At 47.8% G+C, this 72,089-nt stretch overlaps 1 protein-coding gene across 1 annotated transcript; it reads left to right on the forward strand.

The window, feature by feature from the left end:
• Window positions 1–49,426: 49,426 nt before the first annotated feature.
• On the forward strand, window positions 49,427–50,998 carry LOC144150959 (uncharacterized). Its single transcript, XM_077682263.1, has 2 exons — window positions 49,427–50,407; window positions 50,501–50,998. Exons 1-2 carry the CDS (start codon window positions 49,427–49,429, stop codon window positions 50,996–50,998), a joined length of 1,479 nt encoding a protein of 492 aa, XP_077538389.1.
• The last annotated feature ends 21,091 nt before the right edge of the window (window positions 50,999–72,089 follow it).

Consider the following 72,089-nt stretch of genomic DNA (forward strand, 5'->3'; position numbering starts at 1 on the left):
CCTTTGCTTTCCAAGGTTTTCTTGACTGCCAACCCTTATATATATATATATATATATATATATATATATATATATATATATATATATATATATATATATATATATATATATTGTAGTGATGAATGTTAGCTTTGCTCCCGAAAAGCATCAGAGTCGTCATTACCCAGAGTGGGTCATGTTGACCAGTGCGAGCAGCATCATCATCAGCAAAAAGACTGTCGGTAATCCTCATCGCCATCGCCTGGAGCGACGGGGTTCTCTCGGACTGCTTCGATCGGCTCGTGTCCGCTTCCCTGATCCCCGATTCATAACCTCTCGCCTACAGAAAGATCTTCGTCAATAAATCACCTTTCAAGTGGTGGAGGAGCCGGGGTCACGCCTTAATCCCGGAACTCCGGAGCCGGAAGTTGCCCTCGGCCATGAACAACCAACCGGACCAGAGTACTACGCCCTCATCACCGACGGTGATGTGCTACGGTGCTATGCAGCGGGAACCTCCATTCTTTAACGGAACCGACAATAACGAAGCCGAGGATTGGCTGTCCCTGTATGAACGTGTAAGCACTCATAACCGATGGGACGACGCCATGAAACTGAATGACGTCGGCTTCTCTCTGAAGGGCGCCGCCGAGTTATGGTATGGGAACAACAAGCGTGACTGCCGGACGTGGTCTGAGTTCAAGGTAAAGATCATTGCGGCCTTTGGCCGACCAGCGGTGCGATAGCTTCAAGCAGAGCAGCGTCTGCGTGTTCCAGCACAGCAGGCTGGCGAGAGCTTTATTAGCTATATTGATGACGTCGTGGACCTATGTAAGCGCGTCGACCCATCTATGGCGGAAGATGATAAAGTCAAGCATATTTTAAAAGACATAGATGACGACCCCTTCCAAATGCTTTTGCCCAAGGACTTGAGCACGGTTGTCGATGTCGTCAAGCTCTGCTTAAGCTTTGATGAGCTGCGGAAGCAACGGGCCCTCAAACGAGGATCTCTTGCACGGGATAGCTCTGGGTTGAGTTTGGCAGCGATTTCGGCCGATTCCGCATTGCTTACGCAAATTAAAGACTTCGTACGTGAGGAAGTGGCCCGACAGTTGTCCCTTCTACCCTCCACGACGAGGTCTGTGTACACGCTAGAGCCTGCCCTCAGAGATGTCATCCGGGGTCAAACTGCGAAGCACTTCCGCCGTCGTCTCCGCAGTACGTGCCAGTAGTTGCGCCAGTCACTTATGCCGATGTCGCCACCAGACCATTGCAGCAGCCTGCCGTGACGTTCCAGCCGACATTCCCAGTTCGACCTCGGGTTCCCCCTCCGGTGCTTTCCCAACCTCAGTTCATCCCGCAACCCCGGAGTGCATGGCGTACACCGGACAATCGCCCTATCTGCTTTGCGTGCAGGATGCCTGGGCACGTTGCACGCTATTGTCGTCGTTATCCGCCGTCAACCTGGAACTCTGCGTTTTCCTCAGTCGCCTCAAGTCCATGTGACTCCACGTTCGTCGTTCCCGACCTCCTCTTCGAACCGCGCCGCCTCTACTGACCACCGCTCGCCGTCACCACGCCGTCACTCGCTCTCCCCGATGCGGCGCCGTCCTGGTCCAGAAAATGCGGAAAACTAGACGCCGCAGTTCCTGAGGCACGAACTGCGTCGATGTCGAAAAGTCCAAGGCCTCATCCCCTTCCGTCCCCTACCAATGTCATCGATGTTATTGTTGAAGGCATTCGCGCATTAGCTCTGGTCGACACAGGAGCCGCCGTTTCCGTTATTCACGCTGATCTCTGCCGTTCCCTTCGCAAAGTAAAGACGCCCCTGGATGGACTATCGCTCCGAACCGCAAGTGCACAACATGTCGAGCCAATGGCTGCGTGCACGGCTCGGGTCGTTATTCGGGACGTCGTGCACCATATTGAGTTTATAGTGCTTCCGGCTTGCTCCCATGAAGTAATATTAGGATGGGACTTTCTTTCTCGCAATAACGCAGTGATTGACTGCGCACGCGCACAAGTGGAACTATCTACCTTTTCTGACGCATTGTTCGACGACGACCATCCCATCCACGCGGCTAAACTTGTCGTGGCAGAAGACACTCCCATTCCGCCCTGTTCTTCTGTATGTGTGCCTGTATGCTGTGTGTCTGTGACCGACGCCACGGCGCTGTTTACGCCATCTGACACGTTTCACCACCGCAACCTTTTTCCGCTGGCGTTTGCTGTTCTGGATTTCCACTCCGGGGGAAGCGCCATGTTCATCACGAACATTTCGACCGTACCGTGCGCCCTCCTAAAAGGCGAAACTCTTGGAAGTCCAGAACATATAGACCCTGGCCTTGTTTTCAACGTTACGGATGGCGTGTCACACATTGACATCGACGGACTAGATCCGTGTTCGTCAGATCCAAATTCAGCGACCGACCTTTTCCGTGCCTCCGTGGACGATGCTCTAGACAGCACCCAACAAGCTCAACTTATGGCTCTACTTCAGAGATTCCGTTCGTATTTTGATTTTTCACACAACGCGCTTGGGCGCACGACCGCTGTGGAGCACACCATCGACACTGGAAGCCATGCTCCCCTTCGGCAACGGCCGTATCGCGTCTCCCCAGCCGAGCGTCGCACCATCGAGCAGCACGTCGACGACATGCTCTAGCGTGGCGTTGTTCGACCCTGAATCAGTCCCTGGGCATCGCCTGTCATTCTCGTCCGAAAAAGAGATGGCTCTATTCGATTTTGTGTAGACTATCGCCGCCTCAACAAAATCACGCGCAGGGACGTCTATCCTCTCCCTCGCATAGATGATGCTCTGGACAGCTTGCAGGGTGCAGAATTTTTCTCGTCGCTTGATTTAAGGTCCGGGTACTGGCAGGTTCCTATGACGGATGATGATCGCCCAAAAACGGCATTTGTCACACCTGATGGATTGCATGAATTTAATGTCATGCCGTTCGGGCTATGCAACGCCCCTGCAACATTTGAACGAATGATGGACAATGTTTTGCGGGGCCTCAAGTGGAAGATCTGTCTTTGCTATCTCGACGACATTGTCATCTTTTCCGCCGATTTTCAGACGAACCTTCACCGTTTGGAGAAAGTTCTAACATGCCTTTCTAGAGCTGGGCTCCAACTTAACCTTAAAAAGTGTCGCTTCGCCGCCACGAAACTTACCATCTTGGGTCATGTCGTCTCCAAGGACGGCGTGCTCCCCGACCCAGCCAAGCTTCGCGCTGTCGCCGAATTCCCGAAGCCAACCAACGTAAAATCCCTTCGGAGCTTCGTAGGGCTTTGCTCGTACTTCCGGCGTTTCATTCGCAACTTTGCTTCCATCATTGAGCCATTGACGAAGCTCCTCGGTGGTGCCCGTGACTTGCCTGCCTGGTCTCCGGCCTGCGACCACGCGTTCCAGACTTTGCGCCGTCTCCTGACCTCGCCACCTATACTTCGTCACTTCGACCCTACAGCGCCTACCGAACTTCTTACTGACGCCAGCGGAGTTGGCCTTGGGGCTGTGCTGTGCCAACGTAAACCAGGTTTCGACGAATATGCCGTCGCCTATGCCAGCCGCACCCTAACGAAGCCAGAATCCAATTATACAGTTACCGAGAAGGAGTGCTTGGCCATCATCTGGGCGCTTACTAAATTTCGACCATATCTGTATGGCCGCCCATTTGATGTGGTCACTGACCACCACGCCCTCTGTTGGCTGTCTTCTTTGAAAGATCCGGCAGGTCGTCTGGGGCGATGGGCGCTTCGCCTCCAGTAATGTGATATACAAGTGAAATACAGGTCTGGTCAGAAGCATTCGGACGCCGACGCTCTCTACCGTTCACCCTTACCTGCTGATCTATCGGACTCTCCAGGGGATCTGTCTTCCCTTGCTGTGACTGATATGGCAGCTGAGCAACGGAAGGACCCATGGATTGTTGCGCTCCTCACCTCGATCACCAATCCTTCCCAAGCCGTAACGCCACGCGCTCTCCGTAGGCAAGCATCTCACTTTGCAGTACGCGATCAGCTGCTTTATCGACGCAAGTACTACTTGGATGGCCGCAAATGGTTGCTCGTGATTCCTCGTCATTTGCGGTCCGATGTTTGTGCCTTGTTCCACTCTGACCCCACGTGTGGTCATGTCGGCCTACTCAAAACCTATGAACGTTTGCGTCTTCGTTACTTCTGGCGCGGGATGTACAACTTCGTGCGGAAATACGTTCGATCCTGCCAAGATTGCCAACGCCGAAACCCGCCGGTACCTCATCTGTGTGGTCCGTTACAGCCGCTGCCTTGCCCAGTGAAACCATTTGATCGTGTGGGCATTGATTTGTACGGACCGTTACCCTGCACAGCCGCCGGAAACCGCTGGGCTATAGTTGCCATCGACCACTTGACGCTCTATGCTGCGACCGCCGCTCTACCAGCTGCTACCGCACGGGACGTCGCCTCGTTTCTCCTGCGGCGTTTTATACTTCGTCACGGTGCGCCTAAGGAGCTACTCAGCGACAGGGGACGCGTCTTTCTGTCTGACGTCGTCGCGGAGCTTCTTAAGGAATGCAGCGTCATCCATCGAACGAGCACTGCCTACCATCCACAAACGAATGGCCTCACAGAGCGCTTCAACCGTACCCTCGGGGACATGTTGTCCAAGTACGTTGCATCTGACCATGGAAACTGGGACCTTGTACTCCCTTACGTGACGTACGCCTACAACACCGCCATCCAAGCGACGACGGGTTTTTCTCCGTTTTTCCTTCTATATGGGCGTGAGCCATCGTGCATGCTGGACACCATCCTTCCCTACCATCCTGATGTATCTGAGTGCACGCCTATTTCTGAGGCTGCCAAACACGCCGAAGAATGTCGCCAGCTTGCCCGTTCTTTCACCACTGAAGAGCAGGAGCGACAAAAGTCCATTACGGCTGGAGAGCCCGCACCCGACTTCGTTCCAGGTTCTCTCGTGTGGCTCTGGGTACCCACCAGGACTCCTGGCCCGTGCTCGAAATTCCTGTCGAACTACCAGGGGCCGTACCGTGTTGTCGAACGTACTTCCCCAGCGAACTACGTCGTCGAGCCGCTACCGCCTTCCCAGGATCTCCGACGCCGTGGACGTGACACAGTGCATGTTGCTCGTCTGAAGCATTATTATGACCCGCTCGTCTCGCGATCACCTTGAGTCGCCAGGATGGCTACCCTCTTTCCCGGGGGGGTGATTGTAGTGAAGAATGTTAGCTTTGCTCCCGAAAAGCATCAGAGTCGTCATTACCCAGAGTGGGTCATGTTGACCAGTGCGAGCAGCGTCATCATCAGCAAAAAGACTGTCGGTAATCCTCATCGCCATCGCCTGGAGCGACGGGGTTCTCTCGGACTGCTTCGATCGGCTCGTGTCCACTTCCCTGATCCGCGATTCCTAACCTCTCGCCTCCAGAAAGATCTTCGTCAATAAATCGCCTTTCAATATATATATATATATATATATATATATAGGAAAATATTTTTTGGACACCGGCAAGTCGTAGCAAAAAAAGAAAGACACACGTCGAAAACAGAAAAGGTTTAACGTTTCGGCCGAGGGACCGGCCTTCGTCAGAACTAGAGATCGTTTCTGTTACCGTCCGTATACCGGAGATGATTGGTCTGCCTGGATTTCCTGCTTTATGTATTTTAGGCAACATATAAAGTCGTCCTTGAATTGGACTTAAAACTTGAAGTGAGGGTGCAGTTTATTCTGGAATTTTTTTGTCCTTTACGAGCGCCATCAGTGTCTGGCTTACCTTGTTCTTAAATTGGGAAGTCTGATCGGTGTCTGTTGGTTTATAGAAAGAAGTATCGCTGAGCTGCCTTTCTGCCTCAGTGATGTATTCCTGCTTATTCATAAAAACAATTGCGCCACCTTTGTAGGCGGGTTTGATTGGGATGTCGGAGCGCCCGCTTTGACCTTTTGATGCGTCTTCTTCTTTCTGTGAGAGATTTTTGTGCTGCGGTGATCGATTTTTACATTGAGCTAGAATGTCACGTTGTACCGCCTTGATGAAGATGTCTAAGTATTTGTCTCTTTGTGGGGGAGGAGCCCGATGGCGTAGTGATGGCAGCCTAGTGTCCATATTAGGGTCTTGTGATTTGCGATTTGCCATTCGCTGAGCTTAATCGTTCGGGAGAAGTTCTCTAGATAATTATACATTTGGAATTCGTCTAGTCTGCCGGTTGCAGGGCAAAAACTTAAGCCTCTTGATAGCACGTGTTCTTCGTAATCAGTAAGGGGGGTGTCGGAAAGATTTACTATGTGGCAGTCTTTGAGCTGTGAGGTGTTCAGGTCAGGAATATTGTCGGGGCTTGCATGGGAAGAAAAAAAGACGTGTCTACTTTTTCAAAACGGGAAGTTATGCCATCCCGGAGCAGCTTTTTCTGTTTTGTTAGAATTACTTGGCTCTCTTTGTTTTTTGCACACTTTTAAAAGGTTAATTTCATGGGGCGTCAAGTCTGAGTTTTCGTTCCTCACAGAGGATGTGCTCTAGTTGTGAGTTATCGTGATCAATAACAATATTTAAAAGTTCCTTGAATGCTTCACGTATGCATAGCGTACACCTAGCCTTAAGCTCTTGAGACATGTCGGAGGTGGCGGCTTTAATGTAAATGCGCAGCCCATTCGGAACAACGTCACATCTGCGATACAGAATGAGGGAACTAAGATGGCTCTGATATCGCCCTCGCTTTTCGGCAATTTCCCTAGCCGTCAAAAACTTTTTTGAGACGGTTGGTCTGTTCTGACCACAAGAGTTACATGATTCTAGTCAGTTCCTTCGGTTTTGGTTCACGACTGCCGAGAAGGTCCTTCGGAAGTTGTAGCGAGATTCCGATGGAGCCTGGGATGAAGCCTGTGATGCTGCCGCTGGGTCCAATGGAGCCTGGCTTGAAGCCTTGGCTGAAGCCCGGGATGTTGCCGCTGGGTCCGATGGAGTCTGGGCTGAAGCCCGGGATTCTGCCGCTGGGGAGGCCGGGGCTCCTGGAGGGGAGGTAGGGGCTGGTGCAGCCGCTGTCTGGCCCACAGAGAGCTGCTTCCACGTGTCATCTGCGCTTGCGTATCCTCGACGTAGGGTCTGGTGCAAGTGGCTCTCCAGGATAGCCACACCTTCGAATTTTGGGTGGAGCCCATCAGCGGCTAGCACCCGAGCTGGCGGGAGGCACTGGAAGCCGTAGTCGTGGAAGAAGAGGCCCCTCGTCTGCCGGCAATGCCGGCGAAGAAGGCTATTGAACCTGGAAGCCTCCCTTTTGCATTTCCCGACGAAATGACGGTTCGTTCCACCCGGTGGCAATGGATGGAGCGGGGAAGGATTAGGGTGGCATACACCCTCTTGATGCTGGGAACGTCTTTTGCGATGACGTCCAAAAGGGTGCAATAGCCCCCTAATGCCTCTCCCGCTGAGTTCTCGTTCATATCGTTGGTGCCGACATATTAGGTTTTGCTTGGCTTTGCTAGGTTTGCTAGGTTTTGCGATCTTATTTCTAGGCTAGGCAAACTGCTGAGGGGCGAGACTAACTTTAGCCGGGTTTTACAAGGCGGTTCCAGTGTGTCCCCTATGCTGACAGCTGATCCAAAGGAGAAACAAGCTAGGCGCAGCCTTGCAGCACTACTTGAAGTTGCGCCAATTTTGCGTTTCACTATACCAAAACCACTTATCAGTCACATCAATATCACCATCAGCATCATCTGCACCCTACTTAGGTCTACTGCAGGACGAAGGCCTCTGCCATTGACTTCCACCCGCTCCCGTCGTGCGGTGCTCGAGACATTTAAGACTAGTACATTAAAAACTCTATCGTAAGAGGGGCGCATACGCAAGCGCCCCTTGTGCTCGTACTCGAACCAGCACTAGATTCGGCTTTATTGTTATAATAATATTGGCGGTGTTTAACTCTTTACGGGAGGCGCGGTTCTTTTTCTTGGTTTTTATTGCAAAGCAGTATAAGTCTAACCCACCCAGTTTTCATTCTGGTGTCATGGATTTACTAGGCGCTGCTCCCGGGGTTATCTTCGCCATCGCTGACAGCTTTTTTTACAATTTGTTTCCCCCTCGCCTCCACTGATGCCCCTTTGCAAGTTGCGCAGTCGAAAGCTAACGGCGGTACTGTGGTTATCAGATCGTCGCGAGAAATGAACCGAAGCACGGATGGGCGCTAAAGAATGCACTGACGATTACTACACTCCCTAATAGGAAATTTGTGTGCAGCGCTAGCGGCAGTCTTCTGGTTCACGGCGCATTTCTGCTACGTCTCAGCAAGTGTTCGCGTGATCAGCGAATGCACGGCGGCATACGCTACTCTGCTGCCACCCCGTAGTGCGAAACCGCCACCAGCCAGCATGTTGCAAATCGTGTTTGAACCTCCCGCACAAATGTCACGTGGTTCGGATTAGCCCCGCATACGGAGCAAGAATATAAAGAAGAGGAAACGCCCATTGCGGCTGGCGCGATCGAGCGACCAGATAATGTCACAATGATAACTACGGCGAAATACGGAGCTCCGTGGCTGCGGTGGCGAACAAATGGACAGCGGCACCTGGTTGAATTTATTAAAAGCAATACTGTTGTTTGCAGCATTCGCCACAAGGCGTGAATCGCAATGCGCTCGAGCTGCTGCGCGACGCGGGCACGGAACGCGCATTTATCTCGGACATAGCGCGCGCGCGTGTCATCCTCCCGCAACGTCAGTGATGCTGGCACTTTTCAGTGCACTGCGGCATAACCATTAAATTGGCCGGTGCACTCCACTCGCTTCGAGTGCATTGCATGCGAGATAAGGCCGTGCGTTTACAGGTTTTACTTTTTTTTGCGTTTACAGGTTTCAATTTTGGGCATGCTGCTCGCGCAAGATGGTTTACGCATTAAAAGAAAATGCCCGTTTTATTCGCTCGTACCGGCCGGTTTAAATGTGACAGAAAATTAATCGTGAAGGCGGGCTTTTCAGCCAACGGAAGCGCAGAAGAGCGCACACACTCTTGCTTTGGCCACGGAACGTTTCAGCGGCCCGGCGAAATACCGACGTGATGCCGCGGCAGGGTTTGACTGGGCGAGCGCGAACAGAACGCGCGCCGGCCGTGGCGATAACCGCGCATTTCCTTTGCTTGGCGCCAGATGCCGTAAACTTGACATTCGCCAAGGGCTTGTGACGTTATCCGGCTGCCCCAAGAAGCTCAGTTTACCCTCCTATTTTATTCTTTCTCCGTGGCCCCGCACAAGGGAGCAGCGAGCGTGTTGTTGCATGTCGGGTTTGAACATCCCGCGCAAACGTCACGTGGTTTGGATCAGTGGAGCAATGAACAGCGTTTGGGGAAAGTGCCAGGGGGAGGGCGCTCCTTGGCGGTAACACATAAAAATGTGTGAGGGAAATGCAGTGAGAGAGTGACGCTGTAGCCGCACCCTTTGTTAGACGCTCCTCGCTGTTTTCTTTCTTTTGTCGCTTCTCCGTCCGCTCCCTGCGTTACGAGGACATAAACCTACACCACTCCCGCGAAGCCGAGGCAACGGCTGCCAAAGGGCTGCCTTATACAACTACCGAAACCCGCCGTCGCCGTTTCCACTGAAATTCCACTTCACCAAGCAGCGCGCGATCGCTCCTGGTAGAAGAGAAACTTCTCAAGTTGGAACGCCAGCTTGATCCCATATTTTTTTGCAGCTTGACAGGCCTTCCGAGCGACATTTTCGCGGGTGTATTTTACGCCTAAGTATGCGTCATCACCGGCTGCCGGTTTATGGGTGCACGGTTTGCGGGTAGAAAAAGATGGCGCGCACGCACAGCCAGGTTCATGCCGCTGCCGATGAAATGCAGGTTGTGCTGGTGGGAGATTTAGATGCCGAAATTAGACGGCTCAATGCGTTTAGTCGGCTGCCCTTCTTAATCGAGTGGTTCGGGTGTGGGTTGAGGTCTTACAGAGACATCTGACACAAACAGCAAGATGCATACGAGGGGGAAGGAAAACGGACAGTGACGTGTTTTTACGCGAGAATAGAGTTTAAGTGCTTCCAGGTTTTAAATCGTTATGGGACGGATGCATGCCGTTTCTTTGGAGGAAGAGCAAGAATAAAAGCTTTGGCCCGAACAAAAGCGCGAACGGGGGCAAAACCAAAGGAGAGCTGCTGGCGCCACCGTTACCGCCTAAACTTCAGCTCGTTGAGTAGAAGCAAATCTCTCCCGGATGAACTGCAACTTGTCCGCCTGGAACGCCGGCGTGAGCCAATATCACTTCCTCAGAGGGCTTCCAGGGGATATGTTTGACCGCGTCTGTCACTTCTAAGGGCGCGCAAGTTGCCGGTGGCCGGTTTATGCGTGCGCAGGTTTGTAGTGGAGAATAGTGTTAGAGAGGAGAGGTGGCGTGCCCGCGCAGCTATAGGTTTCATGCCCGTACTGATGGATGGCATGCCCGTTGTGTTGGTGCGCGGTTTAAACGGGGATGTTAAACAGCCCAATGGTACCTGTCCGTAGTATTTAGTGGTAGAGCGCATTGGGTTTGTGTGTTAGCCTATGGTCAGACTACCGACGCAAAAGCCGTATCGTGATCTATGGAATAAAAATGGCATGTAACGAAGTTCGGTTGGCTGATGTGTGAAATGACGTCATTCTTTAAAGATAACATGACAGTTGCGGCAACAGTCTTAAACCGGCCTCTCACAAACAATAAGATGCTTTCGATGCGGGGGGACACAGACAGTTCCATGTTTATCTGCAAGAAGAAAGCTCTGATTCTTAAGAGGTTCATTCAGCTAAATGGCTAGGAAGTATGCTCCATCACACATTACGATAAACGTGCTTTGTTTCGTGCACTCCGCGGACTGCGTCCAGCTTTGCAGGTCATCCTCCTTCACAGAGTGGAAGGGCACAAATTTTTTTTTTTGCTAACGCAACCGAACCTTGCTCAAGCTTCAACAGCTCATCTGGTAATAAGTTATACCAATTCAGACGGGTTTAAACATTGTGAGGTACAAAAATCCCCCGCATGCAGAAAATGTTGACTCCACCTGTGTAAACGTCTATAAAATATCTCCAAATTTGGATGTCTTTTACACCTTTTTCTGAGTTGGCGGTCTGTCACAGCTTTTTTTGAGTTTCCCACACCCTAATTTGCAGCTTTCACCTTTGCGGGAAAAGGGTGTTCAAATAATGAATACCATTCTTGGTGGGTGTTAAAATCATGTGGAATGTTTGTTTGCTATTTAATAAAATTCCGTGACTTTTAGTACACAACAACCAACTCACAAGTATAGGTTTCTGCAATTCCACAAGCTCACTTGTGCCTGCTCAAACTAAAATGCATAATTCGAAAATTAGCGCTAAAATATCAGATTTTCACGACAAGCCCACCGAATCTATCAGAGAACGTTCCTCGGTTGGCTATAAAAGCAAGAAGAGGAGATGTATTTGAAGTATAGACACACTCTCCCCCTGCACCCCATTGACCTTCTTGCTCGATTCATTTGTGGTTAAAGTGTGAATTGTGCGTGTTTCATGTGTCTCTATGTGATGGTGCCCGCTCCGTCAATTCACACTGACACACGCAGCTGCGCTGCCCCCACTTTTTTTATGGTGTTAAGCAACCTTACACCGTTTTTCGGGAGTTCTGAAAAACACCCCTCTTTCAGCTTTATACCCTTTTTAGCCAAACTACCTTTTAAAAGTGTGCGCCGGGAACAAGATTTTTACACCTTTTTCGGGCAAAAAGGGTGTAAAGACCTCAGTGTGTACCCTAAAGAAAGAGGCAGCGCGCTATCTTTTAGTGCAAGAAACACAGTGTCGATGAGTCTTAGCAAGATATAAATATATATTTTGTTCATTGTGGTACTTGCAACGTCAGTTTCTCACTTTATCGCGAAATGTTGGAAAGCGTTCGAACAGATGCAGTTTCTTACCGTCCAGCCGTCCATCTGGGAGATTGGTAGCGAGGTAGAACTTATCTCTGCATCGTCTGCACTCACTGCAAGTGTAGACATAGCAATCACATAAGCAACACTGGAGATCATTTTTCTACAGCAATGGTACATATCCCGAAATGTTATTTACTAGATCTGAATCATTATATATTTATAAATGTTCCGCTCGATGCCCATTAAAGTATTGTATTCCGTGCAAGCACGCCAGCTGCACAGACACAGAAAATATGCACAAAAGAAATAAGTAATGAGCATAGTACATCTCCATTCCTGATTCTGAATCTGGCTCTTAGAAAAAACATTTAATTTGTTAGAACAGTCAAGTAGATGACCTGCAGGTCAGGTGGAAAAGCGTGGGTGACATTTAATCGAACAGGTTTCGGCTGTCATTGTAGACTGGGGCTTCAATTCAGCAGCAATTAGTATTTAGCAGGACGAAAAAACCTACACGCACGCGAGCAAACTTTCCACGCGTGCTGTTTCTAGGCGCACGGAACACCTACAGTAGTATATTAATGCGAAATCATATTAGCGGAAGGAATAGGCCAGGGAACCACCATCTGCGGCAATAGCGCAGGATCTTTCCGTTAGGTGTACACGCAGGCAAGCACGAACTCTACGGAACAACTGGCTTCAAGGCGCCATGAAGCTCCAAACTCGACACAAAAAAGATCCTGGCGTTCATATTGGCTTTTAAATACTTGCGTATGCACCGTCCTGAAGTAAGGTTCGACGTTGTGGTTTCGGGTATAATGTTTTCTATGGATACACGCCTCTTTGAATACTACCATTTTGACATTGGAATGAATGATAAAATACCAATACGCACTGCTAGAGCTTGTAGGATTCTGCATTTCACACCCCAGGGAGCACAGGACTGTTCGGCCTAAATCAAGCCAGTATACTTTGGCCGGTGATTTTCTGCCCGGCCTTTCTCCGGCAACCATGTTCGGCCCGTGTCCAAATGTGGTCCTTTTGGCCGTATACGGCCGTACTCCCATTACTGCCCAACGGCCAGTGTCCGTCGGCCAGTCGACCGGCTAACGTTCATACGGCCAGATTCCAGCCGTAGGGCTCCGGCCATGCCAAAGACACTCGTGTGCGGCCGAAGTACGGCTACCTGAGGACAGCCAAGATGCGGTCGTTGGACTCCAGCCGGACTAAAGCTGCCGGAAATTCGGCCGTGCTACGGGCAGTGGAGTTCAGCCACAGTACGTTAACTGTACTGAGGCCGGTGCACGACCACTGCATGCAGCGCAAGCAGATCACGCAATCGCGCTGTGCAGAAGCACAAACCCAGCATTTTGGGTCCACTGCAGCCACATCGAAGTGAGCCTGCGCGCCACCACCAGCCGTCCAGCCTTCAGCGCAGCCTTGCTTAATGATCAGCGTCAGTTTACACCAAAATGAATTTATTCAACAGGGCTCACAAATAGTCGTTCCTGTAATTGCTGTGCCACTTTTACTGTCGAATACAGCAAATATTGATTTCTTAGCAGAGCTGGAATAGATGTATCGTCCAGGTCCTGATATCTTCTGTGGGGCGGCTTACCTGTAATAAACAAGGAATGATGCGGGGGGAGGGTGCGGAAGGCGCATACATTAGTGGCTTGAATTTCACAAAGATGAAAGTGCCGCTTTAAGGCAATTTCTTTTAAGGCAATACTTTCATGCTCTGACTAAATCAACTATTTTTACAACAGCTGCTTGACTAGTTTTTTTGTATATAAAACCGGTGCGAATGCCTTTACGAAGCGGTTCGGTACTGCACAAAACACTCAGCAGCATTCAATATAATTTCCTTCACACAAAAAGTATGTCCAGTATTTCCACATTTTTCTTGCAAAGAAATTTTCTACTCGATCAACTTTTCTGACGATCTTTCACAGGGCTGATCCTAGGAGAGATCAAAGAAGTACTTTCATTTTCAATATATTTTTATGTTGTTTTCATGAGTTACGTGCACACCCCTTAATAGTCCAAAAGAACTTAATTTTCCTCTAAAGTCGTACTGCGTTGACAAAATTCTAGACGTGTTGCGAATGACGCTTTGCTTCAGGTGGCTGCAGTTGTATCCCTCTGTGTTCACGCAAGAAAAGGCGTAAGACTAGAGTTTCATATTTTGTGTCAAACAAATAACTTAGCAATGGTAGTATTCATTCAGCAAATCTTGTATACTGCAACGAATAAAGAAATAAATAATTTATTGGTCAAGTCTGAATGCGTAGGTTTCTCAATCCGTCGGAGGCGAGCTTGCGGCTCCGCAAGCTTATTTATTTATTTATTCATTTATTTGACACCTTCTTGCCTTTGCATACGTTACAGCAGGGAGATACATAACACTAAGCATCAAATATGAGACCAAAAAACAAAATAATTCTAAAAGCGTGGTGGAAACCGTTATGATAAACAATAGATGCAATCATACGTGGAAGATAATTACACTCTCACATTGATTTAAAATAAAATGAATCGCGCAAGCGGTTACCTTAAAGGAAAGTTAGTAATTTGCTTCAAGCTAGTGGTCCAACTTTGGGATGTGTAGAATGGCGCTGGGATATACTTCTCCCCTTCTATTCCAGTTTTCGAATGATAGATATTACGAAAATATTTCAACCGCAGGTTTCGTCTATGATCTTTCCGGTCTTACCATTCAAGTTTACTTTTACTTTTCCTCATCTTAAGCTGACAGTGCCAATACCTAATACGAATCGCACTGCCCTATTCGGTATGTTTTCCAGTGTATCAACCCGCTCTTTGCTGTGTGGATCCGAGAAAAACCATGTCGACTCAAACATTAGGCGCACATGAGTAAAATACGGTTGTTCTTTTAAGTTAAGTGGGGGTTCGGTGAAATTTTATCTCGTAAAGCCAAAAACTCCTGCATCCGTAACTTTTAAGTTATGAACGTGGTTATTTCTCTAAAAAAACTCGTTAAATAAACTCCTAGTTATTTATATTCCCCGGCCGTTCTTAAAGCAGTGTAATTTACTGTATACGTATTGAATTGGAATGAATGTTTTCTTGTAAAGTTGACGTTAACGCACTTTTTAACATTCAATGACTTTTCTGAATCAGCACTCCACGATGTTATTAAATTTGAATCATGCTTCAAGTATTCGGAATCACGTTCATTCGCTATAGTCCTGTAAATTGCACAGTCATTCGCGAACATTCTGAACAATGATTTGAGGCCACTAGTAATAACATTTATAAATAACAGAAACAAAAGAGCAACTGAGCCTTGGGGAATTCCTGAGGTCGCGGGAATATATCCGGACGAACAACCATTGAGAGCGACCAGCTGCTGTCTTAGAGAGAGATAATCGGCTATCCATACAATAACCAATTCATTCAGTTTATTGCCGCCAATGTACTAACAAGAACATGATATGAAACACCGTCAAATGCTTTTTAGCCGTACAAGAAAATAGTCAGCTACTTTAAGCTTATCTATTGCTAAAGCCAAATCGTGCGTGAACTCAACAAGCTGCGTTGAGCAAGAAACACCTGACGAAATCCATGTTTGCTAGGATGGTGGTGATTATGTTTAACCAAATGAGTCATATCCCAAGTCTCGCTAATCTCAATTTCAAACGCCGCAACTAAATTATTGTCCAGGCTTCGTCATTCACAAGGCTCTGTTGTTATGGCAAATTCAAAATAACTCTTGTTTCTAAATAGGCAGTCATAAAGTCCCATGAAGTAACACAGTGCAGGGTACGAAGTTGAGCCTACCAATGCACGAGCTTAGCCTCTTCTACGTTTATCCCCAACAATATAGTGCAACATTGTTTTTCGCAGCATTATTGTAAGAAGAATAGCCGGAAACTTGCGCTTTTGCGCGCCGTTGCCTTTGGTGGGGAGTCCTTGACATGGCGCCGGTTGAGCTCCTGCGGACAGGGGGCTTGGTATACGTCCTTTAAGGCCACACTTATTTTGGTGAACCACCGCCATCTCGGGTCGGACATAGCTGCCGGGTCGATGTCTCCAATGGTATTCATTTCTTGACCGGGTGAATAGCCTCGAGCTGATGCGTCGACGAAGATGACGGGCGAGGCGTTGTACCGGCTATGACTGGCGAGGCTTAGCTCACCCGTCGGCGTGGCACAGTTTTCTTGTGTCAATAAATGGCCTTCCGATGGCCTAAAAGGTTCCCTGGTAATGTCTAGTGAGTCCTTCCACCTTGCCCGTTCATCTAGTACACTCATTACTGTTTGACAAACGTAGTTCGTTCATTTAAAACGTAGCAACACCAAGCGGATGGAAAACGTGTCTGCGCCATTCGACTCCCTAACGGCTCTTTCTTTACTCAGGGAAAAACCGGTCCTACATCGGCGGGTCTTCTTCCAAGCACGTCCGTGCATGAATTCTCGGCGCCCAGACGCCCGCCGTTGTTCGTATAATGACGTATAACCTGATACCTTACGAAGGCCGGTCTCCTCTTGAACACCGTTTGCCGAAATTTTGCGCGGCCGTTCGCTTACCGTAATTCGACCGAGGACCGCTAACCAAATGGTAAACGTTCATTCTGAGGCCGTAAGTCGGCCGGTCTCCTTTATAACACCGGCTGCCCGAACAAAACGAATATTCTGCCGCCGGACGCGCGGTTCACCGTTGAAAGAGCGGATGCGCGGCAGCCGCGCTACGGTCGGTCTCCTTTCGAAAACCAACTGCCACAAGAATACGGATATTATGTGGTCGGCCGCTTGCCGTGCTTCGGCTGAACACCGCTTCCCGAAAGAAAAACGGATGTCCTAAACCCGTACTTCGGCCGTTTTCTTTCTCAAAATGGGCAGCCGAAAGGGAACTGAATATCTGGCAGCCGGGTAGGTGCCGTAGTGCGTTTGAACACAGGCGGTCGGAGAAATACCGAAGCGCTGGTTGCCGAATTTTGGCCGTTCATCGTATGATCAGTGGTTCCCAGAACCTGGATGCTGGCCGGACATGCCAGAAAGCGGCCATAGACGGAGCGGTCTTAGGACACACTTTCTGTGCCGCCTGGGACACTAGTTATTTGCCACTCCGCAGCCATCCGCGCTCAGCAAACATGCCTTGCGAGCGCCGGCTGCGGACGGGTCCGTTGTTTTCGGTGGCATACAAAGGCAGGAGGCGACAAGGGCAAAACACCAATGGCAGCATTTGTTGCAACGTGGCAATCACGTATACTGCATACACAATAATTGTAGGCCATAACAGTAACATTTGGAACGAGGCACTAAACAATGCTAGAGATAGAGTTGGTTCGACTCACCGATGGAATACCGGAGCAGCGGGGCGCCGCGCGTGCGAGCGGGGGTGCAGTCTCCCAGCTCGCCCGGACGCGTCCGTTTGTGGCGCGACCCCCAGGTCCTGACCAGCGCGCCGAAACGCAGCGCGCTACCGCATCCCCAAGACCCCTCTCGTCATGCGACAACCCACCAGACCTCGCTATTTGGTGGCACTAATGCTGAGGAAGAACTGGTGCTCGGGTAAGGCAGAGTGAAAAAGGGTCACCTCCATCCCAGCGACAACAAACCCTCCGGTCGCTGGCGGCCTCCCGTATGGCTCCCGTCGCGCGTTGTGCAACTCCGGCCGCGATGGAAAGCTAAGTAGAAAAGGGTTCGCGTGAAAGTCGCGATCCTCACAAGCTTCAATGCAACGGCCCACCCCATGAGACGCTTAGATGTTCAATGTACGAAATCGCTGTTTAAAGCTGGATATGCAATAACATTGACATAGTTTCACAAGCATGGTGAAATAGTGAGCCCAAGCTTCCGCACCGCAGTGAAAGTACCGGGGGTGCACTGGCCTGACTTAACGTCGCCCATCGAGTTTCGATGAGAGTCGCTCGCTCATCGAGTCGCTCGTCGGTCGAGTCGCTCGCTCATCGAGTTTCGACGTCATTAACCGGGACCCGAAGGTTTAGACTCGATAATAATTACTCTCCTCGCATTACGTTACCAGTTACGTCTGGACTATAAATGTTAAAGACATGTATAGACTTAATAAGGACGGCGGGCCACGGATGTAAGTCGTGAAGACAGAGAAAGAAATTGAACGCCCTTTTTCTCCGTGAAAAAGCACCAAAGCAGCGCGAAAACCCAGTAGTGCACGAAGCAAAACACGTTTTCTTGTGATTTGCGATTAAGCATACTTCGTAGCCAATTCGTGGCATGAAACTTGGGAAGACTCAAGCTTTACTCTTGCGGGAAAATCTGGGGCTGTCCGTTTGCCTACAAGCTCACAAACATCTTGCTGTCTCTGTACCAAACCAACCAAAGCTGCAATTGACGTTTGGAATGCCCTACCAGATGCAATTGTAAATGAGCGCGATTTACAGAAATTCTAGCAGCAATTAACTAATTTTTTCCGCACTTAATCATATTTTTTTTTGTTGTGTAGACCCTTATAGAACCAACACTATGTACCTAATTAGCTGCAATGCTTATCTTCAAACTTTCTTTGTATAGCAATTACCGCTTAACAAGTGAACATATGCCCTTTGTATGTTCATGTGTCAATACCGCCTACAATGTAAAAAATGCGGCTTTTGTGCTTCTCTGTGCCAATCGTGTGTTTTGTGTCTAATAACGCCTAAAATGTACAAAATCTGCTTTTTGTGCTTCTGCGTGTCAATCGTGTGGTTTATTTTATTTATTTTATTACCTCAAGGGCCTCCGAAGTGGGAGCATTACTGGAGGGATGGTACAAAAAATACACTTGGTACGAGCAAAGAAGGGTGACATATGAGCTCCACAATAACAAAAAAAAATATGTACAACGTCGGTTCGAAAAAGTGTACAAGAATGAAAAATTCAGTGGACACAAAGAAATAATATTCATACGCAATGCATTAGCGGTAAGGCTTAAACACAAATACGATGAAAAACAACGAGGAAAAAAGAATAAGCTGGAAATAGCAATCATAACAGCGAAGGGCATCAAACAAAGAAAGGGCACCAATATATCACAATCCCGGGTGCTGTAAGCGACGACTTGAACTGGTCAAGGTTTCTTAATTGGACCACGTGATCTGGAAGATTGTTCCATTCCTTTGTAGTGCGAATAAAAAATGACTGCGCAAATGTTAGTATGAGGACGAGGGTATGTCACTTGTAGTTCCTTATTGCTTCGGCTAGATACATGCGGTTTCGTCACGATGTAAGTGTTGGGTGATAAAGAATGATAAAACCGGTGAAATAATGCCAGCCTCGCAAGCTTCCGGCGGTGGCTGAGGGGAGGAAGGGCTACGCATGATGTCAGGTCTATGACATTAATAAATGATGAGTAGTCCGAGACAGTGAACCTAACGGCGTTGTTTTGAATCGCTTCTATGTTATCGGTTAGGTACTTCTGACGCGGATCCCATATGGCAGCTGCGTATTCTAATTTTGGGCGGATTATGGTTTTATAGGCCAGTAGCTTTAAGTGAAAAGGAGCAAGTTTCATTGTACGCTGCAGATACCCAAGAGATCTACTAGCGCTGGCGATTAACTTGTTTATGTGGGCAGTCCAGGAGAGATCATTCGTGATGTGAACACCTAAGTAGTTATAAGACTTTGTGGATGGTAAAGACGGGCCTGACAGAGTGTAATTAAATGTTAACGGACTCGTACGTCCTGAAAAATACATTAATTTGCACTTGAAAACGTTTAGTGACATTAGCCAACTTTTACACCAGTTTGCAATAGTAATTAGGTCGGATTGTAAGGTAAGTTGGTCTTGGGTTCAAGTAATTTTGGCATACAGCACACAATCATCTGCAAGGTGACGTATGCTGTTAGTAATGTCAGAAGGCAGATCGTTAATATAAATAAGAAACAGCAGCGGGCCATGTACCATACGTTGTGGCACGCCGGAAAGAACAGGGGTTGTGTTGGATTGCATGGCATTACTACGTCGAATTGCTTTCTTGTTCTGAGGAAGTTTTCTATCCAGTTGGATGCAAATGAATCTAGATTTAGCAGCGATGGTTTGTACGTTAGACGGTGATGAGGTACCTTGTCGAATGCTTTTTTGAAATCGAGGAAAATTACATCTGTTTGGATATGCTGTCGAGATTTACGTGTAAATCATGGGTGAAGGCGGCAAGGTGTGTTTCGCACGATAGTCCTTTACAAAACCCATACTGTGAGATAGAAATGAAGTATTGCGCTCGAGGTGACTTATGATATGCGTGAAAGTTCTATGTTCCATAATTTTTGATGGAACGGATGTTATTGAGATGGGTCGATAGTTCAGAGATGATGATCTGTTGCCACTTTTAAAGGTAGGGACAATCTTCCCTAGTTTACATTTAATGGGAACACAGCTAGATGACAAGGATTGAGCGAAGACCAAAGCAAAAATGGCACTGACAGGAACCTTAACATCTTTCAGGATTTTGGAGTTTATTTCGTCTGGTCCGGGGGCGGACGACAGTTGTATATTTTTAATTATGTTAATAATTCCGCTTGGCGTGATTGAAATCAGGGGCATTGGTTCTAAAATTACTGGTTGTGGGGAGAGGGAGGGGTTCATATCTGTTTCTGTCGTGAATACTGAAGAAAATGCCTTGTTCAGTGTGACAGCAGTGTCACTATCGGTTAGCTCATCATTCTTGTCATCGTAGAGCCTTATCGGGGTTGGAGGAGATGGGTTGACGGCCTTCCAAAATTGCTTGAGGTTATTTTTTAGCATATTTGTTAGTGTTATCTCGAAGAATTTTTGCTTGGCAGCGCGAATGGTTTTTCAAAGCTTTTTTACCGCACTTTGGTATGCTTGCCACGTGGGCTGATCATTTCTTGCCTTTGCTTTCCTAAACAATCTTTTCTTTCTGCTTATTTCCCTTTTAATTTAGTTCGATAACCATGGCGCTGACTGTTTGCTTTAAATAGTTACCGTTGGAACACATTTGAAAGTTAATTCTTGCATTTTATCTCAAAACAGCCTCCAGTATTGTTCTACTGAGCGGTTGCATTAACCTTGCTCGAAAAAGGGATATAATTATTCGAGTTCAGCGGTAAATCTTTCATAGTTGCCTTTTTCATAATGTTTAATTTGCTTCCTCCTTGGTTTTTCTGGCTGAAATGATGATTAGAAAAATGCCAAGATAACTTTATGATCGCTAATTTTCCTTTAGGTAATGTACTGCCTGGATACAGCTTAGGTCGGACATGAGAATAAGTAAAAAATTTGGGCGGTGTGAGTGGTCTTTCTCGTAGCTTGGGTTATTATTGGCATTAATTGAAAATTTTAAAGTGTAGCTAGTAATTGGCCGGACTCCCCAGTGGTAACATTGAATTGATTAGACGAGTCAATAGCAGGGTATTTAAAGTTGCCGCATATTATTAAATTTGCTGCGGGATATTTTTTCGAATAAGGTCAAGGGAATCATTAAAGTTTTATCATAAGGTTTATAACCATGTATATAACTTCCTTAGTGATCTCCCTCCCCCCCCCCTATGGAATACCCCGAGAGGGGCCTTTAAGAGAAAAATAAATTATGATGATGATGATGATGATTACGGAGGACAGCTGACAGGACGCATTGAGCTATGAGCGCAAATGGTATGAACTGCGCGCACACGCCCCCCTCCTTCCTCCACTCCTCCTGCGCACGCGTAAACCGACGACCGGTGATATGCGCGTGCTTGAACATTGAAGGTGCTGGAGAAAATGTCGCTTTCAAAGCTCTTCAAGCTGAAGAAGAATTATTGGCTCGCGTCGGCGTTCCAAGCGGCCAATTCGCTCTTCGTCCAGGGGGATTCCAATCTATTTGCTGAAGTGGAACTTATGGTTGGTGCGGCCGAGGCCGAACGTTTTTCATAAGTGTCTCTCCGTTATTTTTGCACCCATTCGTACTTCGCGCACCGATGCTCTTTCCAATCACGATCTTCTTCCCCTGAGTGAACGACAAGCATTCGTCCCATATCGAATTAAACAAGCAACTGCTGACACCGGCGCCAGCGCTGTTTGGAGCTTATTCGCAGCTTATGAAAGAGGCATAGACGATGTACAGGGAAATAAAACTTGTAAAAGAGTTGTCGGCAATGGCTAGGTGCAGCGGAAAAGCGGTGCCGAGTAATGCGGCATCACTGGAATGAAAACTGGGGGGTTAGTCATATACAGCTTCGCTCTAAAAATTATACCCAATCTGCTCTGGCAAGGGGGATGACCAAGGCACGTGTAGAAAATACGCATGTCACGAATGTCCAGAAACGGTACATGCACTTAATTTGTTCACCATGAGGTATAGGCAGTGGCTATGGATTGTGATTACCTTGTGACATTTTGAAGGACTATAATTTTGTGCTAGAACCTCTGTGCTCACCTACACTCTAAATCTGAATGTTCTTAATATCCACTTAGTTACTGGAACTTTGTTGCAGAAAAACGTCCAGTTATATATTTTGAACCGTGTCCCACATACCCTGAAAGAGTAAGGGGAACAGTACACCACATGTTCTTGCAAGGCAATTATGTGGATCGGCGTTCGAAATAATAAGACACGGATCAGTGTTCGAAATAAAAGGGTAGTTTAACTTACTGCAACACTAATCCACGTAAAATGTTTAGGATTTATCCGGTTAGGATTTATCCAGCTGTCTGTATAAAATGGCGTTGGCATAGACGTTGGGAAGCTGTCTACAAGACTCCACTTTTCCAATATTTCTGTTTTCCCGTCGGTATAAAGCGAGGTCATATGCCAAGCTGGCGGATGCATTGATATCTATAAACCTGCAAGCACAAGTTTAACACCGCCTTGACGTATGGCCCGCAGTGCTACCAACAACTCGGAATCAGAATCCGCCGCAGCAGTGTAGTACCTGACAGTTCCCAACATCTGCGTACCGGAGCACATTGCTATGTAAGAGTTGGTCTGAGGCACCTAGGACTACACACAGAGTCTTTGGCTTACCACGCAAAACTCTGTTCTGAGTTTCAGCGGCATGTAAAAGAAACAAGATACTTGCATTCAAGTCTACCCGAAACCAACTATTCACACTCATACCCGCTTTTCAATATCCTATACAACCTTATTGGGTGGTGGTACGCATACATCTCAGATATGTATAGCTGTCTGGTTTAAATTGTAAAGAAAATGCCCCACGAATAAGTAATAAATAGCATAACCATCACACTACGCTCTAAATTGCATTTTTACATATTCACCTTTACTCAAAAACATCGGTCATATAGACGGCTGCAGGGGCAAGTGCGTCGCAAACAAATATATTTGTGCGTCTACTGCAGCACTGACATAGACATTATAGAACAGTGATCATAAAATATGTTGCCTTATCAGATAAGATAAGGTGACCCAAAGGCAGAAGTACCAACTGCACTTGCCATATTATGTTTATGCATCACGGATCGGGAATATTCAGCTTCTTGTTAAATTGCCGGAAAAACCCAGAAAACGGTTGTAATAATTATCACAAGACATACTAGAGCTTAGGAAAATAACACTTTAGCCAACACGAGCGATAAAACATTTCCACACTACAACTCACCAAGAGCATGTGGCAGTATACCACAAATAAAGCATGAATATGAAAGAGAGTACAGTTTGCTGACAAAATACGTAAGTGTATTGTAGCCAAAACAGACTTTATCAGGGCTCTGAAAAGGCTTTTCCCTTGAGGCACGTTACTTGCCCCGAAAATTTGTAGTTTAAAATACCTCATTTAAAAAAAAAATATAAGCTAGTGTGAATCTTATAAAATTCTCCAAACCAGACAACCAGATTGTTAGGAGCATGTCACACATTAAAATTTAACAAGCAGACTGCATATATATACGTCATCAATTTCAGCATGAACCAGTCAGACATCCTTAAGAGATAAACAAGCCAGCGTTGAAACATACGGGTGACCGTTTTTACCAAACTTGAAGGCATGTTTTTCAGCCTCAACATTTTACCTGAGGTAAAATTCACGGTTGTGTGTAAATAAAACCCTCCTACCTTGCTGTCAGTGCACCTGTGGCAAAGGCCCTCCTAATTCGAAGCAAGAAAGCAACTTTGTTTAGAGTACAAAATTTGTTGAATCCAAATACGCACATTCTCAATCCTTCTGGGGAATGGGTGTCAGGTCAGATACAGTACTAAAATTGGTCAATAAAGCCCGAAGCCGTCTGCACAAATACGCCCTGTCACTTTTTGCAACCATCAGCAGCAGCGCTGCCATGAAAAAATTCCCATAAGCTGCACCTCAATATAAACACGTTACCATGCGGAGCCAATGTGGTGCCTGCGCTTTGTGCCAATGAAGAAAAATCGCAAAGGCAGGCACGACTTCAGTGTTCAGTTAAAATGCCACTTGAATCTGCCAGTAATTTAAACTTCTACATCAGACCTGAACTCTTATGCCTTTCAAGAGTGACTAACATCTCCCAATAATTTAAAATAACACGTAGAGCTGACCACTTCAAGTACGCCAACAGTGACTCAAACGTGAGGTCACTTTCAAATGGCTCATGCTGTCCAGGAACTCCCTGACAAAGTTTTACAAACTCTCCACAGGCACATAAGTATCAGAATACTACTATGAAGTATGCGGCAAAGAAGATGACCACATCCTGAAGTGACGATGAAGGCGAAGAATCCACGATATGTTTCTTGTGGACAATCTTTATGCTACCATTCTCTTCTCTCAAAATAACTTGACCTCAAGAAGGCATTGCTCACATCAGGTACCTTTAAGGAAACAATAATAAAATTTTGTTATACGGGGGCCTTAAATAAGTAAGTTGCTTGGGACATTTCATAACAGAGTAATTGATTTAAATATCAGTAATTTCTTGTTTTTTTCCTGGAAATTCTTCTAAGGTGCAATTGTGCGAGAACAAATATCAGCACCCACTAAATTCCCCCGATGTTACTACGCCCTTGTACTTTTCTGAATAAATTTGAATTTGAATTTGAATTTGAATTTGAATTTGAATAGAATGGGAGTTGCTCTTCACGCCTCATCACCGTAGCCAACTGTTACTCCGCCCTGTGGCAACAGCGACTTACCACGAATAATTTGCACATGACGCGAGTCGTTTCACCTATTTTCAGAGTTAACGTGCTTGCAAACTCTGCAGCGGCAACAGCCACACAACGTAAGAAAAAAGCAGACGATGTCCCGTATCAAGCAAAATTTTCTTTCAAAACGCGCGTCCGTGCTGATATCCGGGGCAATGGTTTCGGCGGAGTGATACACCACATTAGCTATTGCCGTTCTTAACTCGCACTCGTGTATAGGCGTTATTAATACCAGTACTCCCAGCTCTCAACTATTTTTTTTTTCAAGCCGATTTTAGTATATTCATGCAAGTGTTTCAGTATTCAAGCAAGCAACAGGGGAAGTTGAATATGAATGTGAGCAGTTCAGCTGTGGAATTAAGCCAATGTATTACCTTTATTTTAGCAGTTTTATGTGACAATTGAACGGCTATGTTCAACTGTCGGTGCCTTTGTGCAATTAAGAAAAATAACTATTTTCGTTTTCTATCGTAGATAGAGGTTACAGTGTAGTGCATTGCGTACGTTAGAGTCCCGTGGTAGTAAATCAAATCCCCTTTGTTTAACGACGTGGATAATTAAAACACAGAACCTTCTTGCGTGCGAAAATCAAGGGGCGAAGGGCGACAGTCAAATGCACTGCAATGAAGTCAAAGCATCAACGATCGATAGGCAAACCGCCTGAGAGTCAAAGTCCAGGATTCGACGATGAAAGTGCAACCTACTTCGTGTGCATGTCGAGACTGATACCAGAGCAAACAAATCCCTCACTGTACATCAATTGCACAAAACAGGTATGTAGACTGGAGAGAGACGACATGAGACAGAGCGCACTTTTGACAAACTTTATTATGAAGAAATAACATATTTATACTGCCCACTCTCTCTCATACACATTCATCCAAAAAAATTCTGCCATCTCCACGAAGTGAATGATGATGAGAGGGGCGAAGCTAAAATTCTTATCAGTAAAACCGTGAAACATACGCCCACGCACCATATAAAAACTCGACACGTCAAGCGTTTCACTGCTCCGTTGACAAGCCTGTCGACGACGTCGATGTTTGTGGTGATTATGTAGGGCTTGTTTGGGACGATGGGAATCTCCATGCGTAAGTTGGCGAATTCGGTGGGTGACATTTTATCCACCTTGGCCGTCGCCTTCTGCAGAGCGTCTTGTGTCGTGTACCCCCGGTACGTGTCTTCAGCTCGCAGGCGACGAACGATAACCTCTTATTCTTCCTCTTCTCCTTGTTGGGTAGCAACGAACGCGTTGAACGTTTTGACCTCTTCGGCCAATATTTGGTTGGTGAATCCCTAGGGGGATCCTGCCACACCCATCATCATTCCGCCGTGTATAGCAGCAACAAGGGACGGGACAGGGCCCGAGCAAGAGTCTTGAGCTCACAGGCGACGAACGACAACCTCTTCTTCTTCCTCTCCTCCTTGTCGGGTAGCAACGAACGCGTTGAACGTTTTGACCTCTTCGGCCAATCTTTGGGTGGCCAATCCCTAGGGGGATTGTGCCACAATCATCATCAATGTGCCGTGTACGGCCGCGACAGGGCCCGAGCAAGACGAGCTTCACCCCTAAAAACAAGGAACGAACACCTCCCCTCTTTGCATTACCACACTCTTAGCGCAGATGCCACTGGGATTGCGGTTTCACAATAAACCGTTGTTTTGCCCAAGGAAGTACCTCTTTTTTTCCGTAAGTACTAGGGAGGAAGTGCTTGCACAGCAGTCCCCAGCACGTGCTCTTTCATTGGCCTCAATGATCTCACGGGTCGTCTGGTTCCTGTTCGTCGCTATACTATAACACTTATTAAAACGGGGGGGGTACATTCGCAATCGCGACACTGGATCGCCAAATGGCCAGAGTTGGCATTTTTCACATTGTTTGCATGTTCCCGCAGGCGATCATTGATACACCTCCCCGTTTGCCCCACGTATATCTTTTTGCAGTCTAACGGAATGACGTACACTACACCCGTAGCGCAGTCAACCAACCTAACCCTGTACTTGACTTCACAAGGTGGTTTTGTGTTTTTACAGTAGCTCCTTCTGCACAAGTACCAAATCTTCAGGGGTGTGGAAAACACGACATTGACGTTAGTTGTGGCTCCAATCTTTTTAACCAGTGGGATAACCCATGCTTGTATGGAATGACTGCATACTTTTGTTTTTGCTGTTCTTTTACAGAGTCCCACTCACGCAGACCCTTTTTTGATTCTTTGAGCCCATCATGCGCAACAGCCATCAAAATGGGCTCGTCTCTCTCCAGTCTTTGTTCTTTTTTGTCGCATTTAAAGTACAGCATGAATTACCAACTCGCCAAAACCTACAGTCTACTAAATCTCTCACGAGGAAGCTGAGCGCCCCCCTTCGCAGACCGTACAAGAATGCCAAAATCATGGATAGTCGTCGGATTAATCACACGAGAAAGACATTCGATTCTGCCCACAGCAAGCGTTTTTTTTCTAGTGTCAATGTCATCTTCATCATCGTCATCATGTGCCCTCCGCATGTCTAAAGTTGGTTGTCCTGCAGCGCATGTTGGTAACGACACCGCCATCAGTAAGTCCAAGAAAGCTTCGTTTTATTAAAGGTTGAGGAGCAATATGTTGTACAACTGTATGAATACGTTTGGTATCTGAATGGTAGCCATCGCTAAAACCTGTTGTCATCAGTGTTCTAAAATGATTGTGGAAGTTTCTGGAAGCATACCCGAAAGCCGTAATGGTGCAGCTTTAAGCGTAAGGTTTCATGATTACTGCAGTCGATGGCTTTTGAATATTCTATAAAAAGTCCGATTGTATGACAACGGTGATGAAACGATTTAAAATTGCCTCTTGTTGAGTTGAAAGTTCTGAATCTGTGGATTTCTATTTCGTGAAGAGGAACGGGAAAGGTGTTGCTGTGTTATGTTATGTTCCTTCACAAAATTGCTCATCCTGTTGAAATTATTAATACATGAAAAAAAACTGGAGCGTTGTATAGACTTTATAAAGTCAGCTCATCCATGTTACAGCTTTTACTGGTAATCAGTATTTTTATCGTCTGTGCACTTTCTTGCTGGTCACAAGGATTAAAATGCGCTTTCAATGACTTCTGCTCCCATATAATGCATATAGCTGCGACATCGAGGAATGTTCGAAGCGTACACAAAGAAACCATTGAAGCAGTTTGCTAGTTCCGTGCTTCTAAGAAGTTGCAATCTTCACTTATCGCATATAGAGATGTGGTTGCGGTTCGTTAAACTATTTAGGCGTTTCGATCGAGGCATGTTTTTTTCATTACATCCTCATTAAACATTTTGCACATGTACGACTTGTTCCTGACAAAAAATCTTTCCCCTCAGAGCCACATTAAACATACAACTAGAAATGGCAGTCACATCCTTGGTTTTCTTTACCGACACTTTCCACTTGCACTCAGCTCACTGAAACTGGTCCTTTGCAGAGCATTAGTTTGGTTTTAATCTTACTGGCTACTCCTCATGCGTGTGGGATTCACAAAGTGCCTTATTGATCCAAAACCTGAAAGCTGTATCAAATATGGCTGCACGTCTCGCATTATTGAATTACGCCCAAACAGCTAGTACACTACTGACAAAAAAAACAATAAACTTTATTTTTCTACCCATGCCACGCCACATTTCATTGTTGTACTTTTGTCACTAATTTTCACACAAGAATAAAATTTTGAGGCAATCTCCTTTCGTCCCCGTCATACCTGTATTCTCGTCTCACTATCATTCAAAAGTAGGCGCGCTAATTTGCAACAACCACATTAATTATGAGTCATTAGGAATCGCACTCCCACCCTCGAGCAGTGGGAGGCCGCGCTATGCAGTTCGAACCGTGAGGACCAGTGAAGGTTGGTGAACCAGGCACGACGACCGCAGCCGCCGTAGGGGCCCTGCACTGAGGGCATCTCCCACTTTCAAGTGCGAACCTCTTTTACTTGAATAAATGTTTCACCACCACCATCCCGAAAATCATTCTAGCCTGAAGGTGCCTTCCTGCCGCCGTTATTTCTATTTATTTATTTCTATTTATTCCTGTAATACTGCCGACCTTTGAAGCAAGGTCCTTGGCAGGAGTGAACGATACAGTATACAGATGACACAGCCTAGATGAACATACGTATGAAAGCAGTTCACTGGGGTACTGCCAGCGAACCATGCAGCACTTCATACAAAATCTAGCCGGGGACAAGCAAAATTTTACAACAGGACTGCACAACACAAGAGATAAGCAAGAATAAATGCGCCGTTGCCTTCAACGACACTGCCCACATAAATCGCTTTTCAAACGGCATTTTAGCAACCGGGGAAGGACGAGCAGTAGGCATTGCGGCGCCGTGCGCGTAAGACATGACAGTGCAGGAAAAGAACGAACAATGGGGTTGTAAATCAAGAGGTATTTTTTTAACGCTTATAGAAAAGATTGAAGGGAGGCACATTCCACAATGTCTGCTGTTAGCCTATCCTACTCCCGAATGGTTCTCGAAAAAGAAAATTTCAAGGCATCCGTTCTGCAAGAGAAGTATTTTAGTTTTTAGAGTGTTGTGAGCATGTAGAAAGGGCAACCGCTGGTTCCATGTACGTATTTTTATTTATGCCTGTTTTGTCATCGAAAATTAGGTACAGAAGTTTTTGCCTGTCATAATACCGTCCGGACTGTAAAGTATCTAACTGCGTGTTTTATAAAAGCACACTGGGTGATATACGCCAAGTGTAACTGTTGTTGACACATGGGATGGCTTTTCATTGTAGGCTTTGTAATTTTGTGATATTGACCTGCGTGTGCGGGTGCCAGACCACTGAGGCATATTCTAATATTGGTCGGACATAGGTTTTGTAGGTTAGTAGTTTGGTTTCTTCTTTATACGTTTTTAATGTCCTTCTAAGATATTCGAAGGTGCGCATGGCTTTGTTTTTTATATACGTGACATGATCGTTCCATCGCAAACCTGAGAAAATTATTACTGTTAAGTATTTGTAGTTATTTCCAGATGATAAAGCGTGACCATCGGTACAATACAAAAAGATTCAAGGTTCCCGCTTTCGCGTAATCCTCATAAATACTGTTTTGTTCACATTAACCTTCATCTGCCAGGTGAAGGTCACACCATGATTGAAGCTTGTCTAGTGCCGAATTTAGAAGAGCTTGGTCAGCAGAATGTTGTACTTCCTGTAAACCAAGTAGTCATAGCAAACAATTTTATTTTTAACGGTGTGCCGTTCGTGATATCATTGACATAAATTAAGAAGAAAAGAGGACCAAGAACAGACCCCTGCTGAATACCGGAACGAACTACATGTCGACTTGAATACTCGCCGTGAATAACGACGCTTTGACAACTGGAAGAAAACTAGGCCTCAATACAACCAAGCACAACGTCGTTCTTCAGAACTGATTGAAGCTTTAACAATAATTTGGTATGCGATACGCGGTCAAAAGTTTTCTGGAAGTCACCAAAAATAACGTCGATTTGGCCTCCCTTATCTAGAACAGCGCCGAAGTCATGGGTGGTTTCGACTCGCTGCGTTGTTGTAAATAACCCCTTCCTGAAACCGTGTTGCCAAGAAATAATGATGGTTTGTTCTTCCGAGAATCGGGATAAATGCTTAAAGATTATGTGCTCGAGATGTTTTGCGCTAGTGTATAATAACAAAATTGGTCGGTAAGATGGAATGCGATTGGTGTTCGTTTTTGGTACTGGGCCTATTTTTGAAAATTTCCAGTCTTCAGGAAGTTCAAATTGAGACAGCGACTTATTGTATATAATAGTCAAGTAATGGGAGCACCATTCAGCGAATCGCACTAGAAAGGCATTAAGTAAATGGTCAATTCCTGGCGATTTCTTTGTATCAATATCCAGCAGTAGCGCCAGAACTCCTTCCTGACCTACAGAAACGCTACAAATCAGTGGCACATCATGAAAATATTGAAACTGTGGTATAATACCATTGTCACTGGTGAAAACAGAGACAAAACATATTAAAGGATTCTGCGATGACTCTTGTTTGTCTCCTATCGTCCGTCTATGTCTGCAACCGAGACCGCTTGTTTTCTTGGTGCAAAGTGTCTTCCGAATTTTGCCGGAGATTGCAAATCGAAGTTTTTCATTGACACGCGGTAAAATGCTGCTTTGCTTTTTTGATGCTATCACTCAGCTATAGCCGTATTGCTGAGAGCTTATCGCTGTCAACTGGGGAAGGCCGTTGCCGACACTGTTTTCGGATCTTTTGAATGCAGAGCATTTCTTTAACTCAGGATGTCACCCGGCGTTGGCGTGCCTCGGCGTCCGCTACAGGCATTCAAGGTGCGCCCTCTCCCCCACTCCTCCTCTCCCGCATCACGCTACCCTCCTCGCTTTCAACAACAGGTCCGCACCCTCCCCCTACACTATATAAAAAAATATTACTTACCGGCGCCTGGTTTCAATCCCACGACCCTGCGGGCGGAACGCAAGGTACATGGTGCTTACCCACTGCGCCACAAAGCGGACACAGAATGGAAGGCTACGAACGCGCCCTATATCCTTGACTCATTCAAAATACGTAAAGGAGCTGCTGATACAACGCATTCACTACCACCAACTCCCCAAACACTAAACGTTAACGCAATACACCCACCCCCTATGCGACACATTTACTCGAGTCCCCCTCGCGGGGAGATGGGCCCTTTTTTCTGTAGAGGTTGTTGGAACAGGGACGAGCCGCCGAGACCTGCTCTGATGCGTGCTTTAATCGAACATAATCATGATGATGATGGGCACGAGGGAGGCGAGGCGTCATCTTTTTACTTTTCGCTGATGACGTACTACATCATGGGTCATCCACGGATTCCATTGTGTACAACTTTTAGTTTCGTTGGCACAAATTCTTCAACACATTTCGATACAAGCGTTTTGAAAAAGCCCCATAAGTCTTTGACAGTGCAAGATCTGGGCATAGAAAGGGAAAGAAAGTATGAAAATGATCCTTCAAGACGATCTATTAAGCTAACGTCATCAGCTCTTGAAAACACAGGAACTACATGTTTTCTTTACTGACTTTACGTGTGCAACGCCTTCGAAATAGAGACTTCCACATTAAGAGTAGAGTACGGTTTACTTGTGTTGTGTGTGCTGCTGACACAGTGTTGCAATAAAAACTTGAAATTGACATTTTCTTTGTCGTGAATATTTCAAGTGGCCAAGAAATACTGTTTCTTGTCCCTTCTGTTTACTTGTGCTTTCTGAATGGCCGGTCTAATGGAATGACACTCGCTCATGGAGTAATTGCACGAGCCAGCACTACGTCTTTTAGTATGCACGGTTAATCCAGAGGAGATCATTTGGAGGGATGAACATTTAGTCTTGAAAGGAGCCATGAAGAGAAAACACAAGTCTGGTTCATTCGAAAGATTGCCTCGTTAGAACCATAACGACAACACTTATAACGCAAACTTCGCTCAAATAAGCTACATAATTAGGAAAAAAGGAAATGACCATGCGACCCACCAGCTCATTTTTCGCAACAGAACCTGTGATGTCACATGAGCTAAGCTCTGCGATTGGCGGAGGCCGGCAAAACCAAACGCATGTTAGGCAGGGCTTACAGTTTGCATAGCGAGCTAAATGCCCGTGAAACATACTGCACGTTCTTTTTATGACAAAGAACGGTGGAGTAAACGGTTGAAGTTCCGAACGAACACGCAAGCGTGTGCGCCAATGCGTACGAAACTACCGCCTGGCCGAGCTCGACATCTCGCCGTCGCGCAGACGAGTTTTCGGGTTCGAGGCGCTCTGACCTTGGGGGAAAAATGCCGTAAACACCGCGCATTGACGCTCGTATCTTTCTGGTCGAAGCAGAGAGCTCGCGCGAACGGCTTTCCATACACGACACCGGCCAACTGGCATAAGCGATACTGCTACTGAAGTTGAACTATTATTAACCGTAATAAAAATACGGCACATACGTACCAGTCTGTATTCGTCCGTCGCGACGGGGCTGACGAGGCAGCGGTGCCGACGGCTGGCCGTTCGAATGTTGTGGCTATCACAGAATGGTCGCTTTCCGGTCCATCCGCGTATCCCACAACTCTTGCCGCTCGTGCACTTAGAAGCATTGAGCGTTCAAGTGGTGTGAGGTTGTTAAATGCAAGCGCGAGCCCCTCGGTGAGAGTTTTGTTCTCCGGATCAGGCGATTCCATGACTAGGGCTGCGGGTGCACTAGGTTTTACTAGTATTTTTAAAATGGCCGCCGTCTCGGTCGACTCCCGCGTGTGGGTGCTATATGGAGTTGACATACTAAGTATCTGTTTCATGGACCGGCCCGTGTGACGCCATTCCTCACGTCACCAAATGTGCAATTTTAGCGGGAGATTTAAAATTTTGGCTTAAATTGCCTTATTTCTCAGTGAATAAAGCATCATTTGCTTCCGGGAAAGCGCTTGGGGTACTATGAAACACCTAATCTTTCGAATAAAACAAACTTTTGTTTTCTCTTCATGGCTCCTTGAAAGCATCAATTGGTCTAGGGGGAGTAATTGGAAATATTAACGATTGATACTCAGAAGACCAACGGTTGGTCTCCAGCGGACTAACAGGGTAGACTAACAGTTGATCTGCAAGCGACCAACAGTTGAACCACAAGGGACTAACTGTACAGGAACTAACAGTTCGTACCCTCGCCGTTAGTCCCAAAAAGGACAAATTCAAGTGGCAACGCATTTAGCCCCCAAAAGGACTGAGGCCGATGCCCCGTCCCGTTAGTCCTTTTTGGCTAAGAGTGTACGACGTGGTGTGCGCAGTGGCTAGTTTTACGTTCACTCAAGTTTACGGAAAAGGTTGTACCAATTTTTACTGTGTGAGCTCGTTGCGGAGATGCGTTATGCATTGGCCTTGAGGTGAAATGTAGGCACGGTGTTGAGAAACGTGTAAAAAGCCGTACGGTGCGTTTTAGGTGGGTGATTTCACGACCGCAGAAGAGAGGACGCGGCCGTAGTGTTTACGCCGAGGTGCCCTATAGTGTGGCTTATGCCGGCGAACGCGGTGAAGTAAATGCATTTTGCTGACGTGAGCATGAAGCGTGTACTAATATATTAACCGTGCTTGCTGTATGCGCTTGTAGACGAACGTATCCATCAATACCCGCCGCGGTGTTTCGGTGGCTAAGGCGTAGTGCTGCTGAGCCCAAGGACGCGGGTTCGATTTTCGGCTGCGGCGGCCGCTTTTGTGATGGAGGCGAAAAGAGAAAGCGCCCGTGTGTACGACATTTAGGCACACGTTAAAACTACACAGGCGGTCAAAATTAATCCCGCGGCCTCCACTACGGCGCGCACACCTCGTAATTGATAGATGCCGTCAAAGCGCGCTGGTGAAAACGTATGTTTATATTGTAGAATATTGGGCGGGCATGGAACAGCTTTGCTCGATGCAACCGAGGTATGCAGTTTTTCTTTTTTAAAATTAGGCTAGGCATTTGTTCTGCAGTACCCTATCCACGAACTGCTTATGCTAGTACGCAAGGCAGTGCAGCTCGTCAGTGAGATCGAGGCAATCTAGCGAAGCACTGCGAATCTCACCAGATTCACCTATCATTTGGCTTTGTACAGGTTTTCAAGAGTCAAAAATTTAGTTCGCCATGAAGTGATGACAGAAGCATGCAGTAAAGAATCCCACATGCCTCGTAAAAATTTTTTGAAGGGTGCAGTCAAAACTACTTCAAACATCATTGGTATTTGTTGGCATGCCACTACATTAGCTGTAGAGTCGAGCCAACCAAAATAGTTCAAAAGCAGGCTAAAATTTTTTTCGTGTGTCTAATACTGTAGCCGTATATAGTACAAAAACTTGAAATGGTTGCTTTTGGTTTTGCAGGTGCTGACCGAGGAGTTGGGGAAGATTTTGAGCCAAGATGTTGCTGGCATGAAGCACGATGGGCACGTGAAAGGTTGTGCCCATCATGCATCGTGCACTTACATTGGAGGTTATAAAGCGTTAAATAAAGAATTTTCAAGCTTTGCGACTTTGTTTCTTTTGGTTTGGGTGCCATACTTTGCAACATGTAATCTGCACTGTGCTAGATCTATTTCTTTCAGCATATTTCAGATCTATTTTTATTCAGCAAAATATTTTGCTTTTTCAAGCTGTTTGTTCTTAAGCGTGCATTGCCGGAAGTTTTGTTTTAGAAATTTAATGGAAATATCCCTAACATGCTTGGTATAGATTCATAAAGCATAGTAGTGTCGGTTTCAGTTTTCTACAATAAACTTCAAAATCTGTACTTGCTGTAACTTTCAGCGCTTTATTGTTAACATGCCTTGAAGCACTACTCCAGCTTTAAGAATACTCGATACAAAAGCCCCTTCTGTAGCTTTTTTTGACAAAACCCTTATTATAAACGCTTGTACCACGCACTGTGTGGGCCGACAACTCCACACCATATTTATATTTTTCTTGGCAAGAGTGGGAGCAGCAGTGATGTTTGCAGTAGCATAATACAGTGGAAAGTTGCGAGCTTATTATTGTAACCGCTTTTCAATACGGAACCATGTGTACACTGCGGGCTGTCATGTTGAAGTATCTTGTTCACCGAGTTGGTAACTGCCTACCACAACTTATTCATATTTATGCTGACACAAAACTCGGAGTGTATGCATAGTCCTTATTGAAAAGTCGTGACGATAAGCTTGCAACGTTTCACTGTATTATACTTCTGTAACATCACTGTTCGCGCTCTTGGAAAGACATATGAATAGGATAAGGGGTTGCCTGTCCACAGAGTGCATGGTGCAAGCATTTATAATTAGGGTTGTGCCAAAACAAGCTACACAAGGGGCTTTTGTACCAATTACTCTTAAAGCTGGAGTAGTGCTTCAAGGCATGTTATCAATAAGGCACTGAGGCTTACAGCAAATACAGGTTCCCTCTGATTCGAGAAATTTAGAACCAGAAATGGGCGTCTGGCGGACATCCAATATCCGCATTTTGTTATCCCCTGGACGTCCCCTGTACATTTAGGTATGGAAATGTACGATTCTTTGGAAATGGAAATGAGCAATTGGAAATGGAAACGAGGTATGGAAATGAGCAATTCTTTTGCATCGTCCGCTGGCTTTCTGCGGATGTCTGATGGACGTCCAAATGTCCGACACCGGATATCCAACGGATGTTTGATGGACGTCTGTGGTCCACTGGGTTACACCACAGCACTTTCCTAATTATGCCTTGGACTACGCTTTCCTGAAGGTTGTCAGCTGTTTCGTTAGTACTTTCAGTAACGCCAAACACAATGAGGTTGTTTCGCCTACTGTGGTCCTCCAAACAGATAAGTCTACTCTGTAACCTGTAAGCGGTTTTTTCAAGATAATTCATTTTGATAGTGACTTTTTTAATCGCTGCTTCTGAAGCTTCGAACGTCGAGAACTTTTCCTCAATAACCTCGAGCCTTTTCTGGATAATAGTTTCCCTTGCAATAATTGCTTCATAAGATCCTTGAGAGTGGGCCCAGGGTTGGTTATCTCCACAGAGCATCAACAGTGACATAACGACATTGCGGACCTTTGCACCTACAGTACAAAAATACAGTGGGCAACGCCATCTCTACAACACAAGGATCACTAGTTTTTATAGTTGAAGTGTATTGACTAACCTGCCTGAAAAAAAGAAGCGGGTTTGACATCATGGCGATGCTCGCCCAGCCGGCGTGCCCAGTGAAGGAACTGCAGGGTGGATCGCTTCTTATATGCCGTTGCGCTGACGTCACTGTAGCCGGACACATGGATACCCAGCCATCGTTGTCGTACAGCGCAGCTTTTGCGCAGTCTCCGATGAAGGCTTGGCCAGGGGTGCTTGCAGTGAAGAGTTCGTTTGCGTCTTCCGTCGTGCTGGCCTTCATCGCCGTCGCAAGATATCTCGTACACACGGGCGTTTTTGCTTTTCGCCTCCAGAAAAACGACCGCCGCGGCTGCATTCAAACCCGCGACCTCGTGCTCAGCAATGCAACGCCTTAGCCACTGCGCCACCGCGGCAGGTTAACCCAATCTGACTCACGTGGCTATCTCATGACTATAACCAGGAAGCTATTTTTAATTTGTCCCCCATGATTCTCCTCATCAACAACTTTGATATGATACTTCACAAGCCCTATTTCCCCGCCTTTGACTTTTAACCGAATCCATGACTGACGTGAATATCTCATGACTACAACTACGAAGCAATTTTTGATTTGCCCCAAGTCAATCCCCTCACTGAGACCTTTAATTTAATACCTCACAAGGCCTAATTTTATTGCTTTTACTTTTAACCCAATCTATACATCACATCATTATCTCATGACTATAACTAAGAATCGATTTTTCATCTGTTCCACATGATTCCCCTCACTGAGACCTTACATTTGACACCTCACAATCCCTACTGCATCATTTTCACTTTTAGCCCAATCTATATTGCACGTGACTTTCTCATGACAAACCAGCAAGCGATTTTTAATTTGCCCCGTGATTCCCCTCATCGAGACCTTTAATTTGGTACCTTACAAGCCCTACTTTCATAAATTTGACTTTTAACCTAATGTATGACACACGTGCCTATCTCAAGACTATAACTATAGGTAGCGATTTTTAATTTGTACCCCGCCATTCCCCTCATCGAGACCTTTAATTTGATACCTTACAAGCCATAGTGACATCACTTTGACTTTGAACTTAGTCTGACTAATCAATAATTAACTAATAACCTAATTTGGGTAATTAAAGTTCGGGCCTTACTGTTTCGGGAAAAACTCCCGGCAAGCGAAGACGGAGCTTGCGTGCGCAAAAAACAAGAACAACAAAAAAAAGCACGAGAACGTGCCGCAGCTGTGGGCGAGATGGGTAACTTTCCGTCCACAACGGCAAAAAAAAAATGGTGCTAGTGTCGCGCATCAAACTCCAGGTTCCGGTCCCTATACAGAACGCGTCCTTTGTTTTCCTTCTGCGGCCAATATTTGTTTAATAATATCCTGAAAACGAACCCAACCAGCATTCCTTACTAAATAAACGCGGGGACTGCCGGTTAGTGGAAATACTTTGCCTCAAATGTGCCTGAAGTTTTCTTTGCGCTAAAAAATAGGGACACGTATGAAAAGCTCCAGGGGTTCCAGAAGTTTGAAACAGTTTTGCCGATATAAAGGTCTTGTTCAAGTATCGCCTTAACTCTTGGACGGAAGGCTGAATCGAGGGACAAGTGGGGATCTCTTCCAAGCCTCTGTTTGGGTGTTTGATGCCGCGTGACTGCGGATACAGCCGGTCTTCAGATCTATCGATGAGAAGTACTTCGCGTGGCGGAGGTGGTCGAGGGCGTCGTGGATTTGTGGCAGGGGGTACAAGTCCTTTCAGTAGATTTTGTTCAGTCTCCGGTATTCAACGCAGAACCTTTACGTGCCGTCTTTTTTTTTCACAAGCAGGACCGGGGCAGCCCACGGATTTTTAGGTGGCTGTATTATGCCGTCACTATGCATGTCGTCTACTTGAGTCCGGATGGCTTCGCGCTCGTGGGAAGACCCGCGGTACGGTGACAGTCGGGTAGGTCGGGCTCCGTCTTCGGATATTATTCGGTGCTTCGCCAGAGGTGTCTGACGTAACTTTGAGTTCGACGAAAAACACTCGCTGTAGCGATGAAGCAAAGCCGATAACTGGTTCCTTTCTTCTTGCGGTAGCGCAGGATTCACGTCAAAATGATGCGGTAGCTTGAAGGTATCTTCGGGTGCACGTTCAAATTCGGCGACTGCGATCACCTCACTTGCTTGTTGCGTTTCTTTAAGGAATGCAATTGCAGCGCCCTTGTGCTGATACTCCTCGGTGAAATTGGTGACCAAAACGTGAGACTGCATTGCTTAAATCGCGCAATGCCTCTTGCGACAGACACACCGCGGTCGAGAAGTAACTTTTGGTCACTCTCCACGATAGCGTCGACGTCAGGAGCAGCACCTTCACTTTGAACGGTGATCCCAAAGTTGTCCGGGGTGGCAGGGTGACATGATCATCGGCGATCCTTACAGCTGCACGGTGTTCGGGGTTTGGTTCTTGCGTCATGGAGTGATCGGAGGAAAAGTTATCGACTAGATCTGCAGATAAAGTATTAAGCCGTTGTCCGTCAAAAAGTCCATTCCGAGAATTGCATCGCGGGAGCAGTTAGGCAAGACAACGAACGCGGCAGGGTACGTCGTGCCGTCTATGGCGGCGTGGGATGGGCACATTCTACTTGGCATCACGAGGTGTCCTCCTGCTGTGCGTATGTGCAGACCGCCCCGTCTGGTCATAACTTTCTTCAGCTTAGACGCAAATGGTCCACTCATTACTGAGTAGGCGGCTGCCGTGTCTATGGGGACTACTACATCGAAGCCGTCGCTTGACACCTTGACGTAGGACGCCGCCTTCCTCGAGTTCCGGGTGCATCGGGGCGTCGCATCTCGGCTTGTGCGTGTTCACGGTCGGGCACTGTGCGTCGTCGTTGTCTTCCCAGTGGCAGTCTAGGTCATGTCCGGTATGCGTCGCGCCGTGTAGCTGTCGTCGTGTTCGGGAGTCTCGTTATTGCTAGGTCGGGTAGTCGGGATGAGGGCATGTCGTAAATCACTGTCTTCGGCACGTCCTTGCGTCGTTGGAGGGTTTCCGGTTTTTCTCCGTAGAGCAACTTCACCTCTAGAAGCTGCGGCTTTTAGTTTCCCCCGCGTAGGCTGGGGGACCTTCCACGGGCGAAGTCAGCATTTCTACGGTGGTTCGGCGATTGGTACGGGTTTCCAGACGGTCGGGCGAGCGACATTTGGCGGCGGTACGGTGGGGCTTCTTGGCGACGTATTGGAACATGGCGGGGTCGACGAACAGCCGCGGTTCGAACAGCGCACTTGGTTCGAGATTCACTAGATCTCCTTGACCAACTGGGCTCGCTTCAAAAGCGAGTTCCTGAAGACCTTTACTACCGTAGTCAGAAAAGAACGCGCAGCCATTTTGATGAAAACTCGAAACCAGCACCCCAACGAAGACGTCATGATCTTTGTCATGGAGATGAAGTGACTTTTTCGCCGTGGGGACCCAGAAAGGATGGAGGAAAAGAAACTACGGCTTCTGATGCGAGGTGTTCAGCAAGAGCTCCTCGCGTGCCTTGTTCGCAACCCCCCCCCCCCCCCCACCAAAACCGTGTCCGAATTCGCCTCTGAGGCCGCCGCGATGGAGAAGACGGTAGAAATCCGAACGAGGCAGTACGACCACCCAATCGATGCGCTGGTTTCGGAGACGATTGGTGCCGGCGCTATTACCTGCGACTCACTACGCGACACCATCCGTGCAGTGGTGAGGGAGGAGCTGCGGAAACTTTTCCCGACGACGACGCCACAACCGCAAGTCGCTTCCCTGACTGACGTGATCCAGGAAGAAGTGCAGTAGGCTTTGGGACTTTCTATGCCGTCCGAAGCACCCCGAGAGCCAGAGGCTATGACCTACCCCGCACCTTCACCAGATGTCACGTAGCCAAAGACGACGCAGCTGTCTTGAAGAAAAAGTTTATTGGAGCGAACTTGTGTTCCCCTAGCAACTCAAAGAATACACAGGCGGCGAAACAGCAGTCAACAAAGTGACGTGCGTAGACTGGTGTCGATGATTTGAATGCCGCGCGTTTGCTCAGTGAGAATTCATCACTCGGCGCCAGGGTTTCTGGAATAGTCGAATTGTATCCAGAACAGTGTACATCAACGAAGATTATTCTAGGCTGTTCGCGTTTGTTCGGAACGCTCTCCCTATCAGAAGAGATAACACATGCGGCACAGAAAGAAAGAACGAAACACGCGCCTCCCTTCGCACACACAACACCGATAACACGGACCAGAGCAGCGGGGCAGCAAAAGCGAAACACAAACAAACAAACTCAATGCATAGTTCGCGGAAATATACAGATAAAGCGTCCAAGCAAGCACTCCATCTTCCCAGAACAGGTATAATGAAGCAAGAGCGAACTGGAATACATTTACAGAGACATCCAAACTACACCACACATCCATAACGCACCTACATGTGGAGGAGGCAACACACCTCGTCACGCCGCGCATCCTCGACGCTGCCCAGAAGTCCATTCTCCAGTCCGCCAGTGCCTCGCACAACCCAAGGAGGCCCTGGTCGGACGACGACTGCAGGCGAGCGCGAGCAGCCCAGAACAAGACGTGGGGTGTCTTTCGCCGGTACCCCATGTCTGATAACTTTTTATCTTTCAAACGGAAAAAAAACACTCGGAGAGTGCGTGCGCCGCGAGGCGAAAGAGTGATTTGGCACGCCTTCCTCACATCCATAAACGTATACACAGACACACGAAAAGTATGGACACGTACGCGTAAACTTAACGTGTCCTGTTTCTCAGTGTATATTGTGTGCGCGGGGCATTGCTCTGTGTTCTTCATTTTGCGGTGTGTGTTGTACAATGCCGGTATCGGTTTCTTTTTTTCTTTTTTGTGCCCTTCGACAGATCTCATTCGTGCGGCACTGTGAATCGACAATCAGTTCAATCTTGTTTCTATTCCTTATGTTATACTTTTTTTTTCTGTTTTATTGTGACATGTATCACACTTTTCTTTCCATCCTGCTACGACCCCTTAATTGGTGTCAGCAGTATTGTAAATAAAAAAGCAAAATAAAAACCGACACACAGCCCGCCCCTGATCCACATAACAGGGAATACTCAACGATGAGGCCAATAGACTTGGAAAACACATCCAGCACGGGTCCAGTTCTGCACACTACACAAACACTTTAGTGAAACCCAAAACATCTAATGAAAAAAACTCCTTGTGGTATTTATTTATTTATTTATTTATTTATTTATTTATTTATTATACCTCAAAGGCCCCGTTAAGGGCGTTACATGAGGGGGTAAACAAGTCACTGAAGGATGATTTGTGCGATGGCTTCTTTGAAATGAGTGATGCAGGAGTGGTGCACGGCGTCAGAAGGCAGATCATTCCAGTCCCTAGATGTTTGAAGAAAAAATGAAGAATGGTGTGCGGCAGTATGCGCACGAGCAGGATAAACAACTTTCGAATGGCTTAGTCGACATGAAAGGTGATGAGCAGGAATTAAAGCCTGGTTTAGGTGTATGGAATGATAAAAGCGATGAAAAAGGCATAGTCGGTGAAGTTTGCGCCGCGACACTAGGTCATCAAGATTAGCTCGAGATTTGAGTTCGGTTACGCTGGTTAGATAGGAGTAATCTGAGTAAATAAATCTGGCTGCACGGTTCTGGATCGATTCAAGTGTGTTAGTAAGAGTGATTTGATGGGGATCCCAAACGGCACATGCGTATTCCAGTTTTGGGCGGACAAGTGTTAGATAAGTAAGAAGTTTAACGGAAGGCGGAGCGAGTCGCAAGTTTCTTCGAAGATAGCCAAGTACACGGTTAGCGTCATTGATAATATTCATGACATGGGGTGACCAGGTGAGATCTGAAGTTATGGTAATGCCAAGGTATTTACATGAACTAACTGGCGTAATTTCAGAATTAAATATAGAGTATTTAGCGGGTGAGTAAGCCGGGCGACGGTGAATGGACAGGACACATGTTTTCTGAATATTAAGAGACATTAGCCACTTTTCGCACCATGACTGCACCAGAGAAAGATCTGATTGTAAGGTGGCGGAGTCGTTAGTACTGTCAAGCCTATCTTATACGTCAGACTTTTCACCTGAGCTGAAGCTAGTTCTCAGTACTTGTGAGCCTTCAGCTCCAGGTGGAGACAACATTACATACACCATTATACAGCGCATACACGCAGACAGACTTGAAACACTTTTACACCTTAACACAAAATATGGCATAAGGGGCTCATTCCAGGGTCTTGGAGGAAAGCCATCGTAGTGGCTTTTTTGAAGAGGGGAAGGGCTTGTGAAGCCGTGCTAGTTATAGTTCTATCACCCTGACAAGCTGCTGTGCAAGCTGCTCAACAATATGATCAATGCGAGACTCAGTATCTGTTACCATACAATGGTCTTCTCTAGAGCTGCCAGCCAGGCGTCCGGGTGGGGCGACCCACAATTGATCAACTAGGTGCTTTGGAGACATACATTAAAGATGCAGACATACATAAGCAATACTGCACGGCGGTATTTTTTGATATTGAAAAGGCACACCCTACGGCATGGCACATGAGCATGAGCATGAGCATGAGCATGAGCTACGGCATGAGCATGGCACAACGCCATTCCTAGAGACTTCAAATCTTCTGCTATTTCAGATAACATGGTGGACACTCTTTCTAGTTACATATCTACATGAACACTCCGTGTCAGAGTTGGGTCGGCACTATCACACATCCCCGTGCAAGATACTGGCGGTCCTCAAGGTGGCTCTGAGCTGCACTCTGCTTATCGTTGAGATGAAGTCGCTCCGAAAGGCACTGCCACCCTCCTTTTGTTGCCTGGTTTATGCAGGTGACGTTCAAATATATTTTAAATCAGGTAAAATGTCCATATGTAAACGTCAGGTCGAGCTTTGGGTAAACAAACTTTCTCACTAGGCAGAAGAAAATTTCAAACTCAATCTTGCAAAAAAGTACCTGTTGTATAATCACAGAGGTGCGGAATGCTGCCCGATCTTGACAAAAATTCGAAGGTGACTCGATGCCTGTAAAAAAGGAACAGAAGTTTTTAGGTGTGGGGTTTGACGAAAAACTCACATTCATCCCTCCCATCAAACAACTAAAACAAAAATGCCTAAAAACAATGAATATTCTCAAAGTCCTATCTCACCAATCGTACGGGGCAGACAAACAACTCATGCTTCGCCTTTATGCCGCGTTGGTAGGGTCTCATTTGGACTACGGAAGTATGGTGTACGTGTCAGCCACGAAACCAGGGCAAAAATGCTAAATGCAGTGATACACCTGAGGCCTCGCCTCTCATGTGGTGCATTACGTAGTAGTCCTGTCCATATTCTTTATCTAGAGTTTGACAAATGGTACTTAGCGCGCCAGAAAAATTATATTGACCATCTGTCTCATCACTCTGACACGGAGTTTTCATGTAGATATTGCCGCGAACCATACATTGGGATTGTTCATTTGTGTTTTGCTTTTACCGCCCGGCTGCGCCGGTCTGTGTTATCTCTGCGCCAAGGGAAGCGCGTGTTCCATTCTTTCTTTCTGTGCCGCATGTGTTATCTGTTGTGATAGGGAGAGCATTCCGATCTAACGTGAACAGCCCAGAATAATCTTCTTGGATCTACTATGTTCTCGATGCGAATCGACGTTTCGAGAACCACGCGCGCCAAAAGATAAAAAGCCTGCAGTGCGGACGCCGGGGCATTCGAATCGACGACACTCGCCTGTGCAAGTCACTTTGTTGACCGCTGCTTCGCCGCCTCTGTATTCTTTTGAGTTGTTAGGGGAGCACAAGTTCGCTCCAATAAACGTGTTTCTCATTCAAGACAACTGCTTCGTCCTTGTCTTCGTGACATCTGGTGGAGGTGCGGGGTACGCACCCTTCATGCCCACTACAACCTCGAAAAGCCGCCAAGCCAGTCCAACAAGGGCCAGCCCCCGCCTGCAAGATTTACCGCCCGAGTTCGGTTTGATGCCAGAAGGGCCCAAGAGAAGGAACGCTGCAACCAACACCATGGTACAAGAAACAACGTCGCCAATCATGCTGCAGCAGCCCCGGGAACCGCCGTCGTTCCGGGGAGCCCCCGCTGAAGACCCAGAGGAATGGTTGGAGAAGCTGGAGCGCGTGCGGATCTTCAACAGGTGGGACGATGAAGAAACCTTCCGGCATGTTTTCTTTTACTTGGAGGATGCAGCTCGAACTTGGTTTGAAAACCACGAGAGCGCCTTGACAGACTGGACGCAATTCAAAAGCGAGTTCCTTAAGACCTTCACGACCGTGGTGAGAAAAGAACGAGCTGCGATTTTACTGGAAACTAGAACGCAACACCCGAACGAAGGAGTCGTAATCTTCGTCGAGGAAATGAAGCGACTTTTCCGCCGTGCGGACCCAGGAATGACGGAGGAAAAGAAACTACGGTTTCTGATGCGAGGTGTGAAGCAAGAGCTCTTCGCGTGCCTTGTTCGCAACCCCCCCAATACCGTGTCCGAATTCGCGTCTGAGGCCGCCGCGATGGAGAAGACGCTCGAAATCCGAACGAGGCAGTACGACCGCCCAATCAATGCGCTGGTTTCGGAGACGATTGGTGCCAGCACTATTAACTCCGACTCACTACGCGACACTATCCGCGCAGTGGTAAGGGAGGAGCTGCGGAAAATTTTCCCGATGACGACACCACAACCTCAAGTCACTTCACTGACCGACGTGATCCGGGAAGAAGTACAGCAGGCTTTGGGAACTTCTGTGCCGTCCGAAGCACCCCGCGAGCCCGAGGCTATGACCTACTCTGCGGCTGTTCGTCGACCCCGCCCTGCCCCAACACGCCGTCATGAGGCCCCGCCGTACCGCCGCCCACTGTCACCCGCCCGACCGCCGGTAGCCCGAAACCAGACGCCGCGGAAGACGGACGTATGGCGAACTCCCGATAATCGTCCTCTGTGCTACCACTGCGGAGAGGCCGACCACATCTACCGTCGCTGCCCATACAAGAGACTCGGACTGCGTGGTTTCTCCGTCGACGCACCTCGCCCCCTCCCTGGCCAACGACCACGTGAGATCGACGAGTATCTATCTGAAACCAGCCGTGGCCCATCCCGTTTCAACCGCTCGCCGTCGCCCTACCCCTACCAATCGCCGAACCGCCGTAGCAACGCTGACTTCGCCCGTGGAAGGTCCCCCAGCCCACGCGGGGGAAACTAAAGGCGGCAACTTCTGGAGGTGAAGTTGCTCTACGGCGAAAAACTAGAAACCCTCCAACGACGCAAGGACGCGCTGAAGACAGTGATTCACGACATGCCCTCATCCCGACGACCCGACCTAACCCTGACGAGACTCCCGAACACGACGACAGCTACACGGCGCGACGCGTACCCGACCTGACCGAGACGTCCGTTGAGAAGACGACGACAACGACGATGCACAGTGCCCGACCATCAACACGTACAAGCAGAGATACGACGCCCCGACGAACCCGGAACTCGAGGACGACTGCATCTGACGTCAAGGTGTCCATCGACGGCTTTGACGTAGTCGCCCTCGTAGACACGGGAGCTGACTATTCGGTAATGAGCGGACCCTTTGCGTCTAAACTGAAGAAAGTTATGACCAGATGGGACGGTCCGCACATACGCACAGCAGGAGGCCACCTCGTGACGCCAAGTGGAACGTGCACATCGCGCGTCACCATAGACGGCACAACGTACCCTGCGGCGTTCGTCGTTCTGCCTAACTGCTCCCGCGACGTGATTCTCGGAATGGACTTTTTGACGGACAACGGCGCAATAATTGATCTGCAGACTAAGTCGATAACATTTTCCTCCAATCACTCCACGACGCCGCAGCCGAACCCCGATCACCGTGCTGCTGTCAGGATCGCCGACGATCACATCACCCTGCTACCCCCGCACCTCCACCAGATGTCACGAAGACAAGGACGAAGCAGTTGTCTTGAATGAGAAACACGTTTATTGGAGCGAACTTGTGCTCCCCTAACAACTCAAAAGAATACAGAGGCGGCGAAGCAGCGGTCAACAAAGTGACTTGCACAGGCGAGTGTCGTCGATTCGAATGCCCCGGCGTCCGCACTGCAGGCTTTTTATCTTTTGGCCCGCGTGGTTCTCGAAACGTCGATTCGCATCGAGAACATAGTAGATCCAAGAAGATTATTCTGGGCTGTTCACGTTAGATCGGAATGCTCTCCCTATCACAACAGATAACACATGCGGCACAGAAAGAAAGAATGGAACACGCGCTTCCCTTGGCGCAGAGATAACACAGACCGGCGCAGCCGGGCGGTAAAAGCAAAACACAAATGAACAATCCCAATGTATGAACAATCCCAATGCCGCCTCTGTATTCTTTTGAGTTGTTAGGGGAGCACAAGTTCGCTCCAATAAACGTGTTTCTCATTCAAGACAACTGCTTCGTCCTTGTCTTCGTGACAATATGTAACTAGAAAGAGTGTTCAGCATGTTATCTGAAATAGCAGAAGACTTGAAGTCTCTAGGAATGGCGTTGTGCCATGCCGTAGGGTGTGCCTTTTCAATATCAAAAAATACCGCCGTGCAGTATTGCTTATGTATGTCTGCATCGTTAATGTATGCCTCCAAAGCACCCAGTTGATCATTTGTGGATCGATCTCATCAATGAATAACCATCTCTTTAAACTGGTTTTAAATGACACATCCAGAACCCAGCTTTAAAACCGCCCATCAATTTCCTTCCCCTTCTCGCGGAGTCTGAGGAACAAAGTGACAATTCATGTGGTCTTCTTTTTGACGAATTCAAATATTCTCACACTGATTTTATAGCACCATTGGGGGGGGGGGCGCTGCGGTCGCCGTGCTGAGTGGACGTGGTCCTATCAGCTCCGACCTTAATGCCCGCTTTCGCAGTGTTAATAAGTTTGGATCCCGAAGATTTGGTTACCGATGTGTTTGTGAGGGTGTCCGATATCCCCCGATACCCCAGTGTCCATTGAAGGTGCGTTTTTCATCGATTTATCGGACTTTTCCCGGTTCATCGCCACGAGTAGCCGCTAAGCCTAAGCGAACCGAGGGCTCGCTAGGCCTAACCAGCCGTTCTCCTGCCACGACAACATGGAGGGTTCCGCCGCCGCTTCGACGCATGGTTCCCAGGTCTCCCAAATGTGCGTGCAAGTCGACGGAGATGAAATTACGCCCGGGGAATTTAAGCGCTCGTTCGGATGGCTGCACATCAGCGGGCACAAGAGCCGACCACGCCGGCAAGCAACTCAGGGTGAGTCGACTTCTGGAACCGCTACTCCGAGCTCGCAACAGAACCCTAAGTTCAACAAGAACCTCCGGACCGCAGTTATTCGGGCAGCTCGCATGCCAGCCATGCCTGCAGACGAAATTAAGATCGTCGTGCGGCCCCGCGGAGGGCTCGATATTTCCAAGGGCGGAGCTGCTAGCGTTCAACCGCCATCATGGCGGCAGCGGCAATTGAGAAGGCCGATCGCGCTAACGATATGGCGTGTCCCAACACCCAGCAAAACATTATGGTGCTCAGCACTCCGAGCATCAAGTGAGCGGAGAAGTATGCGTGAATTCAAGCCATCAACATCCAAGGCAAGATATATGAGGTGAGCGCTTACGGAACGACGGCCCACGACGCAGTCAAGGGCGTGATCAGGGGCATAGGGCTCGAGGACAGCGAAGCCGAAACAATGCAGCAGATCGTTACCAAGTACAACCCCCTTGTCGCGGCGGCGGAGCGTATCGGGAACACGACGACAGTAATTGTAGTCTTCAACGGTACCAAGGTTCCCAGGTATGTGCGTTACGGATCCACGCTCTACCCGTGCAGTCTCTACAGGAAGCAAATAGAAGTTAGCAAAGTATGCGGCAAGGTCGGCTACAGGCGCGACGTGTGCCCCACACCGAATGCACGTGTTTGCCTTACATGTGGCGTTCGTAATCCAAGAGAAGGCCACAAGTGTGTGCCAAAATGCAAGCTCTGCGGCGGAGAACACCCCACCGGCGACCGCCTCTGCAGAGCCAAATACAAGGTTCCATACGTCGTGCGACGACGGCGATGGGAACGCCGTAACGCCGAAGAACAGCAAAAGCAAGCACTCGACCCAGGCTCGTTTCCACGCCTTGGACGCTCCCGCTCACGTAGTGTTTCCCGTAGCGGATCACGCAGCGCGTCCCGGAGCGCCTCGCGCCATGCCTCACGCCACGCTTCCCGTCGTGCATCGCGCAGTGCATCCCGCAGCCGTGACTCATGTGACAGGGTCGGCTGGGCGGACGCAGCAAAAGGCAAAGTTAAAGGCAGCACGTCAGCTCCAATAACGCCACTGGTGGCCGAGGCACTCTTAACTGCTGGAAGGCGTGAATTACCAGCCCCTACTACAAAGAACTCAAAGAACTCCGCGCAACCAACGCAGCGCTGGTAAAAACCACGCGTCAGCTTGTCCAAGAGCTAGCCGAGGTCAAGAAAGAACTGCAAGCACAGCAATCCCAGGCAACCACTGTCCCAGGTCAGCCACTCAAGACATCTACACACGCCGCTACTCCCGAGCAGAGCATCGACACACCATTACACCAAGGCACACAATCAATGGACACAGCCCTAGACGCGCCCCAGGAAGAGAAGACCAATGATCCAACCCCCAATAAACGAGCACGCACGTCATCACAAAACCACACGGAAATGACCCAACTGGAAATTCAGCTGGAAGCGAAAATTGAAACGCTCACCAACACATACGCCTGCGCAGCTGCCGTCACCGACCAACGACTGGCGCGACTGGAGGAGTTGATCACCACGTCCTTCAGCAACATACAAAAGCAGTTCGAATTCATTGAACAGACCCTCAAGCCAATAGTCTGCAGCCCCATTTTTGCGGCGCAATTCGCCAACCACCCATACCTCTAAGAAAAGACGCAAGCCCCAACTCCGCTACAACCATGTCCCAGCCCCAAGCCACAATAGGATCGCTGCCAGGCCTTACGGTCTGGCAGTGGAACTGCCACAGTTACAACAAGAGAGCAGTGCTGCAACAACATATCACCACAGTAACCAAGAAACCTGACATCATCCTGCTGCAAGAAACGGCGACGGCGACTCCCACCCTCCCTTGGTACCACGCTCACGTTAGTCCGGCGGAGGGACGGGGCTTCTGCACGTTCGTCCGCAAAGGGCTCATGTTCATCGAGCACCAACTAAAACACGGCCGTAGCAGGGTGGAATACACCTTCACGGAAATCCTTCCAAGCAAACAACGGATACGCCGCCTGGTCATCGCCAACATCTACAGTAATTCCAAGCACCACACACAAAAATTCAATACTCTTCTACACACAGCCAGCACACAAGCCAAAAAAAACACGTTGCTGATCGGAGGGGACTTCAACGCCGCCCATCGAGCGTGGGGTTACGTGAAGGACACGGCCAAGGGACGGGACCTGTTACAGGATGCTCTGGACCACAACTGTGCCCTGATAACAGACCCCGCTCATCCCACCCACATCGGCAACTTCGTAGCACGAGACACCACGCCAGACCTTACATTTATCCAGAACGACCACGCTGAAAAAGTAACATGGCACAACAGCGGCGTCGACCTGGGCAGCGATCACTACATCCTCGAAATCACGGTACCCAACCTATTCCGGGGCAACACAATTGCACACAAGTGGACGGACTGGGACGGTTTCCATAAGGGACGTCCCACCACAGCACAAGACATCACAGACATCGCAACCTCGACGGCAGAGCTCCGAGATGCAGTGCAGTCGGCCACCAAGACCATCGAAACGGACGAGGACGTCGTTGCTATGGACAGCCGCCTCGCCCATTTTATCGAGGCCAAATGTTCGATACAGGCGCGTTGGAAGCGGCAACGGCTGAACCGCAAATTGAGAATGAAGGTGGCTGACTTGAACAGGGCAATTGAACACCACTGCAAGGTCCTGTGCCGTCAGCAGTGGAATGAAATCTGCAGCCGAGCTGACGGGCAAATGCACCGCGGTTGCACCTAGGATATAATTCGGCACCTCCTAGACAAAACTAAGACCAAGTCACACCAGCGCGACCGCCTGGCCCGCCTCATGCACACCACCACACAACATCAAGGAAAAGACGCTGTTATCAAGAGCCTGGAAGCCAAGTATCTGCCGGACACGCCAACGAAAACCCACCCGCCGTACGGGAGGCTGCCCAACGCGTGGCTCGACCGAGACATTACCACGTCAGAGGTGCGGGTAGCGCTGCACGAGCTCAATACCCGCTCGGCAGCCGGCCTTGATCTCGTTACCAACAAGATTCTATGCAACCTCGACGATGCATCGATCGAGTCCCTAACCCGTTACTTTAACGAATGCTGGCGTTCGGGCAAGCTCCCCAGACAGTGGAAAACGGCAAGAACGATTTTGATCTCAAAACCGGGCAAACCACCGGATATTGGCAACCTGTGTCCCATCTCGCTCACGTCCTGCGTGGACAAGGTTCTGGAGCACGTGGTCGCCACACGTTGGTAGTAATACGTGGAGAAGGATGGCCTCTAACCAGACACGATGATCGGCTTCAGGCACAGACTCAGCACACAAGGCGCCATGTTACAACTCAAACAAGAAATCATCGACAATAAGACACAAGACAGCAAAGTAATTCTGGGGCTTGATTTACAAAGCGCATTCGATAAAATCAAACACTCAGGCATATTAGCACAAGCATCAAGACTTAACATGGGGGTAATGAGCTACAATTATATCAAGGTCTTCTTTACCAACCGCACGGTGGAACTGCACGCCGGAGACCTCAAGCTTCCCGAACGCAAGCTCGGCAGCATGGGTACACCGCAGGGTTCGGTCATCTCGCCATTGCTCTTCAACCTTGTCATGATCGGGGTAGCGAGGGCATTGGCTGGGACCGGCTTCCGGCACACAATCTACGCCGACGACATTACCCTGTGGGCGGCCGGTGGCACCGACGCCAGCATCGAGCAAGAGCTGCAAGCGGCGGTTACCACCATTGAGCAGCACCTTGAAGGCACCGGCCTAGTTTGCTCGACCGCCAAATCCGAGCTGTTCGTCCTCACACCGCTACGACCGTGGCGGAAACGCGCTCCCCCTAGGGAGTGCGATCACATGAAGATCGTGACAGCATCAGGGCAACGCATTCCCGAGGTTTCCAAGATGAGGGTCCTGGGTTCTCCTGCTAAACAAGAGCGGCCGCAACGACGAGACCATTGCCAAGCTTACCACCAAAGCAAGGGACGCAATCCGGCTCATACACCGAGTCTCGACGCGACGGGCGGGCATGCGTGATGACAGTCTCGTGCGCCTTGTCCAGTCGTTCGTGATCAGTCACATAGCATACGTTGCGCCCTACCTCAACTGGCACGTCACCGACAGGACCAAGATCAACACGCTGATCAGACGGGCTTATAAGACGGCGCTGGGCTTAACGGAGACCACAAGTACGGCTCGGCTCCTGCAACACGGTGTCCATAACACCCTAGAGGAAATATCCGCGGCGCAGCTCACCGCGCAAATGGAGCGCCTCTCTACCACCAAGAGGGGCCGCAGTATGCTGGCATCCCTAGGTCACAACCCCCGAGCTCCCAGGCGGCAACCGTGCGAGATCAGCGAGGAGGCGCAGGCCCACATCCGCGTGGACCCCATCCCGAAAAACATGCACCCTGAGTATAACCAAGAATGGCGGCAGGCGTGGGCCAAGGCCCTCACCGAGCAACACGGCCAAGACCCCCACGCCCGATACGTAGACGCATCGGAATACCAACGGGAAGGCTTTGCGGCAGTGGTCGTTGCGGCGGCTACCGGCACCAAGACGACGGCAGCCAGCGTGCGGTGCACAGACGCCACAGACGCCGAGGAGGTTGCCATCGCTCTGGCGATCTCCGAGACCGAGTGTCGCACCGTGCTCAGTGACTCGAGGAACGCTGTGCGGAACTTTGCAAAGGGGCGAGTGTGCGCGCCGGCGGCTGCCATCATCGTCAAGCTCAAGTTCCAAGACCAAGGCAGCACCATCCGTATCAAATGGTTCCCCGCTCACGCGGGCGAGTGTGCATCTTCACCGAACCACAACGAGACGGCCCATTCCGCGGCGCGAGCGCTTACCCTCCGCTCACCCGAGAGTGACCGTTCCGTGTGGTGGTTCGAAACCAAGGACCGAATGGCCAGTTATGGCGAAGTGACTAAGTCTTATCGCCTAGCTCGACGGACAATGCCGCTCCCCACCCGGCACTAAGTCGGGAGGAGGCCGTCATCCTAAGGCAGCTACAGACCGGGTCACTCCCCGCCCCGGCAGTTCTACACGTGCGTCACCCAGAACTCTATCCGAGTGGTGTGTGCAGTGTTTGCTCAGTGGGTCCGGCGGACCAATGGCACATCATGTGGGACTGTGCCAGGTTCCCGAACGAAGCTACCTCCAGGACATACTCGCCCTAACTTCAAAGTGCAGTGCAGTGTACAGACAAGGACACTCAACTATGGGCCGTCCAGCAGGCCCGGGGTGCGCTCGAAAAGCAGAAGCCTCACGACCCGCCACAAATGGGCCAAACTGGGGCTTTGCAGAGTAGGGCATAACCCCGGGTCGACGCTTGGCCAACGTCACGACGCTTTAAACAGTCGGTTGCCGGCATTTATTAAAGTTACTCCTACCCTACCCTACCCTATAGCACCATGGCACTTTCGCCCTTATCATGTGACTGGACTTGCCTTTTTCACAATTCCACAAAAAAGGACACCCGAAACTGGGATTTTGCAGCATTTCTGGTATCGGTGGAATAAATACGGGGCTGCACAGTTTTTCAGTAATGCACCAAAAACTTTCATTGCGGTGTCTTGTGCTGCGCAGGGATCTAATTGTGTAGCAGATAGAACCATGAATGTAAAGGCAAGTATTTTTCCGGCAGAAGCATAGGAAATTTTTTTGCTGTAAGTCACCAAGTTGAAGATCATATTCGTAAGTTCATCATTTATACAGATTCGCTGAGCGTCGTCCGTACAATGCCATCCAAATGAACGTACAAATGAGCTGGCGGATGAAATGGCCACCAGGTCTGCATTCGGAAACACAGTCAACAGAACGTAAGACAGGCCTCAAGCCACACATCAGACAACTTCGTGAAACAAAGCAAGCAGAACGGAGGGAAAAGACAGACAACAAACTACACGCAATAAAACCGCACTTGGGGCAATACACTACTGACTCAAATACAGCGGTCCAAAGGATGGAGCGGTGGGGTAGAGGTAGAGCATCAATGTGATGACTCGCATCTCCCGGCCGCAACAACGCGCAAGCAGGCGACGGAAATAAGCCGACGGTGGAAGAGAAGAGGACGACGAGCGGGTCCACGCGGGGCGCGGAGCACGAGAAGGGAGTGCGCCGGCAGTGACCGCGGACGGCACAGCGCAAGGATTCCTCTCGGGAGGCGGTTCGAGGGCAGGCCAGGAGCGTTCGCGCGCCGTGCTCTGAGAATCGTCCCGGGAGCTGTTCCGGGACTCCTCTGCTGCAACGAGGGGTGCCTGTTCCCGCTGGCGAGATCCCGAGGCGTGATCCGGGCCGAGGTTCGGGGCGAGGCCTAGAGTGGCCAGGCACAAGCGCGGGCATCAGTGTTCCGACCAGGGGCCTCTGAGTCTTAAAAGGCGGCACCGAGAAAGTGTACCGCCACGTCTCCGGACCACCGGCACCCTACACGGGGAGCGCTCAACACGTACTACCGACGTCATTCCGCCCAGCGTCGAATAGACTAGACGTGAGCGTATCGCCTCCTTTGTTTTCCCCTCTGCTCGAACTTTGGTTCGGACTTCAGTGTTATAGCCATTCCTCCGTGTGGCGCGTGTGCTACTTTTTGTTGCCAATCAGGTCGCCAGTTCTTTTCCCCAGTGTTTGTGTGTCCTCAGAAGAATATATGTTTTTTTAGTTGTTCTCGACCCATGGCGTCACCCGTCGTTGATCCTCCTCCGCGAGCCACACGCCCGCCTGCTTAACACGCGGCCTCACAATTTCTGGCGTCCGCGACAGGACGCCAGCTCGCGTGCTCCAGCTCGCGTGCAGAAAGATTGTGGCTCGATTCCCGGTGCGGGACAATTCTCACCGGATTTTAAAAAAAATCCGCGTACTGATGGAATTGCATAATGGGGCTTGGGGTGCAGTCATCTCCGGCGACCATTGCCGGTAACGCACTCCCTGATCAGAGCAGGATTGGCCACCCTGGTGTAGTAACGACCACTACCTCCCATGAATACGCCAATTAACCCACGGCCCTTAGTCTCCAGTGGCTGCGAAGCAACTGACCACGGCGGTGGTCAGACCTGTGACGCAGCAGAGGGTGCTAAGAATCTCTGGACCCGGCCGCCATTGGAGTCTGAACCTGGCAACGTTTAACACGAGAACCTTATCCAGTGAAGCGAGTCTATAAATGTTGTTCGAGGAATTAAAGGGCATTAATAGGGATGCAATTGGGCTTAGTGAGGTAAGGAGGACCGGTGAAGCCCTTGGGGTGCTGACAAATGAACACGTCCTTTGTTACCGTGGTTTAGTGAACATACGAGAACTGGGAGTGGGGACTTCTAGTCAATAAAAGCATACCTGGCAACATAGAAGAACATTATAGCATAACGAAAGGTCAGCAGATTTTGTAATTAGGCTGGATCAGAGGTACAAGCTCAAGGTGGCACAGGGCTACGCGCCCACATTTAGCCACGACGAACCGGCAGTGGAACGCTGCTATGAAGATGTGGAATCGGCAATTGGTAAAGTAAAACACACTATACCGTAGTTAGGGGGACTTCAATGCTAAAGTAGACAAGTATCAGGCTGGAGACAAGGCAGTTAGAACTATGATCTGGGCTGTAGAAATAGCAAGGGGAACCTACTAGTTGAGTTTGCAGAACGGAATAACCTACGCATAATGAATACCTTCTGTAAACGGGAGAGCCGGAAGTGGACGTGGAGGAGCCCGAATGGGGACCATAATGATGAAATCGACTTTATGTTTTGCGATAACCCTGGCGTCGTGAAGGATGTGGAAGCGCTCGGAAGGGTAAGGTGTAGTGACCACCGTATGGCAAGATATTGAATTAGGCTAGATTTGAGGAGGGACCGCAACAAGCCAGTACAAAAGAAGCCGATCAATGAGGTAACAGTAAAACGTAAAGTAGAAGAACTCAGGATCGTGCTTCAGAACCGATATTCAACTCTTACCGAGGAAGGCGAGCTTACGACACAGGACGCCAACGACAACCTTACTCGCATTATCACGGAGTGTGCAGTAGAAGTCGGGGGCACGATGGCTAGACAGGAGACGAAAGGTCTTATTAGGAAACGCAAAACCATGACAATCTCTACACTAGCTGAAAGAATAGAACTAGCGGAGCTAGTTCAATTCTATAATATTCTATTTCTATTTAAATTCTATAATATTTTATTTGTATAGTATTCTATATTATTGTATTTCTATATTATTCTATTCTATATTTCGTAAGAAAGGTGATATGACGAGTTGAAAAATTACACGCCGATCAGCTTACGGTCAGTCGTCTACGAGGCACTTACCAGGGTAATCGCTAACAGAATTTCTGCAACCTCAGATTTCAGTCAACCTAAAGATTAAGCGGGTTCCGTAAAGGTTATACAAAAATGGACCATATTCACATGATCAATCAGGTGATGAAGAATTGCGCTGTGTATACTGAACCCCTATATATAGCCTTCATAGGTTATTAGAAAGCACTTGACTCAGTCGAAACCCTAGCAGGCATTCAGGCATTACGGAACCAGCGGGTAGATGAGCATTATGTAAGAATGCTAGAGGATATGTACAATGGGCACAAAGGTACCATCATCATCCTTAAGGGGAGCAGTAAAATAGCTATCAGGAAGGGCATCAGAAAAGGAGACACAATCTCTCAAATGTTATTCACAGCATGTTTACAAGAAGTATTCAGAACGTTGGATTGGGAACAGGTGGAAGTAAGGGCTAATGGATAATACCTCAGTAACCTCAGATTTGCAGATGACGTTGCCTTGCTAAGTAACTCCGGGGACGAATTCCAAAGCGTGCTTTCCGCACTGGACGAACAGAGTAGAACCGTGGGCCTGAATTTTATTACGCAGAAAGCCAAAGTAATGATCAATAACCTCTGGACAGCACATCAGTTTGGGGTCGGGGGCGAGATAGTGGAAGCGGTATGCGAATATATCTACTTAGGCCATGTTGTTACCCCGGATCCAAACCACGAGGCAGAGATAATTAGAAGGATCAGAATGGGCTGGAGTGCATACGGCAGACATTCTCAGATAATGAGTAGCAGCCTACCATTGTCCCTGAAGAAGAAAGTCTATGACAGTTGCATCTTACCGGTACTCACATACGGGGCAGAAACTTTGAAGCTCACTTCGAGGGCTCAACCTAAATTGAGAACGACTCAGCGGGCAATGGGGCGCAAAATGATAGGTGTCACATTAGGGGACAAAAAAAGAGCGGAGTGGGCCAGGTAACAAACGCTTGTTAAGGACATATTAGTAGAAATGGACGTGGGCAGGGCATGTAATGCAAAGGCAACATAACCGTTGGTCATTACGGGCAAAAGAGTGGATCCCTAGAGAAAAAAAGCACTGCAGGGAGCGGCAGAAAGTTAGATGAGCAGATGAGATCAAGACGTTTGCGGGGACAAATTGGTCACAGTTGGCACAGGACCGGGGTAATTGGAGAATATAGCGAGAGGCCTTTGCCCTGCAGTGGGCGTAGATAGGCTGGTGATGATGATGATGATGACCACTGACTCACACAATAGACACATTGAAGTTACCTTAGCTAGGTTACGGATAGGCCAGACACATCTAAAACACTCGCACCTGGTCCCTGGATCTCCAAGACCCCTGTGTAGCAAGTGTGGGGAGGGCCTTTTCATGATACACATCCTCATTAAATGCAAGACACACGACATTACATGGCACAAACACTTCAGAAAACTCTACAGGCAACATATTTAACTACAACCGTAATACTTTTAAAAGACGGTGTCATGTTTTCTGTTAGGTGCAGCTGTAAGTTTCCGTCGGAGGTTCACTTCTTAGAGCTCATCTTATACCACCCAGCTATAGTAAAGTTTGATGATGTTTGTTTCCCCGAAGCCCGGTGGCGATCCGGAATCCAAACGCGGGGCCTCCGGTTGATTTGGCAGGAGGCTCGCAGGGCGATGGTGTTCAAGTTCTCGGAGCTGGTGGCCGAATTGAAGAACTCGGGGCATTTTATTCGATAAAGGCAAAGGAAGAGTTTATATATAAATATTTGCATTACAGTAACTGGGCACATGATTACAAAAGGGAAAGACTTCAAACTGCAGTTAGACTACAGCTCTAAGTGCGTGCAAGTCACTCGAACTTCGCAACCGTCGTCTAACTCTGCTATTGTCGGAGCGTACACAAACCGCTCGAGAAAAGACGACCGGGGCTCTGATCCCGCCGCAGGACCCGTCTAGTTGCCTGGTAGACAGCTGCACCCTAAATTTTTGACGCTATCCTGAAGTCTACCTCTTGCTTAGGGGGCTCATAAATCCTAACCTAGCTTCAGCGGTTGAGACTCCTTATCTCGCCTAGCTGAGAGCTCAGAAAAAAACGCTGTTTAGTGGCCAAGTTAGGCCTTATAATACATTGGTATTACTCTCTCTCGGGCACGCCCCCCTAGCTTTTGTATACGTGTAAGGGAGGGCCCAAATTTACGTAGACACCTGGCACTGAGCCATTTGCCGAATATTTAATTAGGCGCCGCTACACTCGGGTCAAGAGCCTGCCGTCCGGGCGAGCACGCACGCGCGTGGCGGGGAGTTCACGTGCCTTCGAACGGTGGGGGTGAAAATCGGCGGCTACCGTAAAGCAGCCGTTCCTATGCTGGCGCGCAACAAAGGTATCTCGGGGAAAAGACGCCGCTGCCATGCGGTCCGACGACGATAATTACCCCTTCGTAGTCCGCTACTTCAACAATCCTCAGAACTTGGCGGGGTTGTCTGCCTACGTAAAGGGGATGTTACCGCGGCATTCTCGGAATCCTGACAAGCCGTCTCCCGAACGTGCCGCAGCGAATTAACGACGAGCATGGCGTAGTGTAGGCAGTGCTGTGCCGCCAGACCCAGCGGCAGGGATCTGTCCTTTCACTCGCAAAGCCGGGGCGCCTGCCCACTAAACTCGTGAGTGGACCTTACACATAGCTTTACCCGTGGTCCTACACCAGTCACCTTTTTTGTTTTTAACCACTGTTCGTCTGCATCCTGGCCCTGTACCCCAGCCGTCCTCATCGTCTTCAATTGATTTTATTAGTGTTCACTCTAACCTACTTTAGCAGTCAACTATTCATCAAAACGCTTTCTTTGCGCTTTTTGCCCTTTTTGGCATTGCACCATTAACACCGAAACATCATCATCCCATGTATTGACAAATCACAAAATTTCACAATATTTTAAATTTAATTATGAGCAGCGTAATTCCGAAAGCTACATAAAACTAGGTGTAAGAACAAAGTTTTCTTCCTGATAATTCGTTTCGGAATGGTTTCAATAAAGCAATAGTTACACCCGTCTTTTGAAATATTAAGCCCTCCGTAGACGTTCATGTATTGTCAGAAGACCAGAATTTTCTTATGTGTTTACAAGTTCAGTGCGAACTAATTATTTAAAAAAAATAAAACACACTTCTTATACCGACTCATTGTCTTCAAAATTTCGTGAGTTTTCGCGAGGAATGGGACATCAGGTGGCAATGTCTAACTTAGACGATCGTTCCGCATATATCTCCTTGTGCACAGGCGAATAGCTGTCCAAAGTTCATTTCCGGAAAGAAATTTTATCTTCCCAAAAACATTCCAGAGCCCTATGGGCTCACAGGAGCGTCGGAAATGTCACATGAAAGTCAAAAACTATATTGCTGTATTACAAAATCTTTTGCAGCTATCTACGCAGGTTTTTTTTTTCTGGAGACTTTGCATGCGTTCACAATGAGCTGACTTGCAATTTGCCAGTTTTCTGAAGTAATTCTTTCCAATAAAAAATCATGAACAACAGATATTTTCAAAAACTCCTGAAATATCACGCCCCGTTTCTTTGACGCTGAGCAAGCGGGAGAGTTTCATGAGTTACAGTTTCTTCAGTATTTTTTGCATACTTTTTGTTTTTCGTGTGAAAAACGCCCAGCTCTGCACGTGAGTCACACATTTCGCTCTTCTTTTATAACCAATATAAAAAATTCCATCTTCGATTTAAGTCACAATTACACAAATCGAAGCCAAAGTTGTTCTCTATCGCAGGCTTAAAAACATGCCGCATTATTTTTGCGGCTTTGAAGCTTCTAGCTGTATCACGGAGACATCCTAATTTGTTTGTAGCAAACTTCTGACGGCCATAGGAGACAAGAGAAATGACAGTACAAATAAAAATGATCAGGGTGAAGTCCAGGGTATCCCGCTTTCTTCAAATTAGCCACAAATAAATTGTACAGCCCCCGAGTCTGGTGTACAAGCTCATCCTCTCAAATGAATAATTCGCAGCTCATTATACTGCTCGTGTCTAAACACGAAATTTAGAACCTGGCCGTTTTTAGACCATTTAGCTTATAACTGCTACAAAAATATTTACATTTGCTAGACATAACGGACGGAAGAGGCGGCAAAAAGTTGGTTCATGACCTCAGTCAGAAAATGTTTCTTCTGTTCACTTTATATGAACTTCCTTTGCAGGATTGGGAACTCGTGCTCTCTTCGAACACATGCTCGGGCATGTGATATACAGCTGTATATACGGCGAAACATTGAGCTGACGTGACCTTAACGATCTCTGTAGCACCATACGCACCACAGACATTTAGCACTGATGAGGTTTAAAGTGCTAGCAGGTGGCAGCGCTTTTTATGCGAGTTGAAAATCTAAAATGCGAGCTCAAGTTCGTCGACCGATGCTGTGTCTATGTCTGTGGGTCCTGCCTCACGCGCTGAATTATACCTCTGTGTGTTCTTGTTTGGTTTTCTTGAACACGTTTTCAATGTCTTCTTGCTCCCGCCTGATATAGAAACTCCAACAATTTTGCTTTAACTTGGACGGCGGCTCTAGAGCTGACATTTCCAAACTCTGAACATGCATTTCCCACTCCTGAAAAGCCACGTATGCAAGAACAAACGTTTTTTAGAGTGCCTACGTTTATGTCTACGAAGCTGCACGTTCTTTGAACAGGCGAAACCTGTTCTCAGGAACTACATCCGTATCTGGGACGTGGCAGCTTCCTATACTGAGACGCAACTGCAACATGACAGTGTGAAGATCTGTCATGGTGCAGAAGGTGCTTTGAGACAATTTTTCCCTTTTACACTTTTCGATACTCAGTGCCAAACGAGTGCTTCTGAAAACATTTTTTGGCCGTCATGAAAACATTTTTTGGCAAAACAGCTGCCGTCCGTCAGTATGTGTTGCTTCTCCAAGACGCAGCAAGCTGAACTTGAACGTCTTGAAGTAGCGCAGACTTCACACTGACACGAAAAGAAGACCGACGATCGATAACGCTGTAGTCTGCCTATTTCCTTCTTTCCGTGCCCGTGTTGATCCCGCGCTACTTAAAGATGTTCAACAACCACTAGCAACTAGCGCCAGTGTGGATCTTTTGAAAGTTGGACTTCGCTGGAACGTATCTATAACAAAGTGGTCGCTTTCCAGAAGTGTAGAGCTTGTCTTAAACTTTTTGTTCGGGCGAGTTGGCCCACACGGGACGCACGCATATACTGCTAGCATTGCCTTAAAAGATGTATTAAGAAAATGCCAGCGAGCAATCTTGAATAATCCTCTTGGAAAGCGTTTATTCTTCGTCTGGCCGGTTGATTTCATGGTTAAATTTATAGTAGAATTTATGGGTAATTTCAATTTAGCTTCCGCCCAATTACTCCACAGAACTTGCCCTATCAGAATTCGCCGATACAATAAAAAACTTTCTTGATAACAGGTCTTGGTTCGGTGCAGTTTTCATAGATTTTACAAAGGCGTTTGATACAATAAACCACTTAATACGTTTTGCGAAGCTTGAATCATTTGGAACATGGGGGCCAGCCTGGCTTAGCACTACTTCTCAGTTATTTGTCCGATAGAACACAGGTTGTCAAACTTTCTGACGCGTTTTCCTGTCCCATATTTATTAATCACAGCGTTCTTCAGTGATCTATTCTAGGACCGCTTCTTTTCCTAATATACATAATGACCTCGCGACTTATCTAAAAACTTCGCACTGTACTCTTTACGCAGAAGATACCACGATATTTGCGCACGATAAAGACCTAAACAATCTCATATTAAAACTGAGCTGGGATCTACAAAACATTGTTTCATGGTGCGAAAACAACTGTTTGCGCATGAATCCTACGAAGAGTAATTTCACGATTTTCCATACCCATAACAAACCGCTTTTCACCACCCCGCAAATAAAACATGGCGATCAGGCTATTTCTGCATTCTGCACTGCGCCATTCCTTTGTTTTGTGCTTAATATGCAGTTAAAATTTCATGCACACATTAAGTCAGTTACAAAGAAATTAGCATTTAGGATACGTGTATCAATTAGAACACGGCGTCACTTCTAGCCACATATCCTTCGGTCACTTTATCACTCATTTATTCACAGTCATCTCACTTACTGTTTGTCGTCATGGGGCAATACATCACCCATTTGTCATGTCTACAACGTCTCCAAAATCTAGCGGTTCGTGTATTAACTTTCAGCCGCTTCAGGGCCTCGGTTACAGACATCTATGATAGCCTGAAGGTCCAACCTGTCACGTGTTTTTTCCAGCTAACATCAGGTCTGCTACTTTACCGTGCCCGCCAAAACAGTGTCGTTGTTGGTGCTTTCGCCACATCTTCCCTTACTAATACAAAAATTACCCGGTTCTCTAAACAGAATAACTTATTACAGCCGAAAGCTAGCACCAACTACGGTAAGCAAGCTGCCCTTTTTTGAGCCATGACACTCTCGAATTCTTCGCGGGTATCGATTAAGCCATCGCTTTCTCTACATACATTTTCCTGGTGTTTGAAAACATACCTACTCGAAATGTACTTGAGTATTCTTAAAATATATATTTCTGTGTACCCTTTATCTTTTGGTTGTAAATTCTTTCTGTATTTAACTTGAGTTTTTTAGCTGATGATTCCTTAGATATTTATGGGTTATTGTACTATCACGTGATCCTGATTTCTTGATGTTCAAAATTTGACTATACATTTTGATTTGCATTCCTTGATTATTCGTCTAGTATTTTATACTTTCTAATCTTTGTGCCTCAAACTCCAGCAGAAATATGAAATGTTATGTAAAAGAATTGATCGTCTTCGCCTAACCCTGACATTCTAAGGGTTTTTAATACTTTGTGTGCATTCTGTTCTGCCATTATATTATCGTTGTCTTGTGAATTTTGATCCAGGAGGGCCTCCTGACAGTTTTTACTTCGGGACCTCCTTCTGTACTAACATCAATAACGCATTTTGTAAACCAAACAAAAATTTATCGAATAAACCTTGCAACCTTTAAACCTTGAAACCTTGAAGAAAGTATGGTCACGTCAATTTCCCTGCCATTATTTTTTGTACCGCCCATTTTTATAGCGCTTTTATCAGAAGTTTGCTAGAAACCACTGTACAGTTTTATGGCAATGCAGCCTCAAGGTCACATTTCTGGCTTTGTTGCGACAAAACTACAACAATAGTGCAACATATGTTTATGCCTGAGACAGAGAACAGCTTTGGCTACAATCTGTGAGAGTTCGATAAAAATTTAAGACAGACTTTGTATATCGTCCTTTCAATCTCAGTAAAACGCATGACTTACCTACAATGAAGTGCATTTATTTCGAATTGCCTGGGTTTGGACGATTGCTTCATGTCAACTTGAAATTTAAGCTTGAACAAAAACCGCAGGACTTAGAAGCCAATCACGAACCCAGTGCTGACTATCAACTGACTTTACTAGCGCCAATACTCCCTGTAAAGGTGGTTGGAAAGCAAAGCTGTAAAGGGCAACCACAACAATTACCCATGCGACGTCACTTATATTCTCTCACGTCGCTCTGCGATTATTCAAATCAGCGAGAAGTGAAATGCACTTAACCACACCCTCTATTTCTTCAAAGAGATATTCTTGGTAAGGTTAAATTAATGCATGATGCATGAACGGTGGTTGGTTGAGTTGTATTGGTGTAGCACATCAGTGGAAACATTTTCTTTATAAAATGAAAACTCAAACAACGTGTTAGACAATCTCACTTCTCCATCACTGCCGTCATGGACGGAGGCGACGAGGACGACGGCTGAGACGGGGGATGAGCAGAAGGAGTTGGAACTGCAGGAGGAGGAAGAAATATTTCTATTCAGATTTCTGAACGGACCAGAGTGCGGCCCAGGGAAGTGGTTCCTTCTTCCCAGTAGCCCATATTCAGTCAACGCCGCCTGTGCTCTGTCGACCAGCTGAATCTGGGTAGGCAGAGAGTGGCTGGACAGCATCATCTCTCATTGCTCTTCTTCGGTAGTTGACGGAAAGAGAGGACGGTGCTCAGGGCTAAAGCCGCACACCTTAATTATGTTGCAGAGGTTTCCTACTTTTGAGCAAAATTTAAATTAAGCGTCGTACTGATTCGGTTGCATTAAGTGAAGACGTGTCCGGAGTGAGAAGGAGCCGGATTGTATAAGCCGTAGGGTAGCTTGTTGTAGTATGGAAAGGTCAGGGTAAGGCGAAGGTAGGGTCTGTCTCAGAAGGAGATAATGCTCCGTATGTCCCAGAACGAGAGAAGCGTCCTCGTGCAGCTCCATAGCACGGGGGGTATAAGTGCAGGCTTGGTGGGCGTATTCGCTGCCCTCCATGGAAGCGTGAGCGGTTGTCCGGGTGATCTGAATGGAACCAATTGGGAATTGGTGTTTTAGCACACGCAGTGTAGGTCGGGACAACAAACCCGACTGGTGATGCCGGTAGGCTTGTTGGGAATCGGTGACTACCTTACGAACCCCTGGTGTTGTGAGAGCCAAGGTGATGGCTGTCTCTTTTGCTGCCGTCACGTCTTCGGTTTTGAATGAGGCACAAGCAAGGAGGTTGGTTCTGTAGGTAGACACGATGATGGTGTACTGATGCCCTCGATGTTGCGAGGCATCTGTATAAATAACAGCATGGTCCTCACCGAGGGTGGTGTTGAGCGCTTGAGCCCGTGCTTGTCGGCGACCCCCATTGTGTGAGGGGTTCATATTTCCAAGCAAAGGGAGCATTTTTATTTCTCGTCGCCAAGAGCACAGGAATACACCAAGCAGAGTGACATGATGTGCTTGCCAGCCAATCGCGTGAACGATGCGGCGACACGCTGCAGTTCTGCTCATTCGGAGCTTCTGGATAGAAAGATGGCCCTCTATCAGCTCTTCCACCGTGTTGTAGAGCCCCGCGCTAAGCAGCCTGTCTGTGGACGCACTCATGGGAGGACCGATGGCTTTCTTTCAACCGCCTTTTTAATTATTATATAGCGCAATTTTATGTCCTCCTAACCAAGAAGAAGACATGGCGTCGATGCAAGCGATTCTATAGAGGAAAAAAGCTTGAACTAATCGAAAGGAATCGTATTCCTTAAGGCCTCGCTTCTTTGTGGCAAGTCGCCTGATCATGTGTATGATTTTATTGGTGCTGCGTTTGAGGCGCTCTTTGTGTTGGCCTGCAGGTGTTGGATTGAAGATGTAGGCTTAGGATCCTGATGCTTGGGCTTGTAGTGATGGCTTGGCCATCAAGGTGTATTTGAATGTGTTCCTTGTAGGCCTTGTTTGGCGTGAAGGCGGAGGACAAGGAGCTGAGGTTTTTTACGGGTACACTGGAAGCCGCAGGCTCTAAGCACATTGCCGTACTAGAAGTGATATGCCATGGGTTGGCGTGAGCTTCCTTTAATCGCTATCTCGTAGCATTCAGCGAGAAGGCAGGGGTAAAAAGCGTAGATGTGCTTAGTGAGTGCACCACTTGTCTTCCCTGTCACTGGCTGCGCTCGTTGCTAAATGATTCCACTTCCAGCCACCGTAGCATACGGACGCCGAATCATGAGTAAAAAAAATGTTAACCCACAGTGACGTAAAAGCGAAGGACCGCCGGTGCATTGTGCCGGTGCATTGTGAAACCAGGAATTTCGGCTGAAGCTTCACTGGCTTCTGTACAGTGTGCCGGACGAAGATGTTTGCGCTGCGCTCTCTCCCTACGGGCGTGTCCTCGAAGTGCGCAAGGAGCGTTGGCGTGTCGACGGCATACGGGATAAGGGCTCAACTCTGCGGACGGTGGCTCTCAAGTTGAAACCGGGAGTGACCATGGACGACCTGCCGGATGAACTCCGAGTCGGGGGGGATAAGGCTCTAGTCGTTGTCGCCGGCAGGGCCCCCCAGTGTTTGCGCTGCAACACCAAGGGCCATATCCGGCGCGACTGCAAAGTGCCGCGCTGTTCCTCCTGCCGGCGTTACGGACATGAGGCAAGTGTGTGCGTCAAGACGTATGCCAGCGTCACCGGGCCGACGAGGGAGGAAGACCTTCGCGAAAACCTCATGGACGAGGCGGACGCTGAGGAGACTTCAGCCCCTATCGGAAAACCCAGCGGCGCTGGAGCTCCGCTTTCAGCGAATGCCTGATTATGGGACTACCTAACGCTGAAATACGCCGGACGCGGAAACGCTGGAGCTCGCCGGACCCTGGGCGCTGGAACACGCCGGACGCGGAAACGCGTGGATCCGGCGCGCGTTGGCACGTGACGCAGGAACACGCCGGACACCACGCCGTCTCCAGCGTATAGCGTGACCGGTGCTCGCGCTAGGCCTTTTTTCTTTAATAGCCATGAATTTACAAAACCGCATGGCTGTTAACAAGAAATACAGAATTCCTTCTTTCGGGGAAGCCTAAGTAGCGCTACAAAATTTAGCTAGACTGATTTGGGCACTTTTCAGCTGATTTCGCCCTGCTCAATGCGTTGTTTCATCATCGCGTTCCGTCAGTAGCGCTCAATCTGTTCATAAAAGCAAATTTATTCTCCCGGATAAAAAAATAATAAACGAGCATCGACCGTTCGAAAATTCGTTCATTATATTTTTTAGGGCCATTAAAACGCAAGTAAACACATATTTCTTGAACCTCTTGTATTTTAACAGCAAAACGTCAGACTTAAAATAGAAATTCAATCCTTAGCTGGTTTCCTTGCCTTGGTGAACCTTGATTCGTTGACAATGCATTTGTACAGCAAGGCCTGGAAGGGTATCCTGTGACAAAAAGCGCACGTCTCCGTGGTGCAGCACTATCACGAAGAGTACGCGCGAACAATACCTGCCCAAGTTAAAACACCGGTAGCGGCAACTGGTTAGCTGGTTTCAAAATCTTATTTTCACTATTTAAGCTTGATTGGACACAGGGTTTGCGTTAAAATAAACAGGTTGCTCGCTAAAAAAAATAATACAACAGCACGCAGATGGAGACAATGGGGCTCTCAAAGGCCCGAAAATACATGTCACAATGTGAACTGCCATATTTACACCACGTCGTCAAAAAGCAAGTCTTGCTTGCCCTTTATGCGTCCTTTTTGCCAACGGGCTACCCTTATTGCCTGATTCTTTCATCAAAGGTTGTCCACGGTACAATATATGCAATTGCAATTCCCTCAAACTACCCCAGGAATTTGTGAAGGGCTTTATTTATCCATTAGTTTGGTTAGCGGGCTGCGCTTAGATGTTCCAAAATTACCGTGATCTGCGATAAGTTGCGTCGTTAACTGCAAATTTGTAGCGAAGGTTTTTTCAAACACGCAGCAATACAACAAACTGTCATTATGACGGACGCTTGCAATGCAATTGAACGACATGATCGTCGCTCGTACGGAGCATTGCTTCCGCGAAGCGCAGGCTAAAAAAGTGGGATTTTGTGGCACCGCACGGGCCGCAAATACCAAGTTTTTGAGCATCTGCGTCGATCGCGGCGCTGGATTACAATCAGTCGACCACATACCCGGCGCGAGGCATTGCTGTGTCCAGCCAAGCAGCGGCGCCGTGAGAACGTACTGACCCATTCGCCCTACCTGAATCCCAGTCTCCAAAGGCAATGTCCCCGTTTTATTTGATGCTTTCCAGCAACCTCCCCGCTTTGATGTCTTCCAGCGCGGCGGTTTCCAGTGCTTGCGTTCTTTCCGGCGTATTCCATCGCTCTCCTAACGCTGGAAAATGCGGACCCCATGTTACTGTCGTCCGGCTCGGCGTTTTCCAGTGTATTCCGTTCTTTCCGGCGCATTCCATCGCTCGCCTAATGCTTTTGGAAAACACGGGGTTTTCTGACAGGGGCCGGAACCACAGGTGAGGCGGTGACGGAGAAGGACCCGGCGGGAAGGGTTGAGGCCGAGACCGGTCAGAGCGCTTCTGAAAAGGAGCAGCCTGGTGAGCTGAAAACGCCCCTTCTACTCCCCCCCCCTAATGTCTCGTCGAGCAAGGGTAGTGGCACCAAGGTGATGCGCCAGAAGACATCGCCGGCTCCCGCAGTGGACGACGAAGGGATGGAACTCAGTGGTAACGGTGCTGGCGTTGCCGCCGGAAAGCGCCAGCGTGAGGACAACGTCACCGGCCAGGGCAACGATGAGTCCAGCTGCGGCGATGCCGCCAGCGAAGAAGGTTTTGGGGCGACGTGTGGGCTACAAGTCCAAACCAAGCGTTCCCCCCGACCGGCCTACGCACCCCGGAAAGCCCACCTAGGACTGGACTGGTACTCCGAAAAGGTTATCTGCATGCCATTCTACTGGGTTGGTGTGCACTACATTATCGAGGCAGGAGGGTGTGTTGACTTCGGGAATTTGTGGTTTCATAGCTTAAGGCATCCTTTCATCTTTCATTAGTGTTCAGTTCACCTCATAATTTGCGTTATGCCACCCGGAATGTACGCGGATTGTATGAGCGCAAGCGTCAGAACAAATTGTACTGGCTTATCAACGAGAAAGATGTAGACGTGGTAGCCTGATAAGAAACGAAAGTGGAGAGCGAGCAGAGCACAGAACGAATGGTGAATGTGTTCAGTTCAGGATATCACGAATGTGTAAGCCACGCGGTGGGCTTATCGGCAGGATGCGCACTTTTATTTCGTCAAAGTTACGGCGTTGTTATCCAAAATGTAATCTCCAGTGTGTCTGGCAGGTTTGTTGTATGCAATTTTTTGTTATCGTCGCGAGAGTGGCTAATTATATGTGTGTATGCGCCGACTAAAGCGGATGAAAGGAAAGGCTTCTTTGAGGACTTAAAGGAGCCATGAAGAGAAAACACAAGTTTGGTTCATTCAAAAGATTGTCTCGTTAGAATCATACTGACACCACTTTTAACGTAAACTTCGCTCAAATAAGCTACATAATTAGGAAAAACAGGAATGGTCATGCGACCCACCAGCTCATTTTCCACAACAGAACCTATGATGTCACATGAGCTAAGCTCTGTGATAAGCTGGCAGAAGCAGACGGAAATTGGGTAGAGCTTACAAACTAGACGAACGAGCGATTTGCGCCTAAATTTAGGGCAAATTCTTTACAAAGCAATAAGAATGATGGGACAAACAGTGGAAGTTACGAAAGGACATGTAAACATAGAAGTACAGATGCGCTCTGCTGTTCGTACTGCGCACAGCATGCTTGGTTTAGCTGCACAGAACTACGGGGCTAGGGGTTGTCTCAGACGACACTGGCCGATTGACGCAAGCAACGGTGTCTTACGTGACCCAATTTGTCGAGCGAGCACTGTTTCAGGGAACGAATATTTTCTCCCAGAACAAAAACAAGCCAGGTTTAAATGCGGGCAAAAACAAACCAAACGCTTGCCACGGTATGGTGGTGCAATCTAGGTTACGGAACGTAAAGGAACGCGGGAACAAACCAACACCGCTGTACAGGGTGGAGACAACCTTTGAACGGTCCCGTGCCGGCGCAATTGGGCCAACGGGCTCAACGCGTTATTCTTTTCGTTTCCCACGAGACCTAGGAACGCGAAACAGACAGTATTATTCAAACTTCTTCAGTAAACCGCGTTACGGCGATAATTTTAGCGCAGTTTTGACACAATGACTTGCTTCGGCGGCGAGCGAGCAACTGAAAATGGCGGCGCCAGCGTATACGTGTCTCTACCCTGTACGGCGAATGCGTGAATGAAGGTACTCTAGGCTGCAGAGCGGTCGGTTCCTGTGATGTCATTTGCGACCACGAAACGCACGATTGAGCGGGAAAATCAAAATTTTAACCTAAATTGTTTAATTTCTCAGTGAATAAAGCACCGTTTGTATCCGGACAAGCGCTGGGGGCACTATAAAACACGAAATCTTTCGAATAAAACCAACTTGCATTTTCTCTTCATGGCTCCTTTAAGGCCGTGGTTTGGTACAGACCGGGCTTTTGTATTTCTGGGGAATTTTAATTGTGTGTGCTCTGCTTGAGATAAATCCCGTTGTACTCCGTTGCGTGATGGTAGCACAATTTCACTGAGCGAAATCACAGAAGATTTCGGTTTAGAGGATGTGGGGGGTGCCTTGGATGGCACAGGAGCGGTACATTTTCCTCATTTTTAAGGTGTGAGTCATGCGCGTTTAGCTAGAGCCTATGTATCTCTTGACCTTGTACCAGAGTGCTGAGAGTATAATGTTACGCCGGTGTCTTTTAGTCACCACTGCCTGGTCTATTTCTTGATCGGTACGGGAAAAGAAAATGGGAGGAAGTTTAACTGGAGCATGTGGAAAATGAATCGCCAATTATTGAAGGATGAAAAATTTGTAGCAAAGGTCACTGAAACGATTAGAACATTAATAGAACAGAAAAATTCTAGCTGTGCCTCTAAGTTGGAGATATTCAAAGAAATTAAGAGGAAAGCCTTGGAAAGGTCAAGTGCCTTACATCATGATAAAACTAAAAAAAAGCCCTGCTCAGATGCAACCTGGATACACTTTTAGCACTAGAGAACCAGTCACCGGGACAGTGTAAGGATGATATTAAAGCTATGAAATAACACTTGGAGTCTATCGCAGAAGAAAGGTACCACGGGGCAATAGTTTGAGCCAGAGCGGAGAAGTTTTCGTTGGGTGAAGCACCAACCAAGCGAGCTCTTTGCTCTGAAAAACTTTACGCCACCAGAAACACAATCAGTGAAATAGAGTACAACGGGCATGTATCAAGTGACCAGAGAATAATATCGAAGGCCTTTTGTGAGTATTACGATAGTTTGTTTGCATGTCAACCGGTAAACGTAGACCGATTTAGGGAAGAGTTTATGGGTTTGTTGCCGGTCATCGACGACGAGGTTAAAGATAGCCTGGAAGTTTCAATTACACCTGATGAAGTGAAGAAAGCCATTGATGATTTAAATCCGGGCAAGTCTCCGGAACCAGACGGGTTGTGCGCGGCGTTTTACAAAGCTTTTCGTGATGACCTCAGTATAATATTGTGTGAACTCTATACGGAATCATAAGAGCGGGATAGATTGCCGCCATCTTTTTCAAGTTCGCACACTGCGCTCATACCTAAAACAGATGACAGGGATGAACTAAAGAAGGTTACAGCGTATAGCCCAATCACGTTAACTAACGTCGATTATAGAATATTAATGAAAATTCAAGCAGGGAGGTTACAGATGGTGATAACAGATATGGTGGGGGAGCACCAAGCATTTGGTATAAAAGGAAGATCTATAACAAGTAATATACATGCAGCGAGAAGCATCCTAGAATGTTGTGACAGTATGGACCTAATTGTAGCCATGCTCCAAACAGACCTCGAAAAGGCCTTTGATAAAGTCTCTCAAGAAATGCTATTTATCATCTTGGAACAAGTAAACTTGGGAAGAATAATAGCGGAGTGTGTACAAATGGCTTATAAAAGATGTTCGACAAGGTTGGTTATTAACAAGTCGGTGTGTCGTCAAATCAAGGTCACACGTTCGGTTCGCCAAGGGTGCCCGCTTTAGCCTTAACTTTTTTGTTTACACATTGAGGCCCTCTGCGCAAGCGTAATTAACAACAACAGTATTCATGGCTTTCGGTTACAGGCATGTGAGGTCCGTGTACTTGCCTATGCGGACGACATTGCTTTTTTGTGGCGTGGTAGAGAAAGTATCAGTAGCGCCATTAAAATACTTAATTCCTTCTGTGAATATACTAGAAGTTCCGTAAATAGGAAAAAGTGTCTGGGGTTCTGGCACGGGTGCTGGGACTGGACACCCAGTGTGATTGAAGGTGTCAGCTGGCAAGTTACGCCTGCGAAATATCCAGGTGTCCCGCTGGAAAATTACCGCGACAGCGATCCGTACTGGCGAAGCCAGACAGCGGTGTTGGGAGAGAAAGCGGAAAAGGGGGAGCGAAAGGGTAAAACGTTGTCTGTGTTTGCGCGGGAGACGGTGTGTAATGTGTTTCTGTTCGCTAAAGTGTGGTACGTTTTGCAAGTTATTCATTTTTCGCGTGCAAATGTACAAAGGTTACATCGTGAATGTGCTGTTTTTATCTGGGGCTCTGGGAACGGACGAGCAGAACTAATCTTTTCAGACGTGTGTGTGATGGTGGTTTGTTACTATCGCATCTTTTT

This window comes from Haemaphysalis longicornis, unplaced genomic scaffold (genome assembly GCF_048455015.1).
Source record: "Haemaphysalis longicornis isolate Haplotype H1 unplaced genomic scaffold, Haemaphysalis longicornis Haplotype H1 scaffold_83, whole genome shotgun sequence".
In the NCBI taxonomy this organism is placed as follows: domain Eukaryota; kingdom Metazoa; phylum Arthropoda; class Arachnida; order Ixodida; family Ixodidae; genus Haemaphysalis; species Haemaphysalis longicornis.

Bases quoted from the DNA above. Each gene is read 5' to 3' on its own strand.
- LOC144150959 (XM_077682263.1), top strand. From the start codon at position 49,427: ATGTCCCAGCCCCAAGCCACAATAGGATCGCTGCCAGGCCTTACGGTC. The intron at 50,408-50,500 runs GCAATTGAACAC...GGTTGCACCTAG, and splicing joins AGGTGGCTGACTTGAACAGG to GATATAATTCGGCACCTCCT.